Source organism: Pogoniulus pusillus, chromosome 17, assembly GCF_015220805.1.
Source record: "Pogoniulus pusillus isolate bPogPus1 chromosome 17, bPogPus1.pri, whole genome shotgun sequence".
Taxonomy (NCBI): Eukaryota; Metazoa; Chordata; class Aves; order Piciformes; family Lybiidae; genus Pogoniulus; species Pogoniulus pusillus.
In genome coordinates, this window is record NC_087280.1 from 21,350,346 (window position 1) to 21,411,530 (window position 61,185).

The 61,185-nt window shown below is 51.0% G+C and overlaps 1 long non-coding RNA gene across 6 annotated transcripts; it reads right to left on the reverse strand.

Moving 5' to 3' along the window:
- Positions 1 to 27,481: 27,481 nt before the first annotated feature.
- On the reverse strand, positions 27,482 to 46,041 carry LOC135182723 (uncharacterized). Of its 6 annotated transcripts, none has more exons than XR_010305289.1 (5): positions 45,959 to 46,041; positions 43,582 to 43,637; positions 41,398 to 41,585; positions 32,021 to 33,888; positions 27,482 to 28,898 (listed from the first exon to the last, which is right to left on the reverse strand). It is a non-coding gene; the product is annotated as an uncharacterized LOC135182723 (long non-coding RNA). The 6 variants fall into 6 exon arrangements; XR_010305291.1 differs by lacking the exon at positions 27,482 to 28,898 and having other exon boundaries at positions 31,806 to 33,130; positions 33,739 to 33,888; XR_010305288.1 differs by lacking the exon at positions 27,482 to 28,898 and having other exon boundaries at positions 31,806 to 33,227; positions 33,739 to 33,888.
- Between the last annotated feature and the right edge of the window lie 15,144 nt (positions 46,042 to 61,185).

Here is a 61,185-nt window from a genome sequence, read left to right on the forward strand (position 1 = left end):
CTTGCTCATTCCTTGTAAGCACCAAGGGAGCAGAAACATTTGTGCAAGGTGGTTCCCATCCCTCACTGTGGCTTTTGACTTCCCTTACTGCTGCAGTCGCAGGTTGGTCACCATCATAGGATGCCCAGCCCCAGACTCCTCTCCTATGAGGAGGGGCTGAGGGAGTTGGAGCTGTTCAGTCTGGAGAGAAGGCTCCCAGGTGACCTTATTGTGGCCTTTCAGTATCTTAAGGGGACCTGTAAGAAAGCTGAGGAGGGACTTTTTAGGCTGTCAGGTAGTGATAGGACTGGGGGGAATGGAACAAAGCTGGAAATGGGCAGATTCAGATTGGACGTTAGGAAGAAGTTCTTCAGCATGAGGGTGGTGAGAGCCTGGAATGGGTTGCCCAGGGAGGTGGTAAAAGCCTCATCCCTGGAGATGTTTAAGGCCAGGCTGGATGAGGCTCCAGACAGCCTGACCTAGTGTGAAGAGTCCCTGGGGGGTTGGAACTAGATGATCCTTGTGGTCCCTTCCAAGCCTGACTGATTCTATGATCACACTGGGGTGAACTGCTGATGTGCCTGCATGGAGAAGTTTCTTGTCAGAAAGGCTCTGGAGCATGTCCTTCCCTTCCCTTTTCTCCAGGAAGAGGCAGAGCTGTGCACTGATTTGGAAAAGCAGAGGTCCCCAAGAACAACAGCTTTGGGTTAGTAATGTGGAAAGAGGAGCCTGGCCAGCTCTTACAAAACACACTTTTGACACTGATCTCCCAAACAGGAACAGGCTTGTTCTGGCTGTACGTATGTGTACACACACCCCCACGCACAGATGTGAGGAGAAAACTCATCCTGGGCTTCAGCCACCAGCACTATCCCAGCCTCCATGGCTGCAACCCACCACTCTGGCTGATGCTTGGACCAGCAGCCCAACCTTGACAAGAACTTAACCCTCATGGCTTGGGCATGGAAAAGTAGGGAGAAAGAAGATGAGAGTCTCCATCCATCAAACCAGACAGCTAAATAAATTGCCCTTTTCAAGAGCTGTGAGTGCTCCAAGTGCAAATCTTTCAGAGTTTGTGACAATGAATTTCCTTTTCCCCTCCAACTCCAGTCCTATTAATAAAATATAATAGCAATTCTGAGAATAATGGCCTATTATCTGGAGTCTTTAAATGACAGAGCAATCAAAAGCAAGCTGAAATATAAGGCTGGAGGAATCAGTTCTGGGGGGGGGGTTGGAACCTCCCTACATGACACGATGGATTTAGTGGCTTCTCAGGCAGAGAAACAGCATCAAAGAATCACAGGGTGTTAGAGGTTGGAAGGGATCCAAGGAGATGAGTCCAACCTCCCTGTCAGAGCAGGGCAATACTATCTAACACAGATCACAGAGGAACACCTCTTTTGCTGCAGCTTACGCCCATTGCTCCTTGTCCTATCACAGGGAGCAAGTGAGAAGGGGGACAGGCTCTGCCCACTGCTCCCTGGGATAGGACAGGGAGCAATGGGTGTGAGTTGCAGCAAAAGAGGTTCAGCCTCAGCACAAGGGGGAACTTCCTCACTATCAGAGTCACAGAGCACTGGAACAGGCTCACCAGAGAGGTTGTGGAGTCTCCTTCTCTGGAGCCTTTCAAGGCCTGTCTGGATGTGTTCCTCTGTGATCTGTGTGAGATAGCACTGTCCTGCTCTGGCAGAGGGGGTGGACTCAGTGATCTCCTTGGGTCCCTTCCATCCCCTAACATCCTGTAAGCACATCCAGACAGAAGTTCAGCTTCTTCTTTTTTTAATCCATCAAATGCACAGTTTCAAGTTGTCCCCCAGTGCACATATGTCAATTGTTTGCACAGCTCAGAAGAATTACCCTGCTCTGCCATCTGAGCCTGCAGAAAGGACAGGTTGGACATACCAACCTCCCTGCCCCTCCTACGCTACAGCTGTCACCAGGTTTGCAGTGGGACAGGTGGCAGCAGGGAGAGCAAAGGGTCACACAGCACACCTTGGTCTCTGCCACTAGTAGAGCGAGGAGGGAATGGCAATCTTTTGAAGGTTTTGCCCTATAGAAGGTATGCAGAGAGAAAGTGAGTTTAACCAAATTTAACCAAAGAGGTTGAGATCACAAGTTGCCTGAGGATGGTGTTGTCATTGGTCTGGTCTCTATGGAATCAAACTAGAGCCAAGGCTGCTCCTCCTTTCATTTCTTTCCTCCCTCCTTCCTTTCATTTCTTTCTTCCCTCCTTCCATTTCATAGAATCAACCAGGTTGGAAGAGACCTCCAAGATCATCCAGTCCAACCTAGCACCCAGACCTATCCAGTCTTCACTCCTTCCATTTCTTTCTACTGTTGTAGGGATTTGAAGTTTTAGAAGCCTTGTCAGAAAATACCTTTATTCTTTTCCCCTTTTCATCTAATGATGCAACCATTCTTTCCTTCTTCCCTTCTATTTTATTGCCCTTTCCTTTTCTCTTATCATTACCCAAAGGTTGAATTATCCAGGAAAGTTCTTCCCCATCATACAATCTCTGACCAAAACAAAACCCCACAAACCAACCCAGAACCAAACCTCTAATCCTTCTTTGCATCCAGCCACAAAGGCAAAAACTGACTCAATGATGCTCCTCTATGCTTCATTAGCTTTTATCAGTGTGGAAATCAGGATTTGTTCTGAGTTCTTCAAGCCTGTCACTGGAGATGAGCTGGGGAGGGCAGGAGTAGTTTCTGGCTTTCTTGGTGTCCTTGGGCTTGCTGCCATGGATTTCAGGCGTGTCAGAAATGTCACCCACGGAGATTTCCAGCCATAGGCAGCTGAGTCTGCTCCAACCCCCAATTAGCAGCTGCTTGATAATTGTTGACATTGGAGAGCTATGAAGTAAATTGGGGGCCTTGATCCAATGAACCATAAAAATAAATAATAACCATAAAACTACATCTGCACTATAAAATCTCACATGGTGATTTGCCAGTAATGATGCCTGCTATTTATATATGCTACCTGCCCAGGGAGGGCTCTGAGCTGAGATACTCAACAGAATCTGCCTTAGCCATCTTTATGAGAAGGTGAAGGGTTGAGCAGGCAATGAACCGGGGCTATTATCCTGCCTTGCCCCCAGTCTAACCCAAATCGAGGCTGAGATGTTGTGATTAGATCAGTCATTGTGCCCCTGCCCATGGGGTCTTTCTGAAAGGCAGGTTTCAAGTGCTTGTGCAAAGTCCCAGGCGTTAGCTTCAGCCTCTCCTCCAGCCCTAAGTGACCTGTTGGAAGCAGTAACAAGTCCAGGAAACAGCTTTTGAGCTTGCTTTAAGCACATTCCTGCAACACAACACGACCCCAGTCAAACAGACTGTTGCTTTGATTCACTTCTCCCCTTGCCTTATCTTCACTTTAGCAAACAAATGCATTAAACAAACCAACAAACAAAAAAACCAACATATCTGCCAAAATAATTTCCAAATTAGAACCTGCTGAGCTCTAATTGCCTCTTCCCAGAAAGCAGCATGTGACAACACACTTGAGTCAACCTGGGCTTGTAAAAAATGATCCTGATCTTTGCCAAACCCTGGCTGTGGTTGGCTCTTAATAAACCACCAGGCAGGGAACAGCTTAATACTCAGTTTAAAACTTCAGGACTGAAAAACCACGGGAATTTGGGCTTCTCTTACCAGCTCTTTGGCCAGTTCCTGTGCAACTCAGCACCAGAAAGGCTTTTTGTGTTTTATTTAGGGTCCAGCTCTACAGACCTTTGCACACCAGACTGCAGTTGTCCTTGTACTGCAAAGGAGCAGCTTGAAAAGTCCTCTTAGAGCTACTCTAGTTCATGCAAAAGGGGATTTTTAATGCTTTCCTACCTCTACCAAGCTTAACACATCAGTGTTTGCAAAGAGAAGATGACAGAGCACAAAGTTATCATTTGCAAACAGCCTACTGGTGTTTTCTCACAGCAGCCAAATGAATACACCAAAGTCCTTGCCCATGTTCTATGTAATGGCTTCAGCACTCAAATGCCATTTTATCTGATCACAACATATCAGATCTTCTCTTCCAGCTGAAAGAAACACTGAGGTTGTCATGGAAATTAGTTTATATATATAAAATCCCTGACGGGTTCCTGCAGGAAGGCTGCAAAGGGATTTTTTCATAAGGGTGTCTAGAAACAGGACAAGTGCAAGGTCCTGCAGCTGGGTCGAGGCTGGGCAGTGAGTGGCTGGAGAGCAGCCCTCAGGAAAGGCACTTGTGGGTGCTGGTGGACAAGAAACTCAACAGCAGCCAGCAGTGTGCACCTGCAGCCCAGAAAGCCAAGCAGAGCCTGGGCTGCATCAGGAGAAGTGTGGTCAGCAGGTTGAGAGAGGTGATTCTCCCCCATTACTCTGCTCTGGTGAGACCTCACCTGGAGTACTGCGTCCACTTCTGCAGCCCCCATTACAAGAGAGATGTGGAGATGCTGGAGTGTGTCCAGAGAAGGGCCATGAGGATGCTCAAAGGGCTGCAGCAGCTCTGCTGCGAGCACAGACTGAAAGAGTTGGGGCTGTGCAGGCTGGAGAAGAGGAGGCTCCCAGGTGACCTTCTTGTGGCCTTCCAGGATCTGAAGTAGGCTACAAAAAAGCTGGGGAGGGACTTTTTAGGCTGTCAGGTAATGACAGAACTGAGGGGAATGGAGCAAAGCTGGAGGTGGGAAGAGTCAGAGTGGATGTGAGGAGGAAGTTGTTGATCATGAGAGTGGTGAGAGGCTGGAACGGGTTGCCCAGGGAGGTGGTTGAAGTCCCATCCCTGAAGGTGTTTAAGACCAGGCTGGATGGGGCTGTGGGCAGCCTGATCTAGGGTAGAGCATCCGTGGGCATGGCAGGGGGGTTGGAAGTGGCTGATCCTTATGGTCCCTTCCAACCCTGACTGATTCTATGACAAGGGAGAATGGTTTGAAGCTGAGTGCAGGGTCAGAATGCATCTTAGGAAGATGCTCTTCAGTACAAGGGTGGTGATACTGTGGAATAGGTTACCCAGGGATGTTCTGGATGCCTCCTCCCCGGGGGTGTTCAAGGCCAGGTTGGATGAAGCCTTGAGCAGCTAAGAGGGGTCCCTCCCCACGGCAGGGAAGATGAAGGAGATGATCTCTGAGATCCCTTTCCAACCTAAGCCATTCCATGATTGTAAACTTGCACCTTTGTCTGCTTCTGGTAGATTGAAGCACAGCTGCTAAATTTGGGAACAGAAAAAAAAAAAGTGAGGGGAGGAGAAGAAAAAAGAAAAACCCAACAAGAACAAACCACCTCTCACCACACACATCCAGGACATAAATACTCCTGGCTAGTAAATGTCACTTGACACTCACATCAAACCTGTCATCAGCTCAAGTCTTTAAAGGGAAAAACAACACTGCTGGGGTTGGCTTCACAAATCTGTCCCTAGCACTGATTTCCAAGTAAGCTTTCTATATTAATTATGCCTAAGTATGCCACAAAGACACATGAAATTTGCATGCAAAAGCCTAGTTAAAGCCTGAACAAGGCAAGACCTCTGAGAAGAAGAGAAATGTGTTGTATTACATAGCTACCCACTGCTGAGCTGGGGCACAGAACAGCCTGGGAAGCAGGAAAACTACTGGAAAGAAGCAAGATGATTTGGAAAACAACACTTTTGGGTTGTGCCAACACCAGAACAAATCAGCAGACATTTATTAAGGTTGCTCTAAGGGGGGTTTGGGGTTAGTCAAATAAATCCAAGCACATACAAGTGCTACGTCCAGGTCTGGTGTCCCCAGCATAAGGAGGACACAGAGGTGGTAGAGCAAGTCCAGAGGAGGGCCACAAAGGTGATCCAAGGGTTGGAGCAGCTGTGCTATGAGAACAGGCTAAGGGAAATGAGGGTGTGCAGCCTGGAGAAGACTCCAGGGGGACCTTAGAGCTGTAGGAGCCCTTCAGCTATAGGAGGGCTGCAGAGGGACTTTTCATGAGGATGTCTATAGACTGGAAAAGAGAGAATGGTTTGGTGCTGAGAGCAGGGTTAGAGTGAAGCTGAGGAAGAAGTTCCTGAGTATGAGAGTGGTGAGATGCTGAAACAGGCCGCTCAGGGAGGCTGTGGATGTCTCCTCTCTGGGCATGTCCAAGGTAAGATTGGATGAGACCTTGAGCAGCTGAGTCTAGCTGAGAGGAGTCCCTGCCCATCACAGGGAGGTTGGAGTAGATGACCTTAGGAAGAAGACAGGAAGAAGTTCTTCACAGAAAGAGTGATTTGCATTGGAATGGGCTGCCTGGGGAGGTGGAGGAGTCTCCATCCCTGGGGGTGTTCAAGAAGAGACTGGATGAGGCACTTAATGCCATGGTCTAGGTTGGACTGGATGTCCTTGGAGATGTCTTCCAAGCTGGTTGGCTGCATGAGGCACTGAGTGCCATGGGTTAGAAGGGTTAGGGGATAGGTTGGACTTGATGATCCTAGAGGTCTTTTCCAACCTGATGAATTCTGTGATTCTGAGCTCTCCGAGGCCCCTTCTAATCTAAGCCATTCTGGTATTTGCCTGCTCCTGCAATTCCTGGAGGTGGAAGCTTTCTCTACCTTTCAGAGCAAACACAAGTAGCAGAAGCCATTGCAGCTGCCCAGAGGTTAAGCAGTCACAAGGGACTACCCATAGCTCAGTGAAGCTCTAAATCAACTTCTCAAGCAGCAGCCTCATGATTCACGTGGAGCTTCCCAGAGAGCACCAAGATGTTTCTACCTCAGATACCATCAATGTGAAGCAAACTGCTTCCATAATCATGCATATTTGCACAGTGCTGTCAGCTGCAGCTGATGTCATTTGTCAGTTCTCTTTCTCCTGACTTTTTCAATCAATGGAAGTTTGGTTTTTCACTTGTGACTCATTCTGCAGCATTTACTGTACGCTGTGCCATGCTGGGTGTACTTTTACCACTTGCTTTATTGCCATCCACACGTTGCTTTCTATGAGAATGGGGTGGAAAAGGAGTCTGGCTGAATTCACCCATCCTGCTCCTTGCAGTGTTGTCATTAATTATCATTTATGTGTCATATTAATCCCGTGGTGCTATTATTTAGAAAGCAATCCATCATTCACAAGGCAGTTATGAAAGGATCAGATCTTATCATGCCCTGATGAATCAGAGTTCAGTATATTTTAGGTTTCCCATAATCAGCTGGCAAAGGCTACCCTCAAGCAGGATGCTGTTTAAATTAGTGATGAACAAACATCAGGAATCCATAGCAGAAATCAAAGGAGAGCCTCTTCTCTGGGAAATGGAGTGAGCCAACAGCAAGCTGCTTGTCCTTGGTGGTGTATTGCAGGCACAACAACTCCCTGCTTATGCCACCCAGAAAATGGAGGAGCACAGAATCATAGCATGGCTCAGGCTGGAAGGGGCTTCAGAGCTCATCTACCCTAACCTCCCTGCCATGAGCAGGGATGCCTCTCAACTAGACTTGGCTGATCAATACTTTATCCAACCTGGCCTTGAATACCTCCAGGGAGAAGGCATCCACAGCCTCCCTGGGTAACCTATTCCAGAGTCTCACCACTCTCCTACTGAAGAAGTCCTTCCTAAGATCCAGCCTAACCCTACTCACTCTCAGATCTAAACCATTCATAGAATCAATCAGGGTTGAAAGGGACCACAAGGATCAGCCACTTCCAACCCCCCTGCCATGCCCAGGGACACCTCACACTAGATCAAGCTGTCCACAGCCTCATCCAGCCTGGTCTGAAACACCTAATTCTTCCTTGTCCTATTGCTAGACACCCTTATGAAAAGTCCTTCTCCAGGCTTCCTTTGGCCCCCATTTACCATCCACCTTTGGCCACATTATCACTAAGCTGCTTCCCCATAGCATGAAATTATATGGCCACACAAGAAACAGGTTGGCACAAGGTGGGGAGGACCTGTGCTGTGTATTTCATGAGATCACAGGGTGGGGAGGACTTGTGCTGTCTATGTCATGAGATGACAGGCTGCAGGAGGGTGGTCTGGTCAGATCTGCCGTCAGGCCAAGCTTTACCCCAGCCACAACAATTAGGAAAGGTGAGGGATGAAGAAGCCTGGCTCTGGCACATGGTAAGCTGCTTGGCTTGCTGGTTCTCATGGCACTTTGTTAGCCTTTCAAAATGAAAATATGGCATGAAAAGCCAGAGTGTGACAATGAGGGCACACTTGGGAGCTGCACATGTGGCTTTAAAAGCAAGCAGTTGCTGAAAGCCAGGCTGTACCTGCAGCTCATGGACCACAGCCAGTTCTCTGGGGACTGAAGAGGGCAGGAAGCCTTTGACCTGCAGGGCACCACAGATGGATTTTTGTGAGCCAAGTTCCTGCCTGGTTGTTGTTTGCATCTTTAAGTAAAAGAAATGGGAAATCTCACTCCAGCTCTTAGCTGCCCACAGCCTGACAGTCACATTTCAGCTCTCACCAGCAAGCAGCCCTGCAGCTTTAGGAAGAACAAAACCTGCAGCCCAAGTGAGAGACATGCTGGGGTCACCACAGCCCAGCTCACTGCAATCACAGCCATGAAACTGTTCCCTGAAACCAGCCTAATCCCAACAGTAAAAGCCTGAAATTCATCACTTAGTGCCATGGTCTAGTTGATTGGGCAGGGCTGGGTGATAGGTTGGACTGGATGAACTTGAAAGTCTCTTCAAACCTGGTTCATTCTATGATCACTGTAATCCTGTGGGAAGTCCAGCAGAAGACCCCCAAGGTGGAGCAGGACTGGGAAGATAGGAGGATGTTTTCAGAGTCCCAGCCCACAGCTACCTTCATCCTGCAACATCATCAGGCTGGATCCTCCAGCTCCCTTCTGGACAGGGGCTGCAAGGTGCTGGCTGTGTCTTGGTTGCTCCTCCATGAATATCACACATTTAGGGCTTGTTGCACCAGCCTCATACATCCACCACTCACACTTGTACTGAAACCCAAAGGAGGAAAACCCTTGCTGCTCTCCCAGTGCAACCATGACTCATCCTCCAGAGAAAGGCATGCACAGTTGAGAGTATCTGTATCACAGCTCTGAACATGCATGCTTTGGTCCACAGCTTTGGCAGCTCCAGAGGGTTTGGGCAGTATATGGCACTGGAGCAGTGTCCCACCTCCCTCCAGCTTGTTTACCTAGCAAGCACACTCAATAAGGAGCCTGATAAAAAGGCCATGGTTAGAGAGCACTCTGCCCTGTCAAGCCATCAGGCTGGATTATGATGTTGACCATTATTTACTGGGGAGGAAGAAAGGCATGCTCAAATGAAAAGCCAAACCAGAGCTCATTATGCACATAAACAGGGCAACGACTGCGGTGCTCAGCTCCATCCCATACCTGGGATGAGAGATCTCATGCCAATGCTGCTTGTGCTCAATGGGTAACTTCACATTCCTTTCTCTGAGAACATCCAGGGTCCCTTTATTTTTTTGCCAGAAGATCAGTTCTATCATCAAAGAACCCCAGCACTCCACAGCTGAAGGTGATGCTCACACGTGATGCTTCACTGGGCAAAAGCAGCAGGGTTTGCAGAGTGCTCTATGTGTGTGGAGGCTGTGAAGCACAAGGGACTAAACACTGCCTCTTCCCAACCACCAACCACTCTTAAACCCATGGGAAACATCCCATTGTTCCCAAAACTGCAGCCAGTCACTCAGGGGAGCATGTGCTGCAAAGATAAAGGGAGGTGAGAGCAGGGATAGGGGGAGGAGACAGGGGGACTGAAATCAAATGCTGGGGAAGGAGGAAAAGCATTTCTTTGTCTTCTGCAACTCAGCAGCAACTTCCAGTGACTCCCCATAATGCTTATTATGGTGCCTCCTTACAAGGAGAAGAGCAATGGATTGCCTCAAGCCGTCCATTTGGATGCCTGACAGACAAACACCTTACACAGGATCCCTTCCTCACCATGTGCTTGCTTTGGCTGATCACCTTCTGAGCATCACCACAACGGTGCACTGAACTTTCTTCACACCACTGCATCCCAGCACAGGGGAGGAAGTGCCTGAGCAGCAGACAGAGCCACAGGAGTTGGTCAGTACATTTGAATCTAAAGCTAGTCTAGGGCAGCATCCATTGATCAGGTGAAGCAATAGGAGCTCTCCTTTGCCATTGGAATGGGCTGCCCAGGGAGGTGGTGGAGTCACCATCCTTGGAGGTGTGCAAGAAAAGCCTGGATGAGGCACTTAGTGCCATGGTCTGTTTGACTGGCTAGGGCTGGGTGCTAGGTTGGACTGGATGATCTTGGAGGTCTCTTCTGACCTGGTTGATTCTATGATTCTATGTTTATATGATCATATTGCAAAGTCAATTACTTAAGAAATTCATCCACCACTTTTTCACAGCAATGTGCAGCTTGGTAAAGCCCCTCAGGATCACCAACTCCAACCTAGAACCCTACTCTCCAAGATTCACCTTAAACCACAGCCCTAAGCACCACAGCCAAATCACCCTTAAACACATCCAGGGTCAGTGACTCAAACACCTCCCTGAGCAGCTCATCCTTTATGTTGCCTTCAGGACCTCCTTGAATTCAGACATTTTGCATGGCCCCCTAGAGTCTCAGCCAAGAGGTCTCATCCCCTTTGCATCACCCATTCCAGTGCCCTGCCATCCAGACAAGCTTTATTGTTTGTTTCCAACCCATAGAGGTGCAGGGCAGGGAAATCCCTGGTAACAGAAAAAAACACTGAAATCCTTTTCCCCCAGAATCTTCCAGCAGGAAGCACTACAGAGAACAGCAAACTTTTGGCACACTCTGGTCTGTCATGAATGGTCAGTCCCCAGTAAGGACATTTGGCTGATGAGCAACCTCAAGCTCACTTCTGGCCAACCCTTACACTGACTCAAAGCCAGGTTCTCTGACTGCTCTCCCCACCCACCCAAGTAACCCAGCCACTTTGTCACCCATCAGAAGCCCTCTGGTACTCATCTCAAGCTTCCCACCCCTGCTTTCCCAACCAAGCTTAGCTCCCCCTGACGACTTCCAACAACAAATCATTTTCCAAAGTCCCAACATCTTTGTGTCTGAAGTGAAATCTCTTTCAGTGTGCCTCAGAAGAGGACCCTCCAGGCATGACAGATCTCATGGTACAGCTTTGCTGTCAAAACCTAAGAGAAGCTGCAGTGCACCTCACACCACCCAGGAAAAGGGGAAGGGAAAAAGTTGATGAGAGCAAAAGCACCTACAGGTCTTCTGTCTCTGCCCTGCCTCTCATTGTGCAGCCAGACAGAGTTTCAAGCAAAGGATATTTGACTGGCTCACCAAAGCATGCTTAGGTAAGACAGAAGAAAAAGATGTTTCCCCTGCCTGCTTTTACTCATGGAAGGAAAAAAAGAGGTTGACTTGATTTAATTTTGCCTACAAATGAGCTGCACTCCCTGGCTAAGGGCTCACAGAAACTTAGCATAGGGCTGCCCAGAGCAAAGGCAAAGCTGACAGCAAGTCAGGCAAACCAGAGCTGACACCACTGCATCTTCCCGAGCCTGACTTGCAAAACCACCACAACTCCCCACACACTGCCAGCTTGGAGGGGTCACTTTCCTCCCACACACAGCTGTGCAACCACCTCATGCCCTGCCAACACACAAGTGTCAGCAGAAACAGATCTGAACTCCAATTTAATGAATCCAGCTAATCCATTCTTTGAAAGACTTCAGTTCTGTTTCATCTTGATGGTTGGGGTTTCTTCCCCCCCCCCCCCCCTTCAAGCCAAGCACACCAGATGGTCAATACCACTCTCATTGCTAGGTACTAATCAGCCACTTCCATATGATATTTGCCATGAAGAATTAATACAATTAGGTCAGGATGTAAAGACATCACATTATTCATGGCAATAAGCCCAGATTTGCCTTTTATTCCTCCTGCCACTGCCTGCAGCCTGGGTGAGGTCAGAAAACAGGTCCCTTTTTTGCTGCAGTGAGATGAGCTCTGCTCCATGTCTCATTGCACAGCACTTTTGCAGCTGCAGCTCGTTTCCCCTTCTATAAGAAACAGAATCAAACTCAGCTTCAGAAGGAAACCTCTCTAAGAGACCACCAAGCACACAATGAACATGAGGATGATGTCCTTCCATCTCTCTCACTTCTGGTTTTTGAAGTATGCTTTCCCTTCTTTTTCAATCACTACAAAAGAGAGGAGCAACACGACAGGAGAAAAAGTGAGCAGCTCTGGGCAGGCTGTGGCTGACCAAGCCCTCGGAGCTAGGAGCTCACAAGAGAGTCATAGAATCAGTCAGGGTTGGAAGGGACCACAAGGATCAGCCACTTCCAAACCCCCTGCCATGCCCAGGGACACCTCACACTAGATCAGGCTGCCCACAGCCTCATCCAGCCTGGCCTTAAACACCTCCAGGGATGAGGCTTCCACCACCTCCCTGGGCAACCCATTCCAGGCTCTCACCACCTTCATGCTAAAGAACTTCTTCCTAACACCCACTCTGGATCTATCTATTTCCAGCTTTGTTCCATTTCCCCCCAGCTCTATCACTACCTCACATCATAAAAAGTCCCTCCCCAGCTTTTTTCTAGCCCCCCTAAGATACTGCAAGGCCACAATAAGCAGGACCTAAGAAAGCTGGTTCCTCTGTTCCCTTTCCAGGGCACATTCCCAGCTCACACCCACGATGAGTTTGATTTTAAGGGTCCTCCTTCTCAGGGTTCAAAGCTGTGAGCAAAGGAAGGAGTGCCAAGTGACACATGGAACCCCAAGTCTTGGTTCTTGGCTCTGACTAACGTGAGGCACAGCTTAGGCCCAAGCTGCCTGCCTGTTCTAATGCACCTGCGGCTCCCTGCCCCTACCGACAGCTCTTGCTAGACCCAAACTCCACCCTGTGCAGGGAGGCAAGAGCAAGCACACAACACAAGGACAGAGTCACCCAGCTTGGAAGAGACCACCGAGCCCAACCTGGCACCCAACCCTTCCGAGTGACTAACCCATGGCACCAAGTGCCTCTTCCAGCCTCCTCTTAAACACCTCCAGGGGTGGCGACTCCACCACCTCCCCGGGCAGCCCCTTCCAGTCACTCTTGCTGTGAAGAACTTCTTCCTAACATCCAGCCTAGACCTGCCCTGGCACAACTTGAGGATGTGCCCTCTTGTTCTGTCCCTGGGTGCCTGACAGCAGAGCCCAACCCCAGCTGGCTACAACCTACCTTCGGGTAATGGTGGAGAGCAATGAGGCCTGCCCTGAGCCTCCTCTGCTGCAGGCTGCACACCCCCAGCTCCCTCAGCCTCTCCTCACAGGGCTGTGCTCCAGGCCCCTCCCCAGCTTTGCTGCCCTCCTCTGGGCACCTTCCAGCACCTCAGCATCTCTCTGCAATGGAGGGCCCAGAACTGGACACAGCACTGCAGGTGCAGCCCGAGCAGCGCCGAGCACAGGTTGAGCTGGGAGCTGGGAGCTGGCACCGAGCAGCCGAGGGGCCGGGACGGCTGCAGAGCCCCACGCAGGGCTGCTGTGCCGTGCCCACGCCGGGCTCTGCTGTCTCACACTGTGAGCCCTTCCCTGCAGGCCTGCCTGGGAGGCAAAGCCTCTGCTGCCAGCCAGGCCACGGCTCTGCTCCGCTTCCTCCGGCTCCCTGCAATCCAAGGCATCTGTGTTTGCTCCGTGACCCAGAACAGGAGGCTGTTTGCTCTGGACGGGCTCCACCACTGCCTCTCCCCTGGTGCCTGCCATGTGTCCACTGACTTTCTTTCTCCCCTCCACGCCAGGTCTGTGTGCTGCTATTTTTAGTGCCTCTCCCGTGCGGGAGGCAATCCGTGCTCGGGGACACATGGCAAGGCCTGCAGAAGTATTTCCTGCTGGCCCAGGGAGAGGGGGGGAAAGAAACCCCAAGCTAACAGTGCTTCAGAAAGCCCACTCCCCATGCACAGCAAAGCTCAGCAGCCAGACTGCACTCACGCCAGAAAATGTGCTTCTGGCACCACAAAGTGAAACCCTTCAGAGAGCCAGAAAGCTTAGCAAGTCAATCAGCTCATCCACTGCGAGCAACACACTCCTCCTCTTCACAGTATCATCAGGGCTGGAAGAGACCTCACAGATCATCAAGTCCAACCCTTTACCACAGAGCTCAAGGCTAGACCATGGCACCAAGTGCCACGTCCAACCTTGCCTTGAACAACTGCACCTCATGGCGCTGCACAAGAGGGATGTGACCTTCTTGCCTCTTCCTTGGATGGAGCACACTAACCAAAACCCAATGGGCAGGGACCTAAACACCAAACCTTTTTTCTCTGCAGACAGCTCAGCCACAGCCCAGCCTTCCTTAGCTGGTCCCACCTCCAGTTGTCATGCATGGACCCCCTCAGCACTGCCAGCTCTCAGTCTTGCAGCTGAGCACTGCTCTGCATCGCAGCAGGATGATCAAGTTGTCATCTCCTCACCTCTCTGTGCCAAGGCTCTAAAGGACACTGCTCAGGACCCAGCCTCCTCTTTTACATTCGCATAAATGCTCTCTCATGCTCTACTGTCTCACTTTGCCTCTCAGAAGGGAAAAAACCATGTTTGGAAAGTGTTTGTTACTACTAGAATTGCAGAATGTCAGGGGCTGGAAGGGACCTCCACAGCTCATCCATTCCAACCCCCTGCCAGAGCAGGATCTCTCATACCAGATCATAATCTCCGACACCAGATCACAGTCTCCGACACCAGATCACACAGGAACACGTCCAGGACAGTTCTGAACATCTCTAGAGAGGGAGACTCCACAACCCCCCTGAGCAGCCTGTTCCAGGGCTTTGTTACACTCACATGGAAAAAAAATTCCACCTCATGTTCACGTAAATCTTCCTATGGCTCAGCTTCCACCCATTGCCCCTTGTCCTGCCATCAGGCATCACCCAGCAGAGCCTGGCTCCAGCCTCCTGCCACTCAATATCATTGTTAGACAGCAGAGGGGCTCAGAAGGTAGTTCTAGTGGTAGGACTGGGGGGAATGGAACACAGCTAGAAATGGGTAGATCCAGACTGGATAACAGGAGGAAGTTCTTCAGCGTGAGGGTGATGAGAGCCTGGAATGGGTTTCCCAGGGAGGTGGTGGAAGCCTCATCCCTGGAGGTGTTTATGGCCAGGCTGGATGAGGCTGTGGGCAGCCTGATCTAGTGTGAGGTGTCCCTGCCCGAAGCAGGGCGGGGGTGGAACTGGATGATCTTTGTGGTCCCTTCCAGCCCTGACTGATTCTATGACCCTAAGGTACAGGTAGCACCAGTGGCTAAGTGGAGTGAATGGGAGAAGGCAGGAAGAAAAGCAGTTTGCCAGGAGCCCACAGAGCAGATTGCTGAGCAGGGCAGTGCCAGATCCCAACAACCCCTTCCAGCATGGAAGTGGGAGTTTGTTCCTTTCCTGCAGGCTTCAATTCCATTTCTTCCCTGCACTGATATTTCCTCATCAGCCTGACAGCTGGGAGGTGCTTGGCTGGGACTGGAGCCCATTAGAGAGGCCAAACCCCAGAGCAGCACGTGTGTGCACCCTCCCTCATCCCTGTGGAGCAGGGAGGGGGTCAGCCCAGGAGAGGATGGGGTGTGGGGCAGAGGAGGCTTTGAAGGCTGACAGCCTCAGGTGTGAGCGTGTGACTGCAAACATTCCTGCGAAGCAGGAGCAAGAGATTTGTTACCTGGAGAGGGCTGGTGCCTGATGAGTGATATCTTCATCCAGCTGTCCAACAGGCAAGTTATTCTGCCTGCAGGCAGCTCCTGCCTCATCGGGGCCAAGAGCCCACATGCAAGACTTTGTAAGGTCCTTAAGACATCTGTGAAAGGAGGAGAGAATTGGGGAGGGGGAGAGGAATAGCTGGGGAAAGGGTGCCTCTCATGGAGCCTCTCTTGTTTCCGTGTCAGCTGGTGGGGAAACGTGGAGGGCCTTGCAGAGCTGCTGCCTGCACACTCCTCAGCATGGAACCTGCAGAAACGTGTTCCCCTCCTAAGCCGCTCATGTCACTCATCTGGCAGCCAGCCCTTGGGGGGGATGTGTGGAGCAGCTACAGCTCTGCAGAGCAGACAGAGTGGGACACATGGAGTGTGCAACCTTTTTCTGAGATCCAGAAGGGTTTTTCTGAGCAGTGGAGATGCATTCCCCTGGAGAAAGAAGGGCAGGCTGATGAGAATAAGCTTGGTCTTCTGACTACAACTGCCTGAAGGGACATTGTGGAGAGGCTGCTGCTGGGCTCTGCTCACAGGGAATTTGAGACAGAACAAGGGGGAATGGCCTCAAGCTGAGGCTGGGGAGGTTTAGATTAGACATTAGGGGAAAGTTTTTCGCAGAGAGAGTGGTCAGGGAGTGGGATGAGCTGCCCAGGGAGGTGGTGGAGTCAGCCAGCCTGGGTGTGTTTAGGGGTGGTTTGGCTGTGGTGCTTAGGGCTATGGTTTAAGGTGACTTTTGCAGAGGATGGTTCCAGGTTGGACTCAGCGATCCTGAGGGGCTTTGCCAACCTGGATGGCTCTGTGATTCTGCCAAAGACAACCAACCAGTACCCCACGTACTGCTAGATGAGAATCAGAGGGAGCATGCTGGAAGAGAAGATGTGGGTATGCCATGGTAAGGAGCCTGAGGGGAAAGCCATTGTGCAGGAGATGTGCTCCGAGGTATCATCCCACCCATACAGCCAGACGGTCCTGCAGGCTCAGAGAGATGAACACATTGCCCTGTGCCCTGCTCTTCTTATCTGCACGCTCAGGCTGGCTCATTAGCACCGCATTTTCAGAGTCAACACATGAGCTTTAATTTATTAGTGCCCATAAAATCCTTTGCATTCCAGGGTGGGAGTTTTTCTGCAGCAAAAACCTCCCTGCTGCCAAGGCACGCCTGTCCTTTCTTGGTGCTTACCAGACCACAGCAAGACTCCTCCTGGGCAGCACCAAAGAGAGGCTTTCCTAGGATGCAGCTCACTTTTCTTGCCTCTCACCTGGGTTTTAGGCTCTATAAAACACACCTCAGAGGAGCCCACCTGCCCACCATGCAAACTCATCTACGAGACTTGGAGCTTAGAAGATCCAACTCTCACTGGGAAAGATGCACCTCTGGTGCAAGTGGAAGCAAGACCATTCACTACCCACTGAGGGGTTACTTCTCATCCCAGAGGAGGCCCTGCAGGTGGGTGGGAACAGGATGGTGCTGCACAGGGCCATGCATTGCTTGGACATCAGGAACAACCTCCATTCACTCCTTACCCAACCCAGATTTCAGTTATGGGATTGCACTCCTGCAAAGCCAGGGCCAGGCAGAGCCCTGGGATGTTGGAGGAGGCAAACCAAAGACAAACCAAGGTGAGAGGTATGCAAACAGGCACTCCCCACCTGCTCTGCTCAGGAACACCTCCAGGTTTGGCTAATCCCCTTTCAGAAACACCTTTCAAACACTGCTTCTGAAGGTCCTCGAGGAGAGATAGCTTCAGCTATCAGAGTGAAAATCAAACAGGCTCCATCTCCTCACCTGAGGGCACATCAGTGTGACACTGGCTTCTGGAGTTCCAGGATTCTGGCTCAGCAACACAGAGGACAGGAAAATGGATGACCCTGCATCTTCCCTGAAAGATGCAAGGCCAGAGGGGTTTCCCCAGGCTGCATCAGGAAGACTGAAGATACTATTACAGAATCCTAGAATGGTTTAGGTTGGAAGGGACCTCAAAGCTCATCCACTTCCAACCCCCCTGCCACAGGCAGGGACACTTCCCACTAGAACAGGTCACTCAAGGCCTCATCCAACCTGGCCCTGAACACCTCCAGGGAAGGAGCAGCCACAACCTGCCTGGGCAACCTGTGCCAGTGTCTCACCACCCTCACATCTCTATGACTGGATAGCAGTTACAGGTCTCCCACTCCTGAACACTCCCATTTTTTTCCCAGTAATAATGTTCCCACTTGCTGCAGTCCCCTCAAAGTCATGTCTGGAGGCTCAAGGAACCCAGAAGATCCTAGGACAAATCAACCCCCAGTCAGATTCACCACAGGCCACTGCAAAGGGGTTAAAATGCTTCATGTATGGCTCTCCTTGCTCTTCCTTTTATCCTGGTCATGCCCAGCAGGCAAAGGAGAGGCTGGAGGAGGTAGGGAGAAGGAAGGAGGTTTGGAAGAGGGCTAAACTTGAGGGAGGCAGAGAAATAGCCTGGCAATGGCTTTTCAGCACTGCCAGCAAGAAGACTGCTGGCCGCCTGGGGGGACTACGGTGAATTTCATCTCCAGGTCACCACTTCAAATCTAGTCCAGGTCAGTGGACAACAAAGGTATTATGTGAAATTAATTGCTGGTCTCAAGTCCAGTTCCTAGTACATTCCTAGGTGTGTCCATTTCAGTAGAACCTGCACCAGCTAAAGGCCAACTCAAGGAATGGGGCAGAGAAGCAAAGGGTGATGAAGCTCCTGCCTCATCCCAGATGGAACAGCGGCCCCCTGCCCCCCCACCCCCCCCTTCAGCAGAAGTCAGAGCAGTCAAACAGCACTTGCCATGCTCTCTCCACTTACAGAGTGAATGTTCTCTCACCACATACACTTTTGGAGGGAAACCATTTCAAGAGAAGCAAAATTTCACAGCTCAGAGGGCTGCAGCAGCTCTGCTGTGAGGACAGACTGAAAGAGTTGGGGCTATGCAGGCTGTAGCAGAGAAGGCTCTCAGGTGACCTTATTATGGCCTTCCAGTATCTTAAAGGGACCTACAAGAAAGCTGGGGAGGAACCTTTCAGGCTGTCAGGCAGTGATAAGACTGGGGTTAAATAAAACCAGAAATGGGTAGATTCAAGCTGGATGTTAGGAGGTTCTTCAGCAGGAGACTTTGAAATGGGTTGCCCAGGGAGGTGCTGGAAACCTCATCCCTGGAGGTGTTTGAGGCCAGGCTGGCTGAGGCTGTGTGCAGCCTGCTCTAGGGTAAGGTGTCCCTGCACATGGCAGGGGGCTTGGAACTGGCTGCTCCTTGTGGTCCCTTCCAACCCTGATTCTATGATTCACCCCCAGCTGATGCTCCCCCATGGCACACACCAGCTCCCTCCTGCCAGCCAGCAGCAACACCTTGTTTAGTGTCTCTGCTGAAAATGGCAGCAGATGGTCTCAGCTGGGAAACGTTGCCTGCCCCTGGAGTCGCAGCTGCATCTCTCCCGACTGCTCCCCTCTCCCAATTAGAAGCAAATCTGCCTGCTGTCAGGCAGCAGTTCATTCTGCCCCTGCAGCCCACCCCATCCTGGCTCCCATTTAAAAATAAAAGATTGCCTTTTCTGAGCTGCTTATTGCTGCCTGCACTGACAATAATTCTGTGGAATTGGTCGTTGCCACTGCTGATGACCATTAGTGTGCTGACCTGCTTTGACTTCCCCATCAGCTTTGAATATCAAATCAGTGATTAACGACTTCCAGTAATGACCCTGCCAGGAGCATCCCTGTGTTTCTCCAAGAAGGTACCCTCTGAACTGGATCATTACAGGAGCTTGTCATTTGTCAGCAGTTTAAAAGCTGATAAGTCAGCAGCTGGGGATGAGATGGAGATGATTTCCTTGATGCCTGTTACATTTCCTTTTCCACCAGCAGAGGCAGATAAAATTCACATGGTTATGGTCAGTCTTGTTCCTTGTTTGGTTGACATCTGAGAGATTAGTATGAAGGCAATCACTCCTTACTTGCCTAGTTCTGAACTCCTTGCTGAAAGCATCCCATATTGACTGCCTAACACTGTGACACAGGAACTATATCAAGTCCAACCTTTGCTGCCCAGTTGTGGCTCAAAGACATTCTGCCCCTTTACTCTGCTCTCCTCAGATCCCACCTGGAGTACTGTGTGCAATTCTGGAGCCCCCCAACACAACAAGGGCATGGAAGCGTTGGAGCCAGTCCACAGGAGGCTACCAAGATGCTCAGGGGTTTGCAGCAGCTCTGCTATGAGGACAGACTGGGAGAGTTGGAGGTCTTCAGCCTGGAGAAGCTCCAAAGAGGCCATGGGGTGGCCTTCCAGTATCTGAAGTGGGCTACAGGAGGGCTGGGGAGGGACTATTGACAAAGGCTTGTAGTGACAGTAGGAATGGGTTTAAACTGGCAGAGAGGAGATTGAAACTGGATGTTAGGAAGAAGTTTTTTGCAGTGAGGGTGGAGAGACACTGGCACAGGTTGCCCAGGGAGGTTGTGGAGCACAGAAGCACAGAATGTGATCTTTGAAGCTGTTTGCAGTGAGGGTGGTGAGACACTGACACAGGTTGCCCAGGGAGGTTGTGGAGCACAGAATATAAAGATCACATTCTGTCCTTCTGTGTTCCACAACCTCCCTGGAGGTGTTCAGGATCAGGTTGGATGAGGCTTTGAGCAATCTGTTCTACTGGGAGGTGTCCCTGCCTATGGCAGGGTGGTGGAACTGGATGATCTTTGAGGTCCCTTCCACTCTAAAGCATTCTATGATCTTATTTGAAGGCGCACTCAGAGACACACAGAAGAAGAGCTGCTCTCCCCAGCCCTGTTTCTCCACAGAACACTGACACATGGAGCCAAATACTTCACACAGCAGCAGCAGGTACAGAGCTGTCCCAAGCTCAAGGAGCATCCTTGTGCTAACACACAGATGAGCTCCAAGGACCCTACATTCCAGCCCCTGCAAGCCACACAGGTGACTCTTCATCTTGTAGCTGCATCCAAGCAAGAAAGGACCCACAACCACAACACCACCTTCTCTACAGCCTGTAGTGTCCACATACTCCCTCCCCAGCTCCTCTTGCTTGCTGAAAAAAGGAACAGCAGAAGCAAAACGATGGAGCTTGAGTTTTCCTTACAGAGAGTTGAACAAGGAAATATTCATGAGGAAGTCCTTGCAAGGCTTCCTTCTTCTACTTACCCTGAGAAACTTCCTCCTCTCCCTTTTTTGCCTGCTCACCACACACAGCTGCCTCAGGTTTCTTTTTCAGTCCTGCCACCTGCTTCACAACAGATTTCCAAACCATGATGACCAAAAGGGGAAAAAAGCAATAACAAGAATCTCACCCCTTTTAAGCAACATCTATTTCCTTCTCCAGCCTCCCTTTAGTAAGTTCAGTGAGGAATGAGCTTCCTCCAAGGATCCAATCAAAGCTTCTTACCAATTAGGGTAATTGGCACCCAGCTGAGCCTATCTCCCAGTTGGGATGCGTTAATACTCAATTAAGACAACCCCAGGCCCTACTCTCCTCCCTGTTTCAACTCTCCTCTCTGTCAGTGCACAGGTCTGTGCATAAAACCCTCTCGTGGCCGTGTGGTTGTCCATCCATCACAGCCCTGGAAAGGCAGGGCTAACGATCATGAGTGTAATGAGCAGGCCATGTTCTCAGGGAGCTTTGCACATAACTGTTCTCCTCTGAGTTATGCAATTAGCCTTGCCCTCCTGTCATGGATAGGACAACAGCAGCAGCTTTCTGAAGGACAGGCAGAGATTTGGAAAGCATGAGATGCTCCCACGCAGGCCTAGCTTGCTCTTGGTGGCAGCAGGTGAGGGATCAGCTCCTGGAGCCCTCCACTATGTGCTAGGTGCAATCCCTCCATTGATGGCACCTCCAATTTTCATGGCCCTGAGTAGACCTAAGACACTTTTTCATTGTTCTATCTAATCACAAAAGCAAATGAAAGCAACCTGGGAAACAATAGAGCTTGATAATCTGCTTTGACCTTGAGCTTTCCTTAAAGTCCTGCTTCACTTTGGCTGGCTGTTTGGAGATGATGTGCTGGGACACTTAGACACAGTTGGGTGAGGCAGGGAGCTGGCACCTGTGCCCTCTCCTCCACCACGTCCATAGACATCTCCTTTACAGAGTCACATAAGGCTGCAGTCCCTGTTCAACCACATAGCCCTGGGGAAGGGAGAAAACAGCCTTCATTTCTCCTTTCCTTGTCACAAGCAACAGAACAAGGGGGCACAGCCTCAAGTTGTGCCAGAGGAGGAATAGGCTGGGTGTTAGGAGGAAGTTGTTGGCAGAGAGAGTGATTGGCATTGGAATGGGCTGCCCAGGGAGGTGGTGGAGTCACCATCCCTGGAGGTGTGCAAGAAAAGCCTGGATGAGGCACTTAGTGCCATGGTCTGGTTGATTGGATGGGGCTGGGTGCTAGGTTGGACTGGATGATCTTGGAGGTCTCTTCCAACCTAGTTGATTCTATGATAAGGCTGATTTGAAGCTGTCAGCCTTGTGCTGCCCCTCCTCCAGCTGCTCCCTAACCACATTCTAAATCCCCTGTCAAAGGCACAGGAAAGCAGTGCCTGTTCTTTCTGCCCAGAGGATAATACATCTATATATATATACCCACCTGCCTGCACCAACATTCAGGAGCTGTATCTTGCTTGGTTGTGCAGCCCTGAACAACCCAAAGCTGCCAGGCAGCAGCAGCACATGTTCCTTCCTTGCTCTTGGCAGTGATTTATTCCTATGCCACACATCTCCAAACAGTGCACCAGCACTTGGGCTGGTTTTAATGCATGCATTAAAATACCCCTGCCTGCATTTCGATGTGTATATAAAAGCAGGGGGACACAGAAAGGGAAACCTGTCAGATGACCTAGCAACTCAAAGCCAGCCAGAAAGCATTTCTTCTTCCATCTTTCTGGGGTCAGTGTACATCTGACTTCCAAGTAATAAACAGTACAGATGTTTTCCAGCCATCCCTGAAGGGGGACACAGCAGGAGATGGGGATAGTGAACTGGCTTTTCTCTCTGTTGCTCGTGTTCTGGGTGAAACTGAAGCAGTACTTCCAGAAAAATCATCTGTTCCCAGGGAAAAAAAACAACACTTTCTTTTTCCCTTCTCTCCTCTGCTGTTCTAGGAGGTTCAGAGAAGTCACATCAGCACCAAGCAGCAGTCCCAGCATCTCACTGCTGCAGCCCAGCTCGCAGGAGAGGGAGGAACCAGGGCTGCCCTGGGAGATGGGCTAGCTGGCTCTGCCTGCTGCCTGGACACCATCTGTCTTCAGTGTCTGAAGTCATTTACTTCCAATTTTCGAGGTGTTTGCACTAATGATACTAATTTATGTCCAGCATATTAGACTCCTAGGGATTCTTGTCGGGGCTGACCTTCTGATCATACTCCCATTTAAGCCTGAATGTATTCTGCTCATGTTTTAAGATCAACCCTATTATGCCTGAAGCCTGTAAGGAACTGTTACTGCTGCCTTTATGAGACACCTCCTAATTAACCATTTGTCCTGCCATCCCACTTGCCAGACTTCCCCTCACCGTGGGCATCATCCTGCAACTGGCCAGTCATGCACAGCCCACCCGTGTTTGCAGTGCCCTGGTGTTCCTGGGGCTGATGTGCAGGGGATGTGGCTGTGTTCAGGCTGCCCCAGGCCTCCTCCTGTGCAGAGACAACTGTGAATCGTTGAGTCAGAAAACTCGTTCCCAGGTAACAGACTCAATCCAGCAAGACCTCTCTCAGGAATTTCACCCCAAACTGTGGATCAGGGAATGCTAACTCAGGCAAGGAGTACAGCAGCTTGCAAACAGACCTGAGATCTCCTCTGGGCTTTGTGAACTCCACTTTTTTTCCATCCTGTACAAACAATAAGAAAATGTGACTAGGTGTATGGCCAGGCTGACCTGGAAGGAAGAATCTCCTGAGATCTAATCATCCTCAACACCTTACTCTTTCATCAGTCTCAGGAAAGTCATTTAACTATCCCACCTCTGCTTTCCCTCCTGTAGCACAACTCATCTACCATGCAAACAGTCCCACCGACGCAGGTCATCTCGCAGGGGACTGTGGGCAACTCACCCTCACTTTGCTCTCTCCCAGCTACACAGCAGTCAGCACAAGAGCCTGAATCCCCTCAGGTGGCACACCTGAGACTTCTCTTCTACTCGTGGCAAAGCAGCAGCATCTTCCAAAGTCACAGAAGGATAGAATGGCTTGAACTGGAAGAGACCTCCAAAGCTCATCTAGTCCAACACAAACACACAGCAAGGAGGGGCATGCTCAACCAGAGCAGGTTGCTTAGAGCATCTTTAATATCTAGAGGGATGGGGCCCCAACCACACACACACACAGCAGCAAGGAGAGGCATCCTCAGTTAGAGCAGGTTCTTAGAGCCCTGTCAAGCCTCATCTTTAATATCTAGAGGGATGGGACCCCAACCACACACACACAGAGCATCAAGGAGGAGCATCCTCAACTAGAGCAGGTTCTTAGAGCCCTGTCAAGCCTCATCTTTAATATCTAGAGGGATGGGACCCCAACCACACACACACACAGCAGCAAGGAGGAGCATCCTCAACTAGAGCAGGTTGCTTAGAGCCCTGTCAAGCCTCATCTTTAATATCTAGAGGGATGGGACCCCAACCACACACACACACAGCAGCAAGGAGGAGCATCCTCAACTAGAGCAGGTTCTTAAAGTCCTGTCAAGCCTCATCTTTAATATCCAGAGGGATGGAGCCCCAACCACACACACACACAGAGTATAAGGAGGAGCATCCTCAACTAGAGCAGGTTCTTAAAGCTCTGTCAAGCCTCATCTTTAATATCTAGAGGGATGAGGCTCCAACCACCTAAAAGTCACCTAAAAGTAAGTGCTAAAAGTGAGCTGAACTGTCACTCCAAAAGCAGAGGTTCCACATATGGTTTCCTCCCAAGTGTGTATCAGGTAGGGAGGAATATACCTGCCCGTCTTGGATGGGAGGTGGAAAATTATTTCTACTCTTCTCCTGAAAGACTTTTCAGCGTTTTAGTTTTTCCAAAAAGGAATCATTCCGTCTCCTGCCGAGCCACAGCTTTTTATCTAGGACGAACTTGGGCAGAGAGCTGGATGAGAAGACACCACACAGCTCCTCCCAAGGGGAGAAACAGGTGAAGGGGCCACGCATCACCACATCAAAGAGGAGCTCAGCCCTTTGTAGTGCCCATGAAAGAGCCTCGTTTTGTCCTCCTAACAAGTGGGTCCAGCACGGAGATAGCCTCATTGATTCTGCAGCGGCTGCCTTGAAGGGCCGCGGCAAAACCAATCAACTGGGTGTCATCGATGGCTTTTGAGACGTTGACTGAGGATCTGCGGAGGGCGGCAGAGACAATATAACCTGGAAAGCTTCCCTTCCTTTCAGCCTGCCCTGCGCTTCCCCTCTCGCCTTGTTCTCCCTCTCCCCTTTATTAAGCCGCTTTTGTGGGGCTTTCACCCATTCTCTCCGACACTGAAAAAGTCCAAGCGAGTGAATCTCCTCCTCCTTTTTCTTTTTTTTTGCCCACCCCCCCCTTTTCTCTCATCCTTTTTCACAGCGGAGCTCGCAAGGGCTGGCAGGGCTTTCAGTGCACCAGGGTCCCTGCCACGCCGCTTTGTTGGCCGCCCCAGCGCTGCGCTTCCCAAGGCGGCGCAGGTGCAGCAGGGCTTTGTGCGGCTGCTAAGCGCAGGCTAATTAGCGGCCGGCAGGGCAGTGCGGACGGAGCTGGGAGCATGACACAGACACTCCGGGTTCCACAGGAACTGGGATCTGGCCAGTTCGTGAGATCTCGGCTTGCTTCTGCCCTTGCTGCAGGAGAGGAGAGACTTTGGGATTCAGGATCACAGCCCGCGTGGGTTCACAAAATCTCACAACGTCAGGGGCTGGAAGGGACCTCCAAAGCTCAGCCAGTCCAACCCCCTGCCAGGGCAGCATCACCTGTGCCTGATCACACAGGAACACATCTGAGTGGGTTCTGGATACCTCCAGAGAGGGAGACTCCACAACCCCTCTGGGCAGCCTGTTCCAGTGCTCTGTCACACTCACAGGGGAAAAAGTCCTCCTTGTGTTTAAATGAAGCCTCCTATGCCTCAGCTTCCACCCACTGCCCCTTGTCCTGGCACTGGGCATCACCCAGCAAAGCCTGGCTCCAGCCTCCTGACACTCACCTGTATGTATTGATAAACATGGATGAGGTCACCTCTCAGCTTCCTCTTCTCCAAGCAGCACAGCCCCAGCTCCCTCAGGCTCTCTTCATAAGAGAGATGTTCCATTCCCTTCATCATCACCACAAGAGTGGTGAGAGGCTGGAATGGGTTGCCCAGGGAGGTGGTTGAGGCTCCATCCCTGAAGGTGTTTAAGGCCAGGCTGGATGAGGCTGTGTGCAGCCTGCTCTAGGGTAGGGTGTCCCTGGGCATGGCAGGTGGGTTGGAACTGGTTGATCCTTGTGCTCCCTTCCAACCCTGACTGATTCTATCCTATGATCATCTTTGTGGGTCTGTATTGGACTCTCTTAAGCAGTTCTATGTCCTTCTTGAACTGGGGAGCCCATAACTGGACTCCTCTCTATTTGCATTTGCCAGTAGCCAGGAAGTTATCTCTGATGGGGAGAGTAAATTGCCATCAGCTCCCCCACAGCACTCCCACACCCTGTGAACGGTGAAATGAGACATTGGCTCAGGAATGACTGGGAAAGGAGACAAAGCCCAGTGAAAGAAACCCAGATAATGTGCACATAATCTGGCACTGAGGGCTAATGAGTGAGGGTCTGCCCTGGCTGCAGCAGTGTCTCTTTGCAAGCTCCTCTAATGCACACCATATGCAGCTGGTGGGACATTCAGCCTGCATATTTATTTTGAAAGACAAAAGTCTTCACTTGGTTTCATTTGTCACTAAAAATAAGAAAGGAGAAGCCTAAAGCAAGCAAAACCAGAAATGCTTTGATCCAAACCCAGTAGCAGATACAAGTCTCACCCTGGGTATTAGCAGGCGATAGCTCCAAGGTGTTTGGCACCAGTATCCTTCAGAGCTGCGCTTGAATGTACACTGAGTGAACCACACTGATGGGCCAGGCCCAGGAGCCAGGGCACAGCTCTCCCTTAAGCTGGTACAAAGAAAATGAGCTGTTGTTGGGAGGTGAGGGCTGTATGTCCCCTTGGGTCCTCTGACCTTGCATTTCCAGAGAGAGAGTTGCTGCTTATTCACATCTTCCCTTTGCAAGCCCAGCCAGGTCAGAGCAGAATCCATGTTGACTTAGCAGTGTTTCTCATTTACTTTGGACTCACTTTGTGCTGGTGTGAATAACTGCATATGTATCAGCAATCAGAGCAGCAAAGATGTGCAAGCAAAGCAAAATAAACCATACCAAAATCTGTGAAGGAACAGCTCCAAAAGGTCAGGTAGTTCTGGCCTACAGACATTATGCATCTAGATCAAGTCTCAATCTAGGCAAAAGCTGCTAAGGTCACAGAATCATCACAGAGCTTTAGAGGTTGGAAGGGACCTCCAGAGATCATAGAATGAGTCAGGAGTGGAGGGAACCACAAGGATCATCCAGTTCCACCCCTCCTTGCCCTGGGCAGAGACACCTCACACTAGATCAGGCTGCCCACAGCTTCATCCAGCCTGGCCTTAAACACCTCCAGGGATGAAGCTTCCACCACCTCCCTGGGCAACCCATTCCAGGCTCTCACCACCCTCATGCTAAAGAACTTTCTCCTAACATCCAGTCTGAATCCACCCATTTCCAGCTTTGTTCCATTCCCCCCAATCCCATCACTACCTGACAGCCTAAAAAGTCCCTCCCCAGCTTTCTCATAGGCCCTCTTAATCTCAGAATCATAGAATCATAGAATCAACCAGGTTGGAAGATAATGAAAGGCCACAATAAGGTCCCCTTGGAGCCTTCTTCTCTCCAGACTCCAAGTCACCGAGCCCAACCTCCCTGCCAAGGCAGGATCACCCAGGGCGGTTCGCGCAGGAATGCTCTGCTGCAGTTCAGGTTGGCATTAAAGGTCTCACGCTGCCTTTCCCTGTCAAGCAAAGGACACTTTGGCAAAGCTGCTGTTTGTAGGAGTTTTCCACAAAGGGTTTCAGGCAACATAAAATATTCCTGGCACCGTTTTCAGCCATGTGTCCCAGAGACACTCAACTCTGCACTTAATTCAGGTTTAATAGGCTGCGATTATGTTAAATAAATACCAGCTGAACTGATTATTTAATACACAGTTATGGCTCTTTAACAGCCCTGCAACTGACTGCTACATCTCAATAAATGTGTGCTTTGCATCGATCTCCCAGTATTTTATTTCACATCCCATAATTTTCCTGCATAACTCTTGGCCCTTGGAAGCGTTGCTGGGGGTCTCTCCCCAGCCCTGCCGCACGCAGCTCTGCAGCAGCAGCGAGAACATGCTCCAGACCTGCTGCCCTTCCAGGGACTCACTGCAGGTTAGAGCACCACAAGCAGCTTCTTCCCACCTCTTCCTTTGCATTTGCAGGTGATGCAGGGGACTCATTGCAGGTTAGAGCACCAGAAGCAGCTTCTTCCCACCTCTTCCTTTGCATTTGCAGGTGATGCAGGGGACTCATTGCAGGTTAGAGCACCACAAGCAGCTTCTTCCCACCTCCTCCTTTGCATTTGCAGGTGATGCAGGGGACTCATTGCAGGTTAGAGCACCACAAGCACCTTCTTCCCACCTCCTCCTTGCATTTTCAGGTGATGCAGGGGACTCATTGCAGGTTCGAGCACCACAAGCAGCTTCTTCCCACCTCTTCCTTGCATTTTCAGGTGATGCAGGGGACTCATTGCGGGTTCGAGCACCACAAGCAGCTTCTTCCCACCTCTTCCTTTGCATTTTTAGGTGATGCAGGGGACTCATTGCAGGTTCGAGCACCACAAGCAGCTTCTTCCCACCTCCTCCTTGCATTTTCAGGTGATGCAGGGGACTCATTGCAGGTTAGAGCACCACAAGCAGCTTCTTGACACCTCCTCCTTTGCATTTGCAGGTGATGCAAGATGCTTCTTCGCATCCCCTCCAGCCTCGCCCAGCTGCTCAGGGCCAGTGAGGCAGCTGCATCTCTCCACCCCAGCGCTGGCCTCCTCGCAGGAAGTCAGAGATCACTCTGCTCTCAACAGGCTGTAAAGAGTTTAAAGCTTCAAGAGGCTCTAGAAACGTATAACCTGGATTGTAGCCTTTCAAGTGCACAGTTCCTTGCCCATCGCTGCCATCCCCGCCGCTCTCTTGTGTTTTTCTCTTCGTTATCAGCTCGCCCGCAGCTCGTCTGAAGACATTTGCTGAGCTAAGAGGCACGGTTACCGCGGGGCTGCCAGGCACTGGAGATGATCAGACAACATATAAATAAGAAGTTGTTGTGCAAACCTGCCCCTATTTGCAAGGCAGCCAGCTGAATAACAAGCTGTTATTAAAAGCACATTTGTTGAGGGCTGACAACTGCACAAGGGACACACACACACAAGGCAGCTTCTGCCGCAGAGCTATTTACCCCTAACTAATCACTTCACTCCTCCAAAGACAGCAGCAGCATTAAGCCACCCACCCCACCTGGGTTTAATGACTTTTCCTAGCCCGATTAGCAACCAAAAACACGAGGTTTGAATGGGTACCTTTTGCAATTAAATTTTAATCTCCAGATTTATACATGCACTGAAGATTTGAATGTGACAACTCTCCAGTTGTCTGCCACAGAGAAGCTTAATTTTTTTTCTGCATCATATTAACTTCTAAATCCAAGCCTGAGAGGTAGAATATAAAAATAATTTCGTTTAAGAAAGCTGGGAAGGGACTTTTCAGAAGGCCCTGTAGAGGCAGGACAGAGGGGTCGGAGTGGCTGGAGAGGAGCCAGACAGAGAGGGATCTGGGGGTGCTGATTGATACCTGCCTGAACATGAGCCAGCAATGTGCCCAGGTGGCCAAGAGAGCCAGTGGCATCCTGGCCTGCATCAGGAATGGTGTGGTCAGCAGGAGCAGGGAGGTCATTCTGCCCCTGTACTCTGCACTGGTTAGACCACACCTTGAGTACTGTGTTCAGTTCTGGGCCCCCCAGTTTAGGAGGGACATTGAGATGCTTGAGCGTGTCCAGAGAAGGGCAACGAGGCTGGGGAGAGGCCTTGAGCACAGCCCTACGAGGAGAGGCTGAGGGAGCTGGGGTTGTTTAGCCTGGAGAAGAGGAGGCTCAGGGGTGACCTTATTGCTGTCTACAACTACCTGAGGGGTGGTTGTGGCCAGGAGGAGGTTGCTCTCTTCTCTCAGGTGGCCAGCACCAGACACAGCCTCAGGCTGTGCCAGGGGAAATTTAGGCTGGAGGTGAGGAGAAAGTTCTTCCCTGAGAGAGTCATTGGACACTGGAATGGGCTGCCCGGGGAGGTGGTGGAGTCGCCGTCCCTGGAGCTGTTCAAGGCAGGATTGGACGTGGCACTTGGTGCCATGGTCTAGCCTTGAGCTCTGTGGTAAAGGGTTGGACTTGATGATCTGTGAGGTCTCTTCCAACCCTGATGATACTGTGTGATACTGTGAGGGGCGATGGCTTTGAGATGGAAGGGGGCAGATTTAGTCTGGATATTAGGAAAAATTCTTTACAGTGAGGGTAAAGAGACACTGGAACTGAATGCCTAGGGAGGTTGTGGTTGTGCTTCCTAAAGGCATTTAAGGCCAGGCTGGATGGGCTTGGAGCAACCTGGTCTAGTGGAAGGTGTCCCTGCCTGTGGTGGGGAAGTTTGAACTAGATGATCTTTAAGATTCCTTTCAACCCAAATCATTCTGATATTCTGGATGCCCACCACAGTTAAGGGAAAGAAATCTAATGGATTTGCCTGGCACTGTGTCTGTGGCAAGCAGAAGAGAAATGTCTGATAGGTTGGACTGGATGATCTTGGAGGTCTCTTCCAACCTGGTCGACTCTGTGATTAGCAAAGGCTTCTACCCCAGCAGGCGCAGAAGGGCAATGCCATTTCCATGCATTATAGTGACTGAATTGCCATGCTCTGCCAGAAATTTCAGGGTGTGCTGTAAATAAGGGGTTATTTGTCTGATTTGTGTATGTCATGGTAAGGTCAGCCAGCCTGAAAAATACAGATGTCATTGGAAAAGTGGCAGGGAGAGAGGTGGAAGGGAATAAAGTGAAAAAATACAGGGTGTTTATCTCTGTGTAGTGCTGCCTACCCTTTCAGGAGGAAAGGGACAAACCCCTCCACATTCTTGGCTGTTGCGAGCTGCTCTTTCCTATTCAGACCCCAAACCACTGCAGCCAGTAGTTATAAATGCTCAAGAGCTAATAAACACTTTGCAGGGTTTAGTGCTGGAGAGCCACAATGGTAAAAAATAGAATCATAGAATCAACCAGGTTGGAAGAGACCTCCAAGCTCATCCAGTCCAACCTAGCACCCAGCCCTGGCCAGTCAACCAGACCATGGCACTAAGTGCCTCATCCAGTCCTTTCTTGAACACCTCCAGAGACAATTCTTTGTTACCATTGTGTGTAACCCCTTCCTTAAAATGCCCTGACATGACTCTCAGGCAATAAATCCTTTCCTAAAGCTCATCTATGGACTATAAAAACCTTTTTTTTTTTCCTCCCAACTCCTATTCCATATCCCTGGAACAGTTTTATTCACAAGCAAGCACACCTGCATGTGAAAAGAAACTTAAATCATAGAATGGTTTAGGTTGGAAGGGACCTCAAGGATCATCCAGTTCCAACCTCCTGCCATAGGCAGGGACACTTCCCACTAGAATAGGTCACTCAAGGCCTCATCCAACCTGGCCTTGAACAGCTCCAGGGAGGTTGTGGAGCACAGAATGTGATCGGAGATCACATTCTGTGCTTCTGTGCTCCACCACCTCCCTGGGCAACCTGTGCCAGCATCTCACCACCCTCACTGTAAGGAACCCTTCCCTGACATCCAGTTTCAATCTCCCCTCTGCTGGTTGAAACCCATTACTCCTCCTCCTGTCATGGCAAGCCCTTGCCAATAATCCCTCTCCAGCCTTCCTGCAGCCCCTCTTGAGTAACGATTTCTTTTGCCACTTCTCAGAGCAAGTGGTGAAGTCTCATCCTCACCCAGACCTTTCTTTGCCCCGTACGTCCCTGACACAGTCGCAGCCCTGCACCTTTCCAGCCCATGGCAGAGGTATTAATTCCCTACTTCCTGCATTATACAATCCCCACTTCCTTTCCAGTTTTCTCACTCTAATGATGCCATAATAAAAACCAGAGGTAGTAATGAAATTGGAAAACAAGTGTAATTTCTAGCTGGCAGAGGGAGTCGCTGGAGTAGAGTACAGCTCTGGAGGCTGCTTTGCTGCTGGCTTATTAGATGAAGGTTTTGGAGGGCTTTTGAGTGACTACTTGTGAACTGCCAAAGCAGTGTTACTGGATCTCAGCAGCCCCCAGGGTTGGCTCAGCAATGCTCACAGCCAGCTAGACCAAAAGACAAACCAGCTGGGGGTTATATTCCATGTGGATGGAGAAATCCCTTCAAATGAGGCTTCTCTTGAGGTGAAGTTAAAACTGCTGGGTGCTCCAAAATGATGAGCCCAAGATGCAGGGCTCCACTCTGCTCCCACGTTCCTCTTGCTGCAAGCCTGTCATATTGCTGGGCACAGGCTTTGCTTCAGGGCAGCTACTCCTGATTGCTCTGGAATAAACAGGATCTGAATCAGGACATGAACGTGAAGCTTTTAATGAGCAGTTGGGAAGATAACGTTTCCTTTCAGCACACCCAGACACACACCCTGCCCCACAGGCTCAGCCCCTCAGCTGATTTTCAACACTGCATTCGTGCACCCATGACAATCCCTCATACAGGAACTGTCTCTTCCCAAAAGCAGTCTTCATGGTGCAGTTAAAGATAGTGATCTTCTGGCTGACTTCAGTTTCCAGAACATGTAGTATCAACAGCACTTGAGAAACATAACAATTTCCTCCAAGCCTTATCTGTGGGCTGTGTGTCACTGGAGAAGTTATCCAGCCCATCTGAAGTGCAGCAGGTTTGCCTGAGATCAGGGTGGGGTGGGTGCCTCAAAGTTGCACCTCCAGCTGTTGCTGTGCTATCCTGGACGTCACTGAGAGCAGAGAACTGTGATGTAAAGAAAGCCTGGGCAGTTCCCACCCTCTGCATCCATCAGCACTCCTCAGGCAAACGAAGGAAGAGAGAAGCTCCCAAGCTTTCCTCAGCCAAGCAGAAGAAACACCCTCCTGCCTTTACTGCACAGCCATGAGGAAGGCAGCTTTGTCCTCAGAAATGGTGCCATGCTATAAATATGGCTTGTAGATGCACAATCATCTCAGGAATGGAGAAGCTTAGCAGGCACCAGCTGAAGGCAGACCATGCAGGACAGACCCCAGCCCCATGGACACCTGACTCCAGGTCTCTGCTCCACAGGTCCCCCAAGCTGAGCTCACTCTCATCTTCCATTAGCTCCCACAGCTGCTGAATTTCATGCCTTACCTTCTGCCACAGGAGAACATTTGGCTTCAAGACAAGCCTGGTCTCACCCTTCTCCAGAGACACAGTGGAGTTTCAGAGGGAAATTTTACTCCTCAGGTCTGCAGAAACCAGGACAAAAGCACAAGGTGGGAGATGTCTTTCACAGACACCAGCTGGAGCATCCTTCATGTCAGGGTGGGATTAACCCCACATGTCCTTCAGGAAGAAGCAGGCAGAGAGAATGGGGAACGTGGGTTCTCAAGCAGGCTGTGAGAGCTCATTCTGAGCAGTCAGACTTGTGTCTCATCTCAAGACACCTCACATGGGAAAAAAAAACAGAGAGAGCAACTCTGTTCAGCCACCTCCAATGAAACAGGAGCCTGCAGCTGAGCCCTTCAGCGCTGCCTCAGAGCTCCTGCAATTAGAGAGAGCTTTGGGGGCAATAAACAGCACCCAGCTGGTTGCAGCACAGCCCCCAGCAGTTGGGTTTCTGTGTCTGGAGTCTTTTAAAGCTTTACAAGCAGGGACTCAATGGGGAGCTGAATTTACACAGGTGATGGTAAACTGCAGCTGGGAGGAAAGGGTAGCTGAAGTGCATGGGGTTGGACAGATCCAGAAACGGCAGATCTCTTGCTGGTCAAAAGGTGGCTGGAATGAGATGCAGACAACTCTGAAGTCCAGCTCCACGGGTGGAGCTGAGCTCTTGGGAAGCAGGAGGGCTACACACCTGGTGTCAGTGCAAAGAAAAGTGGCCTCGTTCATCCCCTTCCTGCAGCAAGGCAGGAATGGATGTTACCATCCAGATCTCCTCATCTGGGTTTTGGCACTCTCCAAAGGTCTGTGCACCTGCAGCAACAGCTACAGGTGAGATTATTCCCTGTAAGAGGAAGAAGATCCCAGATAGAATCAGGTGCTTAGGCCAGCAAACAGAAACGTGCATCACCCCTCTGTCCTCCGAGGGGAATTTCATGCCACCACTCCTGCTTTTCCACCCAACGCTGGCAGCGTTTCCAAGCATGACCACAAAGCATGACCAAATGCGGTGGCTGAGTGTTTGGACCTTTAAACCTCTCCCTCAGCTCTTCCACAGCTAGATGTGATGGTGAGGTGTGTGGGCAGAGATAGGTGTCTAGTGGCTAATGGCATCAGGTTGTATCATTTGCTGTCCTCCCAGTTTGTGTCTATGTGGGGGGGAGGGCAATAAAATAGATCTGAAGATTAGAACAATGGCTTCAGAGTGGAAGAATCACAGAATCAAGCATGTTGGAAGAGAGCTCCAAGATCATCCAGTCCAACCTAGCACCCAGCCCTGGCCAATCAACCAGACCATGGCACTAAGTGCCCCAGCCAGGCTTGGCTTCAACACCTCCAGGGATGGCGACTCCACCACCTCCCTGGGCAGCCCATAAGAGATGTACAGAACACACAGTCCTCTTCTCACAACACACACCAGCCCCTGCTAAATACCTCAAGAGGCACCAGCAGCTCCTGTGGGCTTCAAACTACCCTTTAAGCTAGAAAGTGATGCAGGTAGCCTAAGAGGTTAGAACCCATCTGGAACTGGGAGACCTGGGACTGTACTAAACCACAAGCCTGGTCTAAAGGGATGCTCAGGCAGGCCAAGAGTCAATGAATTAGAGACAGGGCGGGTGTAATAAGGCAAGAACAAGGTCACAGTGAAGTTCAGCCACACTGGATCACCCTGCAGAGTTTTTGGCTTTTTCTAGGAGGGATCTGAATGATGAAAACCAGCCCAGCATGGCAGAGGGGGTTGGCTGGGAGCAGGGACAAGGACAGCTACGTTGGGAAGCTGAAATTGGTCACTGACACAAACCAACCAGAAGCAAGATCCAGGAGAACAGCTGCAAAAAAAGGCACATTGCAAAGGCAAGAGCAACTGGTGGTGCTGACCAACATCTCTGCCAGCAGCTGGGGCTAGCTAGTCCCAGGCCTGACAAGCCCAGCCTGAAACGAGTTCACAAGGCAATCTTTTCCAGACTTTGCTTTGTTGAGACAATCTCTTCTCTCCACTTGTCAGCCACAGTTTGTTGTGTTTCATTTACAACTCCTTCTACTCTGCAAACACAAGCTGCTCTTGTGTTTGCAGGCACTGGCAGCCTGTGCTAATTAATCCTGAGGTGTTGGCCATTTCCTCAGCCTTTGCAGACAGTCACACCTGACATCTGCACACAGACACTTCCTTGTGATGCGCTGACCAGCAGACTTCACTGCAGCCCTATTCAGCTGTCCTGCCTGTGCAGGCTTGGCCCTCTGGCAGCTTTCCTCTGAATTCATCCTTGCACAGCCATCAGCAACTCACCTTGGTCCCACATGAGGGGAAGGACACTGGCACTGCCCTCCACTTTCATGTATCCATGGATCTTTTCCAAGCAAAACACTTCTCTGCCTTATGAATGCCCATCCAGCAGGTGAACAAGCCATCCACGGCAGATGGGCAGCCCCAGAGCCTGGGACAACACTCAGACATAGGGAGCAAAGCTGGAATTTAAGCAGAGCTAGCCAGGAGGTCAGACTGGATCAAATAGGAGGTTCCATGGGAACCCGAGGAAGAATGTTTTTCCCTGTGAGGGTGGCAGAGCACTGGAACAGGCTGCCCAGGGAGGCTGTGGAGTCTTCCTCTCTGGAGGTACTCAAGAACTGTCTGGATGTGTTCCAGTGTGATCTGCTCTGGGTGATGCTGCTCTGGCAAGGGGGCTGGAGCAGCTGAGCTTTTGAGGTCCCTCCCAGCCCCTGACATTCTGTGAAATAGCAGTGGTCCCTCTTAGCCTTGTGCTTGGGGAGTGTTGAATCCCAAGAGCAGGTGTTCCTCTGTGAAGGACCCCCAGGCTACCAGGTTTGCTTCATAACTGAGTGAGCCTCAGGAGAGGTAGGAAGGAGTAAGCCACACTGTGTGCAAGATAAGGTTGATATCCAGCACTTCCATTTGATTATTCAAATCTAGCAACTGCAGGAAACCCTTAGAAACTTCTCCCTGGGGTATCTCCATTAGTTACCTAGAAACCTAGACTGGGTTTTATGAGCAGAAACTATGTTGGGAGGCATGTTTGCCTCATCTGCCTTAAAGAGGAGCTATTTTCCCCTTTTCCCCACCCAGCAATTTCATTAGTTGAGAACTATTTATGGGCTTTAACCACTCTTCCCTTCTTTGCAGCGTGGATCTGTCAGTTGCAAGAACATCTCAGCCCCTCTCACTTCCAGCATTATGGCCTCACCCAGAGGTAATCTGTACAAGCCTCTGTGGCATCTGCAGGGCTTTCTGTGACTAGGAATCATAGAATCACAGAATGTCAGGGGCTGGAAGGGACCTCCCCAAAGCTCATCCAGTCCAATCCCCCTGCCAGAGCAGGATCTCCTAGAGCAGATCACTCAGGAACATGTCTAGGAAGGTTTTGAATATCTCCAGAGAGGGAGACTCCACAGCCCCCCTGGGCAGCCTGTTCCAGGGCTCTGTCACCTTCACAGGGAAAAAATTCCTCCTCATGTTTAAATGAAACTTCCTATGGCTCAGCTTCCACCCAGTGCCCCTTGTGCTGTCCCTGGGCATCACCCAGCAGAGCCTGGCTCCAGCCTCCTACCACTCACATTTACATCTTTATAACCATTGTTGAGGTCATCTCTCAGTCTCCTCCAAGCAGCACAGCCCCAGCTCCCTCAGGCTCTCCTCCTAACAGAGATGTTCCATTCCCTTAACCCTAAAGAAACTCTTTATTAGCCTAATACCTCTGCATGCTGTCCTTAGACCTCAGAAAAACCTGCTTGCAAGATGGATTTTGCCTGGGGGAGAAGCCCTACCGAACCCACCAGGATTAAATTCCAGGCCATAACTGAACCCAGGGAGATTCTCAGTTGATTGTCCTCTCCTTTTGTCCAGGATCTTGCTGAGCTTTCTCTGCAGCCTGTTTGCTGAGCTATCAGGGAGCAAACAGCCCAGCAGACAGCACATTACCCTTGTGCAGCAAGCAAGGCTTTCTCATTCCATTCATCATTTATGGGTTGCAGCAGTGATTGCCCAAAGTTAGTGCCTCTCCTTAACAAAGCAGAGGGGGCTCAGGGGCAGGCAAGGAGCCGAGCCTGTTAGCCTTTCACCTTGGGAGGCCTCTGCTCCAATCCTGGTTCAGGTTACCAGAGAAAAGCTGCTCTGATGGGCTCCAACCACCATCTGCAGAGCCAAGCTCCCTCCCCTAGCAGACAGGCCAGATGAGATGTGTTACACACCACGCTCCAGCCCAGCACCTCATGACCCCGCACAAGATCACATCCTGGGGGCTTCACTTCCAGGGGGCACTGCCTGGACTGATGGTTTCGTGGATGCAAATTGCCACATCTCTTAGGAGCATGGCAAAGAGAGGCTGAGGGAGCTGGGATAGGTTAGCCTGGAGAAGAGGAGGCTCAGGGGTGACCTTATTGCTGTCTACAACTACCTGAGGGGAGGTTGTGGCCAGGAGGAGGTTGCTCTCTTCTCTCAGGTGGCCAGCACCAGAACAAGAGGACACAGCCTCAGGCTGTGCCAGGGGAGATTTAGGCTGGAGGTGAAGAGAAAGTTCTTCACTGAGAGAGTCATTGGACACTGGAATGGGCTGCCCGGGGAGGTGGTGGAGTCGCCGCCCCTGGAGCTGTTCAAGGCAGGACTGGACGTGGCACTTGGTGCCATGGTCTGGCCTTGAGCTCTGTGGTAAAGGGTTGGACTTGATGATCTGTGAGGTCTCTTCCAACCCTGATGATACTGTGATACTGTCCCTTCCAACCTAAACCATTCTGATTCTTCACAACCTGCACAAGCTCAGAGCTTAGCCCACTTTTTAGCCTAGAGAAGAGGAGGCTCAGGGGTGACCTCATTGCTGTCTACAACTCCCTGCAGGGAAGCTGTAGCCAGGTGGGGTTGGGCTCTGCTGCCAGGCAGCCAGCAACAGAACAAGGGGACACAGTCTCAGGTTGTGCCAGGGCAGGTCTAGGCTGGATGTTAGGAGGAAGTTGTTGTCAGAGAGAGTGATTGGCATTGGAATGGGCTGCCCAGGGAGGTGGTGGAGTCGACATCCCTGGAGGTGTTGAAGCCAAGCCTGGCTGGGGCACTTAGTGCCATGGTCTGGCTGATTGGATAGGGCTGGGTGCTAGGTTGGGCTGGCTGAGCTTGGAGCTCTCTTCCAACCTGGCTGATTCTATGCGCACATTGGATAGAGCCAAGCTAAAGCCAGCCTGCGTGAGCAGATGCTCCGTGAGCCTGGGGCTCTGGGCTACTGAACCCACCCACCTGGCCATGGAGACACCCCACGGGGGCCAGGCACGGCCGAGTGAGACTGCCCTGCCCTGGCTCACGGCGCTGCTGCTCCGCGGGAGGCAGGGACCCCCGCGGCGGCCAGGCAGACCCCAGCCGCCGGCGCTAGCTTCGCTTCAGACATTTCTTTTCCCCTTCGCGGAGGAAAAAGCAAATAGGAGGCCCTCTGCACCTGGCTGAGGAACGGCTGTTTGTTTGGACAGCCACATGAAGTCATCGCTGAGCAATGATGCCCTCACACCCCCTCGAAGGTTCGCTTGCCAGAAAGCATAATGGAGTGAAATGACCCAGCACCATCCGCAGCTGGCTGATGGAACGGGGAATGCTTCTGCCTCCTCCACCTCTTGGAACAAAAGCCAAACTGTCCCCATCATTGCCGTTTAACAGCGAAAACAAACCAACTAACAAACTAAATCATCTCCCTAGGATGAAAGGGAGGTAGAAATCACTGCTCAGGACAAACTTGCCCTGGGAACCGTCTAATGAAAGCTACAGTACCTGAGCTCTGCCCTGCTGTGAGGTCTGGCCAAGGACTCCAGCACCCCCCCAGCCAGAGCAAAGCTGCTCTAGGGAAGCTCCATGCTTTAACACCACTCTGCTCCTCCAGACAAATGGAAAACTAAGCATTGTTAATTTGCATTTTAAAACAAAGGCTTCTAATATCCAGACCATTAACTTGCTTACGAGGCTTTCACGGCAAAACTTGCTACCCACTCTGCCTTTTGTTGTCATTAAGATAGATTAAATACTATTAATTGTGATGCCTTCTATCAGGCTGTTTGGAGACTTGCCACAAGCCCACTCCCGCCCAACCTGGATTATGCTGCTGTGAACCTTGGAGGCATTTTAAGCACCTCGTGCAAAATTCATGAAGGTGAAAAGAAGCCTCTCTGCATGCCCAACATCTTGAGGGGCTGGGAAGCCTTCCTGCAAGCCAGCTTAGTCCAGCACCCATCCCTAGCAGCTACTCCATCTCAATCCAACCAGCCCAGCTGATTACCACACTCTATCTGCACCTTCCTGCTAATGAATATAGGCTCAGGGACATCTCATGCATTATTTACCAAGGTGTGCTTATTATGATTGCAATGATTTAAGGCAGTTTGTTACAGGCACAGCTCCGAGTGATTGCGATCAATAGAAGAAACAAGAACAGGCCAATCCGCACGGAACAACAGTCCCGGTCCTTGGGGGCTGTGCTTCCTTCATTAACCCTTCCCAGCCCGGCAGCAGCAGAGGCTAGCACTTGTTTGATAGACACCCATCGCTGGCTACCCTCTCTCTTGCCCTCCCCACCTCAGTCAAGCACAAGAGGCATTCAAAGGGGCTAAGCAGCTCCTCTGGCTGCGTCCTGGGGCAGGATGCCCCTCGCTGGCACAGCATTCCTCCTGGTGCTTAACGTGTGCCTTGGATGTGGCTGCAAGCTACTCATCAGCATATGCCATGTCTCCACCTCCAGGCCTCACAGACCAAGCCTCCATTTCTTCTCCCAGATACAGACTTAGACACAGCAGCTTCTGCTGCTAGCTGTACGTAGTCCAGGTTCAGCCCTTTGAGGATGACTAAGGAGGCAGGGATGAAGCAGTTACTGCAAACAAGTAGCTGGACACTGATCCTTCCTGCAGCAAAAGGCAGTGGAAGCTTCCTCAGCAAGAACCAAAACGAAGAAGAAAAGGATGTGGAGCAGTTTTGTGTCTTTTCCAGGACCAACAGAGAGGTCCCAATTCTTTGCACCTGGTATGCAGAAGTGTGGTTCACAATCTCCTCTGTGCACCCTGGGAGCTGACCAGATCTCTGCATCTTGATGCCTGATGACAGCACAAGGGGCAATGGGTGGAAGCTGAGGCACAGGAAGTTTCATGTAAACATGAGGAGGAATTGTTTCCCTGTGAGGGTGGCAGAACACTGGAGCAGCCTGCCCAGGGAGCTTGTGGAGACTCCCTCTCTGGAGATATTCAAAACCCACCTGGACATGCTCCTGTGTGATGGGATATAGGAGATCCTGCTCTGGCAGGGGGATTGGACTGGATGAGCTTTGGGGAGGTCATAGAATCATAGAATCAGCCAGGCTGGAAGAGAGCTCCAAGACCATCCAGTCCAGCCTAGCACCCAGCCCCATCCGATCAACCAGACCATGGTTCTAAGTGCCCCAGCCAGGCTTTGCTTCAACACCTCCAGGCACAGCCACTCCACCACCTCCCTGGGCAGCCCATTCCAATGCCAATCACTCTCTCTGCCAACAACTTCCTCCTAACATCCAGCCTAGACCTCCCCTGGCACACCTTGAGACTGTGTCCCCTTCTTCTGTTGTTGGTTGCCTGGCAGAAGAGACCAACCCCACCTGGCTACAGCCTCCCTGCAGGCAGCTGCAGACAGCAATGAGCTCTGCCCTGAGCCTCCTCTTCTGCAGGCTGCACACCCCCAGCTCCCTCAGCCTCTCCTCACAGGGCTGTGCTCCAGGCCCCTCCCCAGCCTTGCTGCCCTTCTCCAAACACCTTCCAGCACCTCAACATCTCTCTTGATTTGAGAAGCCCAGCCCCTGACATTCTGTGATTGTGTAAAAAGAGAATAAAGATCAATCAGAACAACACAGCAGCGCTGCTGGGATGTTCCCACCACAGCAGTGTGAGCTCTCAGATGCCTCAAACTTCTCCCCTGTGCCACAGGGAGGTAGCTACAATCTCTGGGCAAGGGCAGCTCAAGGAAGGTGGTTTTAAAGGCAACCAATAAAGACTACTTTAGATTTATCCCAAACCTCCTCACACAAGGTGAGGCTGGAGCTGTCTTTCCCTGGGGAGCACACAGCTGACCTCTGCTCCCACGCAAGCAGGGGAGCTTTGGATCAGACCTGACACACAGGAAATATATTCATTACTTCCAATGGAGAAGCAAACAGGATGTCTGGACAAAGCACCAAACAAAAGGCTAATGACACAAATGGATATTTAATACAATGACTTCCTCTGATTACCCTATAAGGAGACACTTCAGATGCTGTCCGCCCTGTGCAGCCTGCAGCATCGCAGTACCCTTCAGAGGCTGGCAGGGAATTTTCCACACCGTGCCCTGCAAAAGGTAGGGCTCTGCTCTTACCTGCCCACTGCAGACAGGATGGTGCAGCACACACAGCCTGCCTCAGCTGCTGGGGATCCCAGGATGCTCTGCCAAGAAGCAGGATAGCAGCAGCCTTCCTCCTCCCCATCGCCTGCGTGGCATCCTCTGCGTGGGGAGATGGGTGACAAGGCACTGCTGGGGTGGCTCTTCACATCACAAAGCCAGTCCTGGTGAGAGAGAGGAAGAGCAGAGTCACATTTTCCCTTTTGCTCTATCCCTGTCACAGGCAACAAGCCATCAGGAGCTGAGATAATACCAGCACTGGGACACCACCACTTGGGCTCAGCCCCCAGACTCAATGTCTCCATGGTACAGCAATGTGCCCTGGTGGCCAAGAGAGCCAATGGGATCCTGGGGGGCATTAAGAAGACTGTCCCCAATAGATCAAGGGAGGTTCTGCTCCTGCTCTACTCTGCCCTGGTGAGCCCTCATCTTGAATATTGTGTTTAGTTTTGGGCTCCCCAGTTTAAGAGGGACAGGGATCTGCTGGAGAGAGTGAAGCACTGCCTGATGAGGAGAGGCTGAGGGACCTGGGGCTGCTTAGTCTGGAGAAGACTGAGAGAGGATTTAATAGATGTTTATAACTATCTGAGGGCTGGGGGCCGGGGACAGGCTCTGCTCACTGCTCCCTGGGATAGCACAAGCAGCAATGGATGGAAGCTGCAGCACAGCAAGTTCCAGCTCAACACAAGGAGGAACCTCTTGACTGTAAGGGTCACAGAGCCCTGGCACAGGCTGCCCAGAGAGGTTGTGGAGTCTCCTTCTCTGGAGCCTTTCAAGGCCTGTCTGGATGTGTTCCTGTGTGACCTGAGCTAGATTGTGTGGTCCTGCTCTGGCAGGGGGGTAGGACTGGATGATCTCTTTGGTTCCTTCCAACCCCTGACATCCTGTGAGCCTGTGAACTGTTCCATGGCCTGAGCTATCCCGAGAGGTCTTCATTAGCATAGCACTTGTTCCATATGCTGGTGCTGATCTCTCCAGAGAAAAGACAACCAAAGCCTTTTGATTGATAGCAACTTGGGGGGGGAGAGACAAGAACCAAATAGTTCAGCTAAAAATTTGTTTCCAGAGCCACCACGACCTGATGATTGCTTTGGGTTAAACTAAATCCAACCCAACATAATTGGCCAAAAGGCCACAGACAGCAATATGTTGGAGACTTAAGATTAGATTTCTTTTTGCTGGACAGAGAAGCCTGGGAAATAGAGGGGTAAAAAAATCTCTCTGCAAAATGACTTTTGATTATTTCTGATGTGAAAAAAAAAAATCCAAAGAGAGAATTGAGCTCTATCTGTAATGGTTACTGAATAGCAAAATGGGGACACCATCAGGGACACACAGAATCACAGAATCAGTCAGGGTTAGAAGGGACCACAAGGAGCAGCCAGTTCCAAGCCCCCTGCCATGCCCAGGGACACCCTACCCTAGAGCAGGCTGCACACAGCCTCAGCCTGCCTGGCCTCAAACACCTCCAGCCATGGGGCCTCAACCACCTCCCTGGGCAACCCATTCCAGCCTCTCACCACTCTCATGCTCAACAACTTCCTCCTCACATCCACTCTGACTCTCCCCACCTCCAGCTTTGCTCCATTCCCCCCAGTCCTGTCACTCCCTGAGAGCCTAAAAAGTCCCTCCCCAGCTTTGTTGTAGTCCCCCTTCAGATCCTGCAAGGCCACAAGAAGGTCACCTGGGAGCCTCCTCTTCTCCAGCCTGCACAGCCCCAACTCTTTAGTCTGTGCTCACAGCAGAGCCTCTGCAGCCCTCTGAGCATCCTCCTGGCCCTTCTCTGGACACTCTTCATCATCTCCACAAGCTTCTTGCCATAGAGACTCTAGAGCTGGATGCAGTGAATGAAGACACTTGAAGAAAGGCACTTATCAAGGTGTTTAAAAATAAAACTGAACAACAAAATGCTTTTAAAACTCAAACTGCTGAATTTGGAACAGAACAGGGAAGGACACAAGAAGCTCCACAGCAAGTTGTCCACGTTAGCAAAGCAACAGCTCACACAAAGCTGAGTGATTGAGGACAGCTCCTTCCCAGTTTAAATTGGTTAGGTTTTGCTAACAGCTATTTCATTCCAGTGCCCAGCCAGCACTTTGTTTAAAATAGGGCTCTGATAATATTTTGATTAAGTTAATAAACATTATTCAGCAAACCTACCTCTACAGAGCCAAGGAAGACCTCCTACCAAAACCAGAAGGGAATGCCTGGCAGTCCTAAAGAAGAAAAAGTCTAAGACAGGGAAATACACCTAAGGAAAAAAAAAAAACCAAACCAAGCCCAACAAAGCACAGGAGGGAAAAGAAACCCCAGGAAAACCCCTCAGCTTGAGTAGTCTTTAGCCATTCCAGCAAAATTAAATACATAAATAAAATGAAGACTAATTAAACAGCAAATTTCATTACAGGCTGTTTTCAAGCCACTGCTCTTCCAATAAAGGAAATCTATAGTCTGGGGAGGACAAGGAAGATTTCCTCATGCTTTCTTCCAGCAGTTTAGATACTCTTGGCTGGGCTGCCCGGGGAGGTGGTGGAGTCGCCGTCCCTGGAGCTGTTCAAGGCAGGATTGGACATGGCACTTGGTGCCATGGTCTAGCCTTGAGCTCTGTGCTAAAGGGTTGGACTTGATGATCTATGAGGTCTCTTCCAACCTTGGTGATACTGTGATACTCCACTGAAAAGAATGAGGAAAAATCATAAATTAAGAATCTAATCAGAACTAAACCCTCTTCTTCATTTCTTAGAATCCATCATAGAATCAGCCAGGTTGGAAGAGATCTCCAATATCATCCAGTCCAATCTAACCAACCTATTCATCCAGTCCAACCTATCCAATCAGGATCATCCAGTCCAACCTATCCAACCAAGATCAGCCAGTCCAACCTTCCCAACCAAGACCAGCCAGTCCAGCCCTGTCCAGTCAACCAGAGCATGGCACTAAGTGCCCCAGCCAGGCTTTGCTTCAACACCTCCAGGGATGGTGACTCCACCACCTCCCTGGGCAGCCCATTCCAATACCAATCACTCTCTCTGCCAACAACTTCCTCCTAACATCCAGCCCAGACCTCCCCTGGCACAGCTTGAGGCTGTGTCCCCTTGTTCTGTTGCTGGCTGCCTGGCAGCAGAGCCCAACCCCACCTGGCTACAGCCTCCCTGCAGGTAGTTGTAGACAGCAATGAGCTCTGCCCTGAGCCTCCTCTTCTGCAGGCTGCACACCCCCAGTTCCCTCAGCCTCTCCTCACAGGGTTGTGCTCCAGGCCTCTCCCCAGCCTTGCTGCCCTTCTCTGGACACATTCTTTTTGCATCCTTGTTTCCCTGATGCAATGGTTTTAACCAGTAGAGCCACTGCTGATAATAATTAGTCCCTGGTACCTCTGTACATGCTGTGAATTACAGTTATTTCTGTATCAGTGATGCAAGAGCACTCTTCTACCCATCCTGTGCTGTTCCTAAGCTCAAGGGAAAGGGGTTCACTCAATCCCATCTCTGCTGTACAGCTGCTTTAGGAAAGAAGCCAGTTTATGTTCTGTTCCAGGCCAAGAAAAATAATTTTTTGGGATGAGATAAGGCAGAATTCCACTCTCTGTTTAGAGCTCCCATTGCAACCAAGGCCAAGCTAACAGACCTGTGGGAAAGCCTGGTTGCCTTGCAGAGCATAGGTGTCAAGGAGAAGACAGTTTGCCCCAAAGGGCTAACGTTCCTCCCTAACACCTTTTGTGGAGCAACACAAGGGATTAACTCATCTCATTATTTGCTAGCTCAAAGCTCCTTATTGATTCCCACCTACTGCTGACACTAAGAAATTACAATTAGTTGCAGACAGTTTTCACAGTGGGACAGGACTTGCTGGCAGCAATCTTTATCAGGCAGAGGGAAAGCCTGCAGCCCCATTATCTGCTCAAGCAGTCCAACACCAATGGAGACTCATAGAATCAGTCAGGCTTGGAAGGGACCACAAGCATCATCTAATTCCAGCCCCTCCACCTTGGGCAGGGACATCTCACACTACGTCAGCCTGGCTTTAAACACCTCCAGGCATGAGGCTTCCACCACCTCCCTGGGAAACCCATTCAGGCTCTCACCACCCTCATACTGAAGAGCTTCTTCATAACATCCAGTCTGAATCATAGAATCAACCAGGTTGGAAGAGACCTCCAACATCAGCCAGTCCAACCTAGCACCCAGCCCTATCCAGTCAACCAGACCATGGCACCAAGTGCCTCATCCAATCTTTTCTTGAACACCCCCAGGGATGGCAACTTCACCTCCCTGGGCAGCCCATTCCAATGCCAGTCACTCTCTCTGTGAAGAACTTCCTCCTAACATCCAGCCCAGACTTTCCCCAGCACAACCCATTTCCAGCTTTGCTCCATTCCCCCCAGTCCTATCACTACCTCACATCCTAAAAAGTCCCTCCCCAGCTTTCTTGTAGCCCCCCCCTAAGATACTGCAAGGCCACAATAAGGTCACCTGGGAGCCTTCTCCTCTCCAGACTGAACAGCCCAGAGAAAACTAGAGATGCAAAATCAGGAACCCACCTTCACTCAGATTCAAGGCCATCTCCTTCTCCCACAACAGCCCTAAACTCCACTGCCTCCTCCAGCCTGGGAAATAATCTCCTCTTCCTTCACAAACAACTCATTTCAACAAGCAGCAGCTGATGCTCGACCACTCACTCCCATCCACCTCCAGCTGCTGGCCGATCACCCAGCAGAGGAGGTTAAGTGTCACTGGAGCTTAGCAGCAAGATTGGACCTGCCCTTCTCCAGCTGCATCCGTTGTGCTCTTGGGGCTGGGCCAGGCTCAAGGCAGAGGATCTGATGGGGTGGAAAAGGAAATTCTGTGCATTCCTTCTCCGTAGCCTACATGCCAAGAGAAATGCAGCAAGGAGCAGCCAGAGCGCAGCGCTCATCCCAGGCTCCCTCCACACTGCAACCACTGCAGTGTGTTTAGAGCACTGCCATTGAGCTGGGTCCAGAGACACCAGGCTGCTAGGGTTATGAAATCATTCCCACTCCAGTGCTAGTGCAACAGGTGAAATGTTAGGAGGAGCATAAATCCTGGGATACACCCTCCAGAGGCTGAATTCTAGCCTAGGAAAAACACCTGCCCTGAAATGTTCTAAGCGTGCAACTTTAATTTGCTTTGACCCTTTTTTGTTGTGTGTTTCATCTCAGCCAGACACACACAAAAAATATCCTCCTCAGAAAAATTTCTGCCTGGAAATGATGGTCCTTTTTCCCCCAGGTCCTTTAAAAGGGGAAGAAAAGTGCTTGTCTTCCAGAAACATCCTGCTAGGAACAACTGAACTGCCTGCTGCGGAAGCATATTCTGCAGGGAGGAATCATAGAATCAGTCAGGGTTGGAAGGGACCACAAGGAGCAGCCACTTCCAACCCCCCTGCCATGCCCAGGGACACCCTACCCTAGAGCAGGCTGCACACAGCCTCAGCCAGCCTGGCCTTAAACACCTCCAGCCATGGGGCCTCAACCACCTCCCTGGGCAATCCCTGGCCAGCCCAGTGGCTCTGGGGAGGTCTGTCTGTCCTGACTCTCTCAGTGAAGAACTTTCTCCTGCTGAGTTTGGGTTTTTTTCTTTTCTTAATTAGATTACTGGTATGAAAACCATGATTTACTGAGTTTGTTATTAAAAATAAAACAAGGGAGAGAATTCAGAATCATAGAATCAGTCAGGGTTGGAAGGGACCACAAGGAGCAGCCACTTCCAACCCCCCTGCCATGCCCAGGGACACCCTACCCTAGAGCAGGCTGCACACAGCCTCAGCCAGCCTGGCCTGAAACACCTCCAGGGACGGGGCCTCAGCCACCTCCCTGGGCAACCCATTCCAGCCTCTCACCACTCTCATGCTCAACAACTTCCTCCTCACCTCCACTCTGACTCTCCCCACCTCCAGCTTTGCTCCATTCCCCCCAGTCCTGTCACTCCCTGACAGCCTAAAAAGTCCCTCCCCAGCTTTTTTGAAGGCTCCCTTCAGAACCTGGAAGGCCACAAGAAGGTCAGCTGGGAGCCTCCTCTCAGTGCTCATCCATACTCATACCACCTATATCCTAACAAACACAACTGTAATGAAATTGAAATGCAACAGCAGGAAAATCCAACATAAATGCAGTGTGACCTTGCTAATTAACACTTGAAACATGCAGCTTTTGGTTCCCTGCTCCCTCCTGCTGGTGCATTATTAGGTCTGGAAATGGAAATCTCCCATGAGCAGAGTCATGGTGGTTAATCACAGTGTGCTGACAAATGTCAGTGTAAGCAGTGTCCCTTCGTTGCCTCATCTGCCTTAGGAGGTTTTTGAGGGGACTTGTTCTCCATCCTCACACCAGCACCAGCTTCTTTATTTCATCCCCTGAAGCTCCCTGCAGCTTGCTGGGCTGCCTCATCTTCAGGTCATGTTCCTTCAGGAGCCATGCACCCCAGTTGATTTTAAACAGTGTGGCCAGTAGGACAAGGGAGGTTCTTCTGCCCCTGTACTCAGCACTGGGCAGGCCACACCTTGAGTGCTGTGTCCAGTTCTGGGCTCCTCAATTCAAGAGAGATGTTGAGGTGCTGGAAGGTGTTTGCAGAAGGGCAGCAAGGCTGAGGAGGGGCCTGGAGCACAGCCCTGTGAGGAGAGGCTGAGGGAGCTGGAGGTGTGCAGCCTGCAGAAGAGGAGGCTCAGGGCAGAGCTCATTGCTGTCTGCAGCTACCTGAAGGGAGGTTGTAGCCAGGTGGGGTTGGGCTCTTCTGCCAGGCAAGCAGCAACAGAATAAGGGGACAGAGTCTCAAGTTGTGCCAGGGGAGGTCTAGGCTGGATGTTAGGAGGAAGTTGTTGTCAGAGAGAGTGATTGGCATTGGAATGGGCTGCCCAGGGAGGTGGTGGAGTCCCTGGAGGTCTTCAAGAAGAGACTGGATGAGGCACTTAGTGCCATGGTCTAGTTGACTGGCTAGGGCTGGGTGCTAGGTTGGACTGGATGATCTTGGAGGTCTCTTCCAATCTGGTTATTCTATGATTCTATGATCCCCCAGTCGCTGGGGCTCTGTTGGGCTGAAGATAAAAGGACACATGAAGTGCAGCACCCTTGTGAGAACTGCTGGAGAAGGGAGAAGGGTCTGCTCAATGTCCCTGCCTAAGGGTACCTGTCTGGTACCCAGAGTGCAATCAGACCTTTAAAACTCCCAACTTGAGGGAGCTGGAGCCAACAATACTCATGCCACAGGGTGAGAAGACTCGCCCCTCATAAAACATAACCTGTGCCTTCCCACCCAAGACATTGGCCAGCACCACCTTGAGACCTCAACCCATCCATGGTTGCTGACTTGGATGGGACAACAGCACAGTCAGGTTTGAGTCCAGGTATTTCTGGCAAATCCACCTTTGATTGAGCAACAAGATTGGGATTGGAGGCCTGGCTCTGGAAAGCTCACCAAGCCCAGCTGAAATCACTAGGGACCAGAACAAATCTAGGAGATGGTGCCAACAGCCAAGTGAAACAAACTGCTCAGAAGAGCCTTCCAGGAAGACGGTCAGGCTGCATCAGCACTGTCCACACGATGCTTTCTTCACCACAAACCCAATGCTTCTGCAAATGCTACCACTAATTTCACTCCACTCCTTGTAAAAGAGCTCCTGTCTTTGTACATCTGTTTCCTGTAAGGCTTTATAGCCCTTCCATTTGCACCATTAAGTGTGAGACTCACTTCAAGCCACATGGCAGGAGCACATCCTGGGTATACTCAGCAGGCACTTCTAGTTGCTGCTAGGAGTCACAGCTTAGAATCATAGAATCAACCAGGTTGGAAGAGACCTCCAAGCTCAGCCAGCCCAGCCTAGCACCCAGCCCTGGCCAATCAACCAGACCATGGCACTAAGTGCCCCAGCCAGGCTTTGCTTAACACCTCCAGGGACAGCAACTCCACCACCTCCCTGGGCAGCCCATTCCAGTGCCAATCACTCTCTCTGACAACAACTTCCTCCTAACATCCAGCCTAGACCTGCCCTGGCATAAACTGAGACTGTGTCCCCTTGTTCTGTTGCTGGTTGCCTGGCAGAAGAGCCCAACCCCACCTGGTTACAACCTTTCAGGTAGTTGTAGACAGCAATGAGGTCTCCCCTGAGTCTTCTCTTCTCCAGGCTAAGACAGGAACAGTTTCAAGCCGAGGTGACTCTGAGCTTGAGTAGGTCAGGCTGGGGGCACAGGTCCCATAGAGAAATGGGTCACAGTGGAGGTGGTTGGTAGGGATGTCACAGGGGATCCTCTGCCCATCAAAGGGCTTAGTTAACAGCTGCAGCTGATGCCAGTAGCTACCTACTTCATAATTCATGCTGCCTAAATGGCTTTGGGGGTTTAAACTTGCTCGCTCCAATGCTTCTTTCAGCTGGATATGATACTCTCAACAACCTGCCTGAGACATCCCAAAGTTATCTCCTACAAACTGAAGTCAGGCTCCATTCAGTGCTGCTTTCTGCTGAAGCACTGCACAACCTCAAGTCTTGCTCCTCCAGCCTCAACAGCCAACATCAAACTCTGGGACAGATATCAGCAACAACTCATGTGCAGAGCAGAAGCATAACGTCTGTGGGTGCAGAAGGCAGAGCTTGTGCTGGGTTGGCACAGGCTTTCAAGGACAAGTGACAAGGTTTTCTTCCACATTTCTTCCCAGGGAACAGTTGTGACCAAGGAACAGCCTTGCAGCACATGTGCTGAGGGTAAACAACTGTGCTCCTTTGAACGCAGTCCACACAGGGCTGCTACAAGGAGGACCAAACTCTGCATCCTAAAAAAGGGTTTTTTCTCCTGCCCTGTGTCCTCTGGTCCTGTGCCCCTGACCTTGCCTTTCTAACATTAACACATACCACACATTTTTCAAGAGGCAACCAGCAAAATGAGACATTTCATCTGCATCTGATCCTCCCCGGGGGAGATGAGAACAAAAACTCCTAATGCACCTTAATCCCATTACCAGGGCTCTGCTGAAAGATGGTTGATATTTGGGGTAGGACCACTTGCAAGGAAAGACTATGAAGGAAAGTCTTATGAAGGTGTGATGGTTTGGGAATCACAGAATCATAGAATCAACCAGGTCAGAAGAGACCTCCAACATCAGCCAGTCCAACCTAGCACCCAGCCCTACACAATCAACCAGACCATGGCACTAAGTGCCTCAGCCAGGCTTGGCTTCAACACCTCCAGGGATGGTGACTCCACCACGTCCCTGGGCAGCCCATTCCAATGCCAATCACTCTCTCTGACAACAACTTCCTAACAACATCCAGCCTAGACCTCCCCTGGCACACCTTGAGACTGTGTCCCCTTGTTCTGTTGCTGAGTGCCTGGCAGAATAGCCCAACCCCACCTGGCTACAATCCTCCCTTCAGGTAGTTGTAGACAGCAATGAGGTCACCCCTGAGCCTCCTCTCCTCCAGGCTGCACACCCTCAGCTCCCTCATCGGGTTTGTGTTCCAGGCCCCTCACCAGCTTCATTGCCCTTCTCTGGACACCTTCCAGCACCTCAACATTGAGGGGCCCAGAACTGGACACTGGGCTCTAGTCTGCATGATTTCATTGCATGGGAGTTGCCCATGCAATGAAATCACCCAGACTAGAGTCAGCCAGCTGGAAGTTAAGGAATGAAGCCTTATATTCACAGCTTAGCATAATGCACAAGCAGGTATTTATAATATATTAACAGATATTTACAGTTATATACAAGTTGAAGGTAACAGAGAAACACAACAGCCCTCCCAGGAAGCCTGGCTGAGGCACTTAGTGCCATGGTCCAGTTGACTGGATAGGGCTGGGTGCTAGGTTGGACTGGGTGAGCTTGGAGGTCTCTTCCAACCTGGTTGATCTATAAAATCAGAGTCCCCAAGCAGGGCTCCCAACCACCCTTCCACATTCTTTCCAGCCCAAACTCTTATCCCAGAGTCTGCCTTACATGCAAGGTGAGCTGGGATGATGAGCAAGGGAGGTTAGAAGCACAAGGATTGGTTGGGTTACACAGATCCAGGCAGAGTGGCAGAAGCCCAGGGAGAAAAACACAGACACCAACTCTGACAGATAGAGACTCTCTTATCTATGCTTGTGCCCTTGCTTTTATCCATCTCAGCAAGCCTGTGAGTGAAGCAGACTTCACCATTGTTTCCTTTTCACAGCCTAGCATCTAATTATTCTCATTAAAATATTCCACTTAGCCTCAAACCAGCACAGAAGGCTCCCATGTCTCACCCTAGCCTAGCAGTGAAGCAATTCTTAAACAGAACTTGTCCAGCATAAGTAAGTCCATGGCAAGATCTGTTCATGAGCACAAAGCACCGTGGCTCATACCTATGCAACATGTCAAACCAGGCAAGGAGGTGGCCATGGGGTTTGGGTGATGGATAGCAAATGCACACTGCTCTGCAGGTGTTGGGTCAAATCCCCTCCTCAGCTGCAACCCTTGTGTCTCCCTCTCAGCCAAAAAGCCAGAACAAGACAACTTGCATCCATGGAACCTCCATGAGCCACTTAGCCAGGGGAGAAGAAGCCCTCTAACAAGCAGGATGAAATATAACTAAGCACAGTCTAGCTGGAGGGTGACAGCTCCAAGGGGAGGAAAGCAGAGCAGCAATTTCCAGCCTGGGGCTGGGGCAGGTGGCAGCAGCAGCAGCCGCGGGGCTGTGTATGGACTTGTCCTCATTTTTGTCCTTTGACCCTCTCCCCTTCCCAGCAGCTGAGCCTTGTTTACTGGCATTTTGGCAGCCCATCTCTTGTTTCCATTAACCCTCAGAGGACAGAGGAAGGGGTTTGCAATGCTAGGTGGTTTGGTGCTCTGCATGAAGGGCAGCGTGAGCTGCTCTCAGGCAACTACAGAGAGAGACTGAGCCAGTAGTTATTGATGGGGGGAAGCATGGAGACAGCAACCTGACATGGGCTTGCTGCTTTGCCTGCCTCTCAGCACACTGAGAAGGACAGAGAATCCATCAGGACTCTGAAGTCCCCAGCTTTGCCTTTAGTGTTGCACATCTTGGGGAGAGCTGTCACTGCTGTGATGATTAGACAGACGGTGTCAAAAGCAGCCCCATTCTGCCTTCGGGCTGTGTTTATTCAGCACAGAGATGAGACATTTTCAGAATTCCTCCATCAAGTCTGACCTTGTAAGAGAATAAAATCCAAAGGACTTGTCCCCCCCCCCCGCAAATGACACCAGGAGGACTTCAGTGCTCCTGGATAACCATGCCCCATGGGTTAAATCCAGCAGTTTAACACAGAAACAAAGGGGAAATATTGTCCTGCTGACAGTCAGAGCCACTGAATCCAACTGATCTGAGCCATGTCTGGCTAAACTGATCAGAGATGAATGATAGCTGCTATAGGCAAGAAGGGACATCTCCTGTGCTCCTTGCTGCCTCTGACAACACTGCAGTTACCACAGCATGGCTGGTACCCAAGCTGTAGCTCAGGGTTGTTTGTCCTGAGACAATCCTGAGCCAGCCCAACTATGAGCCAGAGCAGTGCTGCACTATGAATGCCCAAAACCTGCTCCAGGGGGGCTGAAGCTAGGAAAAGCCTTCCCAAGTCATCACATTTTCAATCCATGGTGAGAAATGAGCTCTGCTTACCTGCAAGATCATCAGGTTTTAGATTTGGGATAGGGATGGGGTTTGGCTTTTCCCTTTTTCTTGATGGAATCTCTTGTTAGCCACAGAGAAGAAATTCCATTTTTGCAACACTGCCAACTGCAAGCCATCAAGCCTTGGTTTGGAGGAATCCTGTTAACCACTTTACAAGATAAATGCTGAGCCTAGTGACAAGCTGCCATATGGGTTGTTCAAGGCGGACAGACAGACAGACAGACTATATCTCCTGCTCTGTAAGTGTTTCAGTCCAGCTGCAGTCAGTCAGCCTGGCTTAGCTGTAGGTATATTTGTCATACAGAGACTTGAAGGAGAGTGAAGGGCACAGATTCATCATTATTCCTGCAACTACAGGTTCAGCCTCTCCACCCTGTGCCTGGGGATTACCAAATGCCACAAAGAGCAAACTGAGGATTAAAAAGGACCCCTCGGCCCCAGCAGTGTCCTGCTTTGCTGCTGGCCCTGGGGACTGAATGCTTCCCCTTCTCTTTGTCTCTGATCTAGGCTTGGGCAGGTGGCGAGTCACTGGCAGGGCCAGACAGCAGCCTCCCCTGCAGCCCCGCAAGCGCCAGGGTGCTGATGAATATCCATCTAATTGGAATTAGGGATTCTCCAGCCCAGCCCTCCAAGTGGAGAAATTAGCTGATTTATTCCAATAAAGATGCTAATATGGGGCAGCTTTGTGAAGGGCCAGAAATTCCCATTGTCATTCAGAAGCAATTTGTAGCGGATTTGAAGCCTTTGTAAAGGTGATGTGCTGGTGGCTGGGTCTGGATAATACCCGTGCCCAAAATTCACAGCTGAGCATTCTTCCCCTCCGTATGCTTCAGTGCTGCCCGATTTGTATTCCCTGGGTGAGGAGGCGCTGGAGCGGAGCAGCCACTCGGAGCAAGTCACTGGCAGCAGCGAGGGGAGGGTGGCTGGTCCCGAGGGTGGGGGACATCACAGCCAGGCATGGTAGGCTCCATCTGAGCTGATGGGGATGCCAGGCTAACCTCTCTGCTGGCGTGGGCAGCAAACGAACTGAAATGAGCTGCTTTGGAGGAGGAGAGTCTCAGATGCCTTCATACAGTGGTACTCATCGTTTAATGATTCTCTGGGCGTTACAGGCTCACAGGATGTTAGGGGTTGAAAGGGACCCAAAGAGATCATAGAGTCCAACCCCCTCGCCAGAGCAGGACCACACAATCTAGCTCAGGTGACAGAGGAATGTATCCAGCGGCCAGCAGGACAAGGGAGGTTCTTCTGCCCCTATACTCAGCACTGGTCAGGCCACACCTTGAGTGCTGTGTCCAGTTCTGGGCTCCTCCATTCAAGAGAGATGTTGAGGTACTGGAAAGTGTCCAGAGAAGGGCAACAAGGCTGGGGAGGGGCCTGGAGCACAGCCCTGTGAGGAGAGGCTGAGGGAGCTGGGGGTGTGCAGCCTGCAGCAGAGGAGGCTCAGGGCAGAGCTCATTGCTGTCTGCAGCTACCTGAAGGGAGGCTGTAGCCAGGTGGGGTTGGTCTCTTCTGCCAGGCAAGCAGCAACAGAACAAGGGGACACAGTCTCAAGTTGTGCCAGAGGAAGTCTAGGCTGGATGTTAGGAGGAAGTTGTTGTCAGAGAGAGTGATTGGCATTGGAATGGGCTGCCCAGAGTGGTAGTGGAGTTGCCATCCCTGGAGGTGTTCAAGAAAAGCCTGGATGAGACACTTAGTGCCATGCTCTGGTTGACTGGATAGGGCTGGGTTAGGTTGGACTGGATGAGCTTGGAGGTCTCTTCCAACCTGGTTGATTCTATAATTCTCCAGATAAGGAAGCTCCACAACCTATCTGGGCAGCCTGTGCCAGTGCTCTGCCATCCTTACAGCTGCAGCTTACATTCATTGTTCCTTGTCCTATCACAGGGAGCAAGTCCTCATGCTGGCATTGAACTCCTCCATGCAGCTCCTTCACTTTTTGGAGCTCCAACCTTCATCAGTCTTTACTCCTAAACGTAAACCATCAGCCCTGGATATGACTGAGACCGCAGTTAACCACCACCTCCTCAGAACAACACCAAAATCCTTCCCTGAATTTTCCAGTTGGATGTCATTTTCTTCCAACTCTCTCTCTCCAGATGCAGCCTTCTAATCTGAAGACTACACAGGCTGGTGTCTTGCATGAGCCACCCAACAGGACTGAATTATCTAGGGCAGCTTTGGTTCTCCAAACAGCTTGGCAGGTGATGCTTTGCTGACCTTCCAGCCAGAGCTGCCTCTAGCACACCATTCTCTGCAGTAAACCTCATCAGCACTCTAGGAGTGAAGCACTTCTGCAAACTGCTGCCTAAATTCACATAAACCCCTAATGCCTCCCTGAGCTGCTCTTTGCAGATTGCTCTAGGAGATCTAATGACAGCAAAACGCTTCTCTAACAGCTGCCTGGAAATGGAGGTAGAAATCTGCACCACGGAGAGGGACTATTTTTGCTGAGGGGGGCATCCTCTGGCACTGACCTTATATCCTTTTGCTCTTTCCATCTCGTGATGTAAAGCTGAGGAATGAATCACAGACTGACAGCAGAAGTCGTGAGCAGCTGGAGCTGCTCCCCAGAAGCCCAGCTGCACTTGACTCCTGTCCATCTCTCTGTCCCTGCAGCCTTATCTGTGCGAAGCCTGGCACTGAATCTAATGTTTGCTGCGGGTTGCAGCGCTCCACTGACTCCAAATAACTGACAGGGCCTTGCTCTGCTATAAATGTCATGCTAAGGCCCCCACTCCAGCAGGTATTTCAGCTTGTGCCTAAATTTAAACATGGGATGGCTCTGCTGAACCCAAGGGACCGCTCCCATGCCTGCTGCAAATACCTCGAGGTCAGATGGCTTAGATGCACAGGCAAGGGAGGAGGAATATTTCCATCTGCTCGGGATCATGCCTGTGCCCATGAGCCACAGCCCCACCTAGAAAAGGACACAGATGACCAAGTCAGAGCCCTTAAATGCTCACTCTCAGCCGTGGCAAGGAGGACTCCTGGGCTGCAGCTGCTGATGGGCTTGTTCCCAGAGATGTGAAGCTCAGCAGCCTTTTCCATGGCATCTTTGCCAGATCTTCCCATTTTTCACCAGGGACTCTGGCAGACAAGCACTGTGCCCACACACAGCTTTCCAGCAGCACTGAACTCCTGGTGTGGCAGAACTGTAAATTCTCTGTTGAACCAAGGCTAAATACTCTTTTTTTTCTAACAATACCTGGCAACAGAGAGGACTTCTGGTGTTTCTCATCAGCCATGCTCTGCATTTACCACTCAGGCTGCAGCTGAACTGAGCTCAGGTTTGATGCTTCATGCAAGCATCAGTTTAAGAGATAGAGGAATATTAATAAGCGGCTGAAGAGGGGGAAAAAAGGAGCCTTGGTCCCCAGCCAGGGCAGCTGATGCATCTATGAGATTCTGCTTGGCTGTGCAGCCTGCCTTGCCATGGGTCTCTTGTGTGACCAGAGAACAGATGAGGATCAGACAGAGTTAGGAGAGAGCAGTCTTGGCTGAGCTCAACTTTATGCTCTGAAATAAGCTAAATTCAGCTCTGAACCTCCCTGAGCAGGGATTACAGAATCTGTTTGCGATCACTAAGCACTACATAGCTGTAACTGTACACTTCTTTTCTTATCTTATATGCAATGTTGATATGAACTTTAATGAAAAGGGGGGGAGGGGAGGGGAAGGGAATGTTTCTCAGCCACTTGGGCCAGCTCTGAAGCAATGCTTTGCATTATCTATCTAGAATAGCTCTATTAGAACAATAGCTTTTTTTTTTCTCCCTTTTTTTTTTTAACCTCTTGGAAAAGAGAGTCAAGATAGTGTTTTATTTTTGGTTTCCAGTTGGCTTCATTTTCCATGTGGGGCTCAGAACTGGGGAGCTGGTTTTGCTAGTCTGTAATCGTAGAATCAGTCACAGAATCATAGAATCAGTCACAGAATCATAGAATCAATCACAGAATCATTGAATTAACCATGTTGGAAGAGACCTCCAAGCTCAGCCAGTCCAACCTAGCGCCCAGCCCTAGCCAATCAACCAGACCATGGCACTAAGTGCCTCATCCAGGCTTTTCTTGAAGGAGCCATGGCACCTCCCTCCCAAATTCCACAGGGAAAGGAACAAAGAGGAACCAATTTGACTGAAATATCCCAAAGATCAGACCCAAGCCAAGTATAAAGATGAGAACAGAGACCAGTTGACAGCACCTCCACGCTGGAGTGTTCACTGAGAGGGGAAAGGGAAGTCTACCACCTCCAGGCAGCAAACATGCAGCCTTGCAGTCCACCCTATGTGGGTTCACTGCCTGGCTCCAGTCTCTTGGTACCCATCTTCTCCCCATTGTGAAGAAACTCCATACAGAGCTAAATGCACCCAAAAAACACAGGCTCTGCACCTGCCTGGTGGTCAGGTCCCACCATCCTCTGTGGGGACACTGGAATGGGCTGCCCGGGGAGGTGGTGGAGTCACCGTCCCTGGGGCACTTCAAGGCAAGGTTGGACGTGGCACTTGGTGCCATGGTCTAGCCTTAGTTCTGTGGTAAAGGGTTGGACTTGATGATCTGTGAGGTCTCTTCCAACCCTGATGATAGTGATAGTGATACTGATACTGATATAGATGTCAGTAGTCTTGTGGCACTGGAAGGATAAACACATCTCTGCTTCCCCAGCCTTTCTTCTCTTCAGTTCCTCATGCTTCAGCTCTGCAGTTTAGGCTCTTGGGGACCCCATTATGATTTCAGCCATGATGCACTGAATACAAGACAGGGGCTGAAGGGAAAAGATGTCCCTCCTCAGGCACATGGTCCCTGCGAGGCAGTTCCCAGTGCCACCATCAGCCCCACCAATGCAGCTGGGCCATCAACTCCTGAATGATGCCATTGTTCCTGCCTCCAAACCTAAACAGCCACAGGAGGCGTTTCCACCAAGAGAGAGCCAGTTTCCACCGGTGACTTCTCCCTGCTTGCTTGAGAATCCTCCCTCCCTTTCAGGGCCCCTCTAGCTTTCCTTTGTGCCTCCTGTAGGATGAAAAGAGGTAGTCATTGATTGTATTAATAATTCAGAGCCCAATCTCACGGACGGGTGTTCACGGCCCCTGAGGTGGCAATCTTTCATCCTGAGACCAGGAGCAGCCATATCTTTCGGAGGTCAAGGAAAATGGCTGCAGTGTGGAAGATGCCTCCAAATAATAGTTTGAGGCAACTCCCATGCCTGGGTGAGGGTGGCAAGCAGAAAGCTCCTGTGTCTCATACTCTCCACTGGCCCAGCATTTCAAGCTGGAATGTGTCCAGAGAAGGGTGAAGAAGCTGGTGAGGGGCCTGGAGCACAGCCCTGTGAGGAGAGGCTGAGGGAGCTGGGGGTGTGCAGCCTGCAGAAGAGGAGGCTCAGGGCAGACCTCATTGCTGTCTGCAGCTACCTGAAGGGAGGCTGTAGCCAGGTGGGGTTGGGCTCTGCTGCCAGGCAGCCAGCACCAGAACAAGGGGACACAGTCTCAGGTTGTGCCAGGGGAGGTCTGGGGTGGATGTTAGGAGGAAGTTGTTGTCAGAGAGAGTGATTGGCATTGGAATGGGCTGCCCAGGGAGGTGGTGGAGTCACCATCCCTGGAGGTGTTGAAGCAAAGCCTGGATGGGGCACTTAGTGCCATGATCTGGTTGATTGTCTAGGGCTGGGTGCTAGGTTGGACTGGATGATCTTGGAGGTCTCTTCCAACCTGGCTGATTCTATGATTTAACCCGGAGAGGTCCACAAACCTCTGAAGATTACTACTTGCACCACCTTCAGGGAGCTGCGGAGCAGCCTCTGTCACATGCCCCAACCCAACAATGTTCTCCAGGTCACCTGCACCCTCCTGCCCCTCAGGACAGCCACCTGCCTGCTGTTGCCCTACGACCCCTCTTCCCCCATGGCCAAGCTCCTCCTTTAACTGCCTACTCACCTGTGTTGTCTTACTCATTTCTGGAAGGACAAAGTGTTCTGCCACTGCTTGCTTGCTTTGGTTTGTGGCCAAACTGGTCCTTGTGCAGGGAGAGAAGCAAATTTACCTTTGGTACAAGTAGGTGAAACTGGTCTCAGACACTAAATTGAGCATTCCCAGGAGAGGTAAAGGTAAACTTGAATAATTTGGATGTAGTTTTCCCCTGGCTGTACTTAATGCACCGAGAGCAAATTCACACCACCGCTCTTTGATGCAGACCATTCTCCAGAGTCCTTCTCTTCACCCACAACCAGCACTGGCACCAATGCCCGGGCAGCTGAGTGTTGCTCTCAGCCCAGGGGGCAAAGCCCATGCAGAAGGGTGCCCACAGATGGGTGCCACTACACTGGCACCCATGCTCTGCACCTTGCTGAGTGTTTATGGCGGAAACAGCAGGTCTGAGACACGCACCTTGGACCTGGAACTGAAGGTGCCAACTCCTGCTGCAGTGCCAAAGATTAACGGTGTGCTGATAAGAGCTGGGGGAAATGGCCAGCAGAGACTTCTGAGAGCTGCCAGCTGTGCTTCTCTGGAAGCCTCCTGCTCCAAGGCCACACAGGAACCAGGCTCAGCACCAACTTGCTGCTGCCACAATGCTCTGCTGCTGCTACCAAGCCACTTCCAGCGCCCTGTGCATTACCGTTTCTGCTCTCCCGTGCTTTGTCTGCTCAGGGAAGCGCCTCCACAGGACAGACAAGGCCCATGTGCTCGTGGTGACAACTCCCCTCCCGCCCACAGCGGTGCACAGTAACGCTCTGGTGTATGGCAATTTACATCCTGGGGCTCCAGCCCGACCCACTGTGCACACCTGCAGGAAGGCCTGGGCTTGCTATCCCTCCTTCCCTCCTCCTCTTCTGCCTACTGCCTTCTCTCGGGCTCCTCTGAACAACCAGTTTACCTTCTCTCAGGCAGGGCTTGTGCCTGGCTTCCTGCCTGTGCATCATCCCAGCCCTGACCGAAGCAGCTCTGTCTGGGCTACAGTGTCCAGACACCACAGTATCCAGCACTGTGAACTGACTTGCAAATAACTATTATGGAAGGAAGCCATGCCTTCCAGAGCTGATAACTTATCTGCTATACATCAAGCTTTCCCCAGCCTTTTCTCTGCTCTTCATTAACAATCCATCCCCAAACACATCGTTCCTTTGTCAAGACTATACACCCATAGTATCCACATGTAAGAGAAGGCCCTCTTTGATGGCAGGGTTTCTGCAGCAGGGCTGTTTAGATTTGTTGTGATTAAATCACATCCATTTTCTAATTTGTACCTCACACACACTGAAATCCCTCCTTAAGCCTGAGATGTACAGGCACATTCTGTCTTTGCCGCTGACTTAATCAAGCAGCAGAGCTGCTGTGTGCTCTCTGCAATTGTCTCTTGCACAGGAGGAGAACAGAAAAAAAAAAGGGCAAGGAAGAAAGAAACACTTTGCAAAGGGCTGCTATTATCCAAGCACTACGGTGACAGCATGTTTAGTGTGTTTGTGGCTCTGGGGCTGCAGTAATTAATTGTGTGTCTAACGCTGGCTGGCACAGCCTTGCACCCAGACCTTTCCCATCACAGCAGCAGAAAAGCAGGCGCTCCAGTACCTATGGATGCCAAAATCAGCCCACCCACCACCTCCCCAAGCTCTCCGTGGAAAATGGGTGCTCTCCCAGGTTTGGTGGAGGCAGTTGAAGGGAAGGCACCCAGGCAGGGCTGGGTGTGGAGAAGGCTATAATGAAGGGCTGTTAGGGCAGCCTGGGGGTCTCCATCCCTTCCCCACTGCCTGGGTCCTCTTCCCTACTCCCAGCCCCCGTCCTTGCTGCAACTCCCCATCAGCAGAAACCTGCTGCACATGTCCCAGTCGCTGGAAAAGGGGTGTCACACCAAACCCCTCTTCCTTTCCATACCCTCCCGCTGCAGGTGGAGCATCTGGGAGGGAGTGTACCCTGCAAGCTCCCCTCCACCTTCCACCTCCCCCCCAGACCTGGCTTCCTGCACAGGGAAAGGGGGTGCCGAGGGTGGGGAGCGGAGGGAGACTGCAGCCAGGACACCCCCCAGCTCCCCCTCCGCCTGGACGGGGGCTGCGCCTGCCCTCCCCTCCGCCGCTGCCTGCTAACGCCGCTGCTCAGCGTGTGCAGAGGGAGGGAGGGAGGGGGAAGGAGCGAGGGAGGGGACCTCCCTATCTGGCTCTATCTTCTCC